Source organism: Thunnus albacares, chromosome 14, assembly GCF_914725855.1.
Source record: "Thunnus albacares chromosome 14, fThuAlb1.1, whole genome shotgun sequence".
Classification (NCBI taxonomy): Eukaryota; Metazoa; Chordata; class Actinopteri; order Scombriformes; family Scombridae; genus Thunnus; species Thunnus albacares.
Genome location: NC_058119.1, coordinates 6226379 through 6298467, shown reverse-complemented (window position 1 = coordinate 6298467; position 72089 = coordinate 6226379). Strand labels below are relative to the sequence as shown.

Sequence of the window (72089 nt, the reverse complement as noted above, 5' to 3'; positions counted from 1 at the left end):
AAAAGATAAATGCTGTGCATGTTTTTCTTGCTTATTTTTTGCAGTATTCCCAAACAGAATAATGTTTATCACAGTGAATTGCAGAAAGTGATGCTGATGCTATATTTCAGGTGTTATGAGAGCATGGTAGTTACAGTATATTCATTTATAGTAAATATCCTGTAGAATAAGATGGATGAAATTATGTATTTTCAGAACCACACCGCATGCCAAGTTAACAAGAAACTTCTCAGAAAAACTATGATTTACAAAGGAAAAATACAACTGTCCAGCAGCTGAAAAAACAACATTTTCAACACTGCAGTCAACATTTATCATAGGAGTTTGCCTTCCTGGATGTCTCTTTAATCTGTCACTGTTTCTATATTGCTGTCAAGCCTGCGTATGCTCTGACTAAAGCCTGAAAGGGAACTGCTGGATGTCCGGGTCATGACTGGACTTCTCTGGCAATATGACAGGACCGTGACAGCTTGGCCAGCATAACCCTGATGCAAGGAAACACTGACAGCATGACCTTCAGATATAAAATTGGCAAGGGTCGCGGGATGAAACAGGCAGTCAGCACTTGGCCACCAAGGTCAGTGTGTCGTCGAAGAAGGAGGAGGAGGATGGAGGGAGTAGTCTTATTATAGGGCCATGCATGCTTCAGAACACTCACAGCCTACAGGCTCCTCAAAAGAGTCAATTGAGCGACAGAGTTATGGAGAATGTGGACATGAGAGAGAGAGACAGGAAAGGACAGGGTAAGAGAGAGAGAGAGAGAGAGGGAGGGACAGTGAGATGCGATCTGGATAGTCTGCATAAGGTTGAACTTGACGTCTTGGTTCATAGGGGATAGATTTTCAGGAGCATAATAACCCATCTGTGCCCTTACATAAAGTGTTTCCCTCAAGTGGGATTGTGAATTGAAAAGGAAATGCCCTAATCTGAGCCTTTCAGTATGGTGAAAAAAAAGTCATGTGAACTGTAAGAATGCTGGGACCAACCTAAAGGGCATGTGATGACAGAGAGGTATCATTCGTATCATAAAAAAAGAGTACTATTACCTTGTTAAAATCCTTAAAACAACAGCTCCTCCTTCTCCCTAATTGAATCCAGAATCTGAGTATGTAAACATTTTAAAATTTTAACTGCTGAACACTGCCAACAATCCTGCTCTCCAATGTGCAGTATATCAAGTGTAGCAAGGTAGAGGAGCTGGAAGCGTGGGCCAAATTCAAACATGAAATGAAGGAAACCTGTCTTCTTGCCTCCACTGAAACATGGCTCAGTGAATCAGACCGGGAAGAGGACCTGACAATAAGTGGCTTAGTAGTCCACTTCAACTGGACCAGTCATTGGGGATTACCAGTAAGAGTTGAGGAGGGGGAGTGTGTTTTTACATCAACAAAAGTTACTATAACACTGTTGCGGTTCGGGAGAAGATATGTACCCCAGATATTGAACTGTTGACCATCTCACTCCGCCCTTACTACTTGCCTCGTGAATTTCAACAGCTGTTTTTCACGATTGTGTACATACATCCATGAGCCAATGCATCCACTACTGCACAGCTGATTGCTGACGTAACGCACCGGCTAGATTCAATCCTTGGAGATTTGAATCACTGTAAATTAAACAAGTCTTTGAGGACGTATGAACAGTTGGTTCAGTGAGCGGTACTTACAAATCTTTGCCCAGGGCGTCCTATCACAACAGTGTATACCTTATGCCTATACAAACCCTCCTTCAGGCACCTCATGAGTGTGGAGAGAATGGTGGAGACTTGGCCAGAGGACAGTGTCTCTTCTCTTCAGGCATGCATAGACTGTACAAACTGGCAATGATTTTATGATGCTTGTGATGACATTGATGAACTATCTAACACTGTCTCATCATACACCACATTTTGTGTCAACCAATTAAACAAAAGGAAGCAAAAGGAATTATCAGCCAATCTGACTATGTTTCATTGAACTCACTGTAATGCCCTCAAGCCAGCGTTATAATGCGCCCCTTAGGAAAACAAATCGCTACTCTAGGTCCTTGATTCCTTCTGCTATCACACTGCTTAATGCCATGAGTCATTTTAAATGAATGCCACATTCTTTTAAACTTATGTGAATTATAACAGGTGTTTTTACCCGTGTTTGCTTTTCACCAGGCTCCTTGCGTAAGCCTGCATTTACAGGGTGACCTGAGGGTGCCAGAGTGTTGCTGAATGCTTCATTCCTTAAACTTATGTGAATTATTTTTGTTTTGTCTGCTTTTCGTCTGGTTCCTCATGTAAGCCTGCGGGGTGACCCATGGGTGCTAGAGTGTTCACTGCTCGTGTTGTACCCATGTGCTGATCTGTTGTCTCTGACGTGTTGCTACTTGCCTGTGCATTTTTCTTTTGTGTGTGGACTGAGTAGGCTGTAGAACTGAATTGCCCTTCTGGGATAAATAAAGTCACCTGAATCCAAACGTATACTACCTCATTGTATATTCCATTCTCAGTGTTTGTGAACTGGAGGCTTCAGGTCTCCACATTGCACTTGTGTAGGTTGTGTACTGGAACACGATTGGCTCTAAACTAGTTGTGATATCACAAATCGTGCTTGTAGGTACCTGCCTTAAACTCAAATTTTAGGTGAGGATGGAGAAAATTTCCACTTCAGCAGATGAATGTGAAAGCAGCCTTCTAGTGTCAAACTCTGAACATACATCTTTCTGCACAGTGAAGCCCAAACATCCAACTGAAGGAACAAGAAGAACACATTTTTTGAGTGGAGGGGGACTTTAAGTTTAGTTGCTCTATTTTGAATATTCCATGTAGTGAGGGCCAGTGGGATGCCTTATTTTGGCATGTATCCTGAGGCCAGAGCCAGTCTGTTGGGCAAACAGCCAAGGAGGAAATGAGAAACGACAGAGCGTTAAGGAAGTATTAAGAAACATAATGAATGCAAAAATACTCCCTCAATACATGTGCATACAATTTATGATGGACTAAATAAGTTTTCCTTCAATTCTGTTCTTTGGCACACTTCAAATCTTATTTTCTTTCAATCATATTGTGACAAGATAACATTATGCTTTTTTCAAGCACATGTTACTTTTCTTATCATCAAAGAGAAAAGAAGAAAGAGTAATGAGTGAGAGAGGGAGGGGGGGGCTGCTCCCTTAGAAATGGCTTTCATAATGTGACCGTGATGTGAACTTTGTCTTCAATATAGCATGCCAACAGTTCTCTATCCATCTATGAGCTGTAACTTCATAAGTTGGGTACAGCTTGATTCCCCGTTGCTCGCTGTCACATGTTTATGTGTATCTAGAGTTTGTTTTTAAATGTGGGATTAGTGGAATAGAGGAAAAGGAGATAAAATGGGGAAAGTGTCAGAGGGAAGGAAGCAGGGAGGAGGGAGGTTCTGGCTGGTTACCATGGTACCTGAGCTCAGTGATGTTGCAGAAGTATTAAATATCACTGAGGGTCCTTTTGCTTTTGATCCAACTCTTGCAGACGCAGGCTGCTCCTCCTCCACATCCTGGCAGGACCAGCACCTGGCTGGAAAAACATATCAGCCACCTGAGGAGAGAGATACATTCATACACAGTACCACAAATTTAAACAGATATGTAGGTCCCCATTAGCCAGGGGACCTACATATCTGTTTATAATCCAAGAGGAATGACAGTTTATATTTCAAGAGGAATGACAGGTTCCTCTTGAAATATTCATAAAATGTATTATTTGTCCTGATTAAAAAAAAAAAAAAAGATCAAGGAATGTTTTCGACATTTCCAACTGTCAGGAATTTGCATCTGGGAGTTCTTGAAATGCACACATAAAGATGCCAAAACATATTAAAGTGACATGAAAACATTCATCTATCCAAGTAATCTAAACCATGGAACACTAAAAACATCTATTTATCCAGGAAATTTAAAGCATGGAACATTGAATCACACAAAAACAATTACTGAGAGCAGAGAACACCTAACTTCAACTGACATGCCTATGCATCACTGTCTACATCATTTATAATTTCACACATGGTAACACATATCGCATAAGCAGAAGACGGTGAAGTGAAGCAGGCTGAAATTCCATGAAAAAACATGAAATGTAATGAGACATGTCATTCAAGTAGCATTGGTGGCAATGGTCTTCTTTAAAACAGCTACAGTTCTAGCAAAAAATGTGTCTTCTAACAAGCATACCAGAGCTATCAAACCAAAAATATGATTATAGAGATCAGTCACAAATAAAAACCCATGTAAGTCCATGTATTGTAGCAGCTGCTAAGTGACAAACAAAAGCAGAACCAAGCCACCATGCCAGCATGCTAACAAGTCAGTAAACATGGTGATAAACAATCCACCTGCATGTGTCACAGTCAAATATGTAAGGTACCAGACATCATAGGTCATATTATTAATTGCTTGGTTGTCTGCCTGTGTAGCCCTGGAAGTAAATATATTTATTATGCAGCAGCTGTGGTGTTTTAAATACTAACATTAGCATGCAAGCATGTTAAAAATGACAATGGCAACATGCTGATATTTATAAGGCAATGCTTACCATGGTCACCATCTTAGTTTAGAGTGTAAGCATGCAAATATTTCCTAATTAGCACTAAATACAAAAGCTTTACAGGTATTTGGTCATATAACAAAGTATTAGATTAGACATTAAAAATTGGACCTGATGATGGACATGGGATGAAGTTACCCAATGTTATTACAATTCATCCTCAAGGGAACATGAGTGTCTGTTCCAAATGCCATCATCCATCCAAAAGGCGAAATTTCATTTTTCATGGTGGCGCCAGAGGAAAAGTCAGGGATCACAAATGTCAGTGGGTATCCTCTATGGACCATGAACATACCAGATTTCATGGTAATCAATCCAAAAGTCTTCAATCTGGACCAAAATGGTTAACTGACTGACAGACTATTATCTGTCTTGTGCTTTTGGCTTGTACCTCATTACTCTTTTCCAATTTCAACACACATGTCTTAGAAAATCACCTAAATTCAAAGATTTCAAATAGCAATCCACCACCAGACCATTGATCTCAACCTATGGGTTTTTTTTTATAAATACACTGTAGCTTGTGCATTTACTGCACATAGAAAATACCCTCTCCTCATCATGAGTTACTGTTTCTTGAGTTGTGCCTCTATAGAGTGTATTGCTTTCCTGATCGTGGGCTGATATGGGGCTTTTTCCCTATCTTTATTAAAGAGCGGCACATTCGCTTTACACCTTAGAGCATCCCATATGGGCGGTTACTCTTTAACCGGGATCATCCACTCCCGCCCTCCCTGCTTTCTTATACAACTTTTGGAATAAAAGGATAGTTAATGTAGATACCAGCATCCATTCTGGCTTACCCCCGTCAGTGTGCTAGAGGAGAAAATGACATCACCTTCATGACTCAGGAGTGGGAGTCTAGCAGATCGCCAAAGTCATCGACCTCAAGTCAATTTTTTATTTTAATGGTGCTATTACTTCCTTCAAAATGAACCGGTTAAGTCACATTTGTGACACAAGAATACATCCATGATAATATGTTTGGTTTTCAAGTTTTGAACATCATGTGAACATCGTTGCTAGGCAACTAACAACAAAATGGATGCTGCTGTATTCTTTTTTTTTTCTTAATCTGTATTTCATTGTTTAGGAATGGGAAAAGTACCAACAGTAACAGTAACTAATGCTAGCTAACACATTCAGACAGTAGAAAACTGAGAAATGAGCTGCTACATTTTTAAAACAGTGGTGAGGTTGTGTATGGTGTAGTTATATCATAGTTTGCTGTTTACCATAGCTTACTGAAAGTTACTTTTCCTAACCAATGAAATACAGATTAAAAAAAAAGAAACACAGCGTCATCCATTTTGTTGTCAGTAGCCTAGCAACAGTGTTCACGTAACATACAACACTTGAAAGCCAAGCATATTATCATAGATGTATTCTTGTGCCACAAATATGACTTAACCAATTCAATTTGAAGGAAGTAATAAATGGTAAATGAGCTGAATTTATATAGCGCTTTTCTAGCCGACCACTCAAAGCACGTGGTCAACATTCACCCATTCACACACTGATGGCACAGGCTGCCATACAAGGTGCCAACCTGCTCATCAGGAGATTTAATCTAATACTCATTCGCACACACTCATTCAGGGTTCAGTATCTTCCCCAAGGATACTTCAACATGCAGACTGGAGGAGCCGGAGATCGAACCACTGATCTTCCAATTAGTGGAAAACCCGTTCTACCTCCTGAGCCACAGCACCATTGAAATTAAAAACTTGAAGTCCTTGACTTTGGTGATCCATGTAGACTCCTGCTCCTGAGTCATGAGGGTGATGTTGTTTTCTCATCTAGCACACCAAGGACAGTGTTGTACGTCTACTATTATAAGTAACTATTATAGTAAAAGAGAAAGTACGGACACTGGTATATACATTAACTGTCCTTTAAGTCCAAAAGTCATACAAGAAAGTGAGGGAAGTACATTTAACAAAGCCCTGGAGGGCGGGAGTGGATAAACCTGGTTAAAGAGTAATCGCCTATAGGGGGCGCGTCCTCAAGGAGTCAGGGGTCATTTCATTGGTCAACAGTACACCTGGCATTCTACTGATTGGGGAAATTTGACCGAGTTGTTGATCAAACAATCTGAGAGCAGAGCAGAAATCCGAGAGCAGATGTTTCATGAGCGCACCGGAGCAGCGTGAGTGTGAGAAGAAGGGCTGAAGCTGGAGCAGGAAATCTGTGCAAGCAACAATATATCTGAGTGCAAGGATACAGTTTGAGCAGAAACAGAGCAAGTCTGTACACAAGCAGGGGCTATTTGAGTGCAAGGGCAGACTTTTGAGGGAAAGAATTACAGAATCTGAACGTGAAATTAATAAATCATGCTGTCAAATTGATAGACCACACTCTTGAATAAAGATAGGGAAAAAGCCCCATATCAGCCCACCATCAGGAAAGCAATACACTCTGGAGAGGCACAACTCGAGAAACAGTAACTCACGATGACGAGAGGCTATTTTCTATGGGCAGTAAATGCACAAGCTACAGTATATTTATGTCAGTGAGCATGAGTGATAATCCCTTGGGTGAAGTGACTCAAGGTGCACTTCTATGAATATGAGATATGGTTTATGCAGGTCAAGCTGTACTGAAGCACTGTCAGGCGACAGAAGATGAAAGGTAAAAATGCAACCAGTATGTGCCTTTAAGTGGTTTATTGATGCCTGTCAACGGGGAAGCAGAGCGTCGCTAATCATAACCGACGCCCTCACTGTATTCGGAACCGCCTACTAGGCCCACATACTACTGACAAATGCAGTATGCAGTATGTAGTACATATTGCAAGACTCAAACGCAAACAAAACTCAAAGTCTATAGGCACCCTGCAATTCTGTAAGACTGTGCTGCTCATTACACATCAGATGAGAAATGTTGCATAGATGACAAATAGAGAAACAGCTTTGCTATTCTAAGATTATTCCCATTAGTGGGACAAAAGTTTAGAGTCAAAAGGATTTATTTTGTTTCCATGGATACCACTAGCTCTAAAATGTTGACCCTATCCATCTCACTGAGTGAGACTTTTCTGAACAGTTTATAGGCTACTCTAATAAAACTGTTTGCACAGTAAAAGCTCCCATTACTTTGAAAAGCTTAGTAACACTGCTATTATTACCACGTCAAACCCTCAGCAGAGGATTGCCGCTACAGTAGGTGGTCAGATTATTTTTCTTTGTAGGATGAAAACCAACATTTGTCTAACTGACTCTGCAGATTCAGCCAGATTATCAGGTTGAATTGCTGTGTCATTTCATTTAATCATGCAGTCTGATATTGTGTTCATGCCATTCATTATCCTAATTATTTTTATTATTATTATTATTATTAGTTGTAGTAGTATTAGATCACATGTATCATTAACTTCTCATTTCCATTTAGGAAGAGATTGCCACTTGCCTCACCTGCAATGTATTGTTAAACTATTACTGTTTTATTTGTATTAGGACATCTTATATTGTTTGTTTTTAAGTCTTTTTTATTGGTTTATATTTAAATCTGGTTTAAGTTATTTTCTGAAAATTTTATGTAGAACTTTTTAAGATAATTCCTCTGGTTAGAGATTTTATTTACTGTGGATACTGGTTTTAGAGAAGGCTACAAACTTCAGTTGATATTTACAGATTGTTGAGAACTTATTGTGAATAAACCTGTATTGGCTCATGGGAAAACTGTGTAGACAAGTGCCTCCTACCTTAATTATATATAATTATATATAGTTTAATTATTAAATAATCATTGATTTAATTTATTGGTTTATGCTTGTTTTATTTATTTGCAGTATTTGTGATTTGGTGACCAAGTCACCAAAATCATTTGATGGTGATCCATCTAATACGTATCCAATATAAAGTAGATACAGTATGTCACTCTGGAGCAATGTATTGGACCAATAGGCTGAGAGACAGTCTGACCAAAATTTTAATACTGAAAGTCACACCTCCACTGAGGCAAAAAATACATCCGCTGAATGAACAGTGTCATTTATCTTCCATGCATTTGACTGCATAACTGATTGATCACTTCTCAATGGATCCTCAACCTCCATCACATACGTTTGGGCTTTTTAAGTCTTTTGAGCAACTGCAGTAAAAGTAAACACTAAAAATGTCTAGTGGGGATTTAAGGACTTTAGGAAAGATCTCAGCAAGGAAGACATTTTTTTATTTTTGCAATGGCTATGAGATAACCACATCAACAATAACACAACCAACAAGTACATTGGTTTTTGGTGCAATGTTTATGAGCACAGTGATCTTAAAGTCATCAGCAGAGCTGCCTAAAATCTGTAAAATTCATCTACCATCTTACTCTTTAGTCTTTGTAGTACTTACAGCCCACCTATATGCATTAATACATACATTAACAACTTACAGGATTTATGTAAATTATATGCAGAAATGCAGCTTGAGACTAATGCTTTGCTTCCGTTCAACTTGATATTAATGACTAATCTGTATGGAGTGCAACCAAATCAGCAAATACACGCTGTAAAGGATTGGGCATCGTGTCAGTTATTGCTAAGTATCTATCCAGGGAGCCATCAAATCCAATCCCCACACAGATGATGTTCAAATAAATCAGTGACATCCGTCATCTCCAATGAGAGCGTGAGCAGCAAGTCAATACCCTCATTAGCTGTTTGAACACATGCTTGCGTAGATAAGAAAGTGTGTGTCTGACGGTCCAGCTCTGACAGTCCAGATTATTTTCAAATGTCGAACTGTGTAAACTAGCAGATTGGGGAACCAAGTCATCCTAAAAGTGTGTATGCCTATTGTGCATAAAGTAGGACACTTGAAGAGTACAGTACACATCAACTGCTGGGTACAAATTCAGAGGAGATGCGACATTAACTCGCTCAGTGTTACAAAATCGGATTACAAAAATCTTGAGGGAATCAAATGTCCATGCAAAGAACCTGTAAATGATTTATTGCTCATAATGACTTAGCCGTACTGGGGGGAGGGGGGTATTCTGCGCCAAAAACTGCTATATGGTGTATCAAATGTGTGCAAATGCTCCACAGCATGATTCACACCACTAATTACCACTTTCTAATAGAAAACCTCATTCCTAAGGGGAACTGAACACTAACATATACTGAATGAAAAGAGACATCACAGGAACACTATAGTTTGCCAAATTTTGCTTGGACAGTCTGTTGATTTCACATTAATAACCAATTGATTTAGTGCCTGAAAGGATTTGAAATGGGCACTCAGGAAGAGCTTAGAATTTAGCCAGAGGCTCATTATCCAATCAATGACTGTTTTTGGTGTAAGTCAATTTTTTTTAATTTTTTTTTTAAAGAGGGCTTTGGTTCATGAAAAACTAATTATACTCAGCTCAATGTGGGCTTTCTCAGCAAATGCACAGTGAATTTTGGAATTGATTAATTAATCGATTAATTCAATCCCCTAACATCTACGCCTGCTTAAAATTCAATGCTGATTAATTTACATCTTAAACGTGACTGGTCCTGCTGATTAGCCGCAGACAACACAGTGGTGCACAAAACACAAGATGTTACAGCACTCTGTACACCCGCAGGTGTATGGCTGTACATTACAACTGTTACAGTGTTTTTTAACATTTCTGACTGGTTTCTATTTCCTGATGTATGGTAGAACAATCATTTACTTAAGTAAAAGTATCAATACCACAATGTAAAAACACTTAATTACAAGTAAAAGTCCTGCATTTCAAAATCCTTAACTGTACTTAAAGTACTAAAGTATTTGTTTTGCAAGAAATTGGGTTGTGACTGGTATATTAAATAAATTCAACAGTCAATGCATACTGTAAGCAGCATTTGTAGCTGGACGAGTCGGAGTTAGTTTGAACTTCTTTATAAGGGTCACAGGATAAATCTGAAGGGCTGTGAGATGTTAGATTGGGTTGGAAAGAACATACTGGTAGTTCTGCTGCATAATTTGGTTACATTTTCCTCAGTCTTTATGCTTTTGTAAAATATTGGAGAGATTTACCTCTGGGCCTCAAACAGTCAATTATTTGAAACCATGTGAGGGGAAATTTAGAGGGGAAGTAGCTCTTTGGTGGAACTGCTAGCAACTCTGACATCTCAAACATGACAAGGAGACATAACTAGACACTGATGTTGTGTAAGGGGCCACGAGCCAAAAAGTTTGGGAATTAATCTTAACAATGCAGTGTAGTTTCTAACCTCATTATTATGTTATTTTACATACAATGTTAATGTGAAAAGTAACTAGTAACTACAGCTGTAAAATAAATGTAGTGGAGTAAAAAGTACAGTGTTTCCCTCTGAAATGCTGAAAAATGTTTCGTGTACATACAGATAAACAAATCTCTCTTTTCAATCATAGATGAAGTGTTTTGGCTCTGAGTCTAAACGCATGACTTCTTTAAATAGAAATATAATGGGACTTGCATGTATGCAGAGGAGCAGCTAGTCTGTATAAATTGAGCTTATGTGATCGCTGTTTGGCTGCTGTCATTCTTGTGTATGTGGGCTTCACATGTGCAAAATGTTCAATTATTAATAACAATTTGTGAGTTGATCAATAATTTATTACATTCCGCTGGTTTAACATCTTAAGGAATGTGGGGATTTTCAGAGATGCTGAAAGTTATCCCATCAAGGGGGGGTCAGATAATGCGAAAGAGTTTACTCCACACAATGGCTTTGATTCATTATGAATGAGAGGTGAACTGTGCATGTGTGTAGCTTAATGTAGGCAACTTTTACAGAAGACATGAAATGTAAATCAAAATCCCACCAATTCTCAGTGGCTCTAGATTTTGATTAATGCAGGAAATGTCCATGAAATATATTGTAACTTTAAAACTTTCAGATTTATCAAAGGTTCAAACAAGACACTAGGCAGAATACTTTTGTCCATGGCTCTCCATTCAGCACAGTGTGATACCAACCACCTGCTGTAAACATAGATTAGCCTTACCAGCATGCTCCTTTTATTTCTTAAAATAATACATTAAAAACTTCTAATAAATCTGTTATGACTCATTTTGTTCATCTATGCATGTTGACAATGAGCCTCCTGCTGAGAATCACAGGAGTCACAGTTTGCTTCTATTCATCTCTGGAAAATGCTAGAGTGATTAATATAATTTCACCACCGGTGGTGCATTGTTCATCTTTGTTCTCCACCTTGGTGTGCATCAGTGCCACTGATGAGATTGTGTCATATGATTATATCCTCATTCAATGTGGCTAGAGTCTGTGCATTAGTCCAAAGATAAGTCATAGACGCAGCTCGTGGATCATCACTTAATGGCATTTCAATTTCCCTTCTCATTTTACAAGAGACCATGATCCAAATATATGCTGCATTTCAGCAAAATTGTATTCATGAAACTTTATAAACAGACACCGAATGGAATCAGAATGCTGCTATTGAGGTAACTGGAGCTGAACATTTATTCATTGGATTGAGTTTCAACTCACTCTTCAAAGCTTCAAATTAAATTCTAAAAAAAGAGTCCAGACTCTTGTTATTCATGTAATCCTAGACAGTTAAGTCTTTCTTTGTGAGTATGAGCCTTTCCTGGAGCAGCTCCAGTGACAGTGAATTAAAGTCAGATATTGTGGACACAGTGAAAATGCCGTTTGTTTTTTCTGGGATACTGGCGCATTTTCTGTCTTATAACTACTAGTACTTCTATTACTGTAAATAAAGCTCATTTGGCTGCATGTTTCTCCACTGTCAGTGAAGTTTTGCCTTGACATTACATGTTGAAGCCATGGTCCTGGTTTGTAGATTTTTATGAAGAGTTGCTCATGATGACAAATTTTATTTGAAATACACAGTTTTATAGCAATATAACACAAATACTGTAGAAAAGCATAAACTCTATTTAATTACATTATACAACAGTAAAGATTCTTCTAAGCTATATAGCAGGACAGGTCTATTGTTGCAACAGACTGTATGACAGCCTGGACAAACATATTTTGCATTTTCATAGCCTATTCATCATCATATAGCACCATCTGTGTTGGCCAGATTGCCTGGCTACTTGCTTTATCAAGACAGAAACATCCTCTTCTGCTTGGAAGCAATGATATTACCAAAAAAAACCCCATCAAAATGCAACTTATAACTACATATGGACTTAAATAAAGTACACAGTATATACTTTTGTACACTGTTTGGACTCATGAGCCCTTACAGTGACCTAAGAAAAAGCCAGCAAGCCTTTGTGCGGTATGATGCACTACTATGATTACATAATCTCAGTAAAATGAGGCATGTTTCAATGGCAGTATCTGAGCACATCAGACCAAATCAATCCTAAATTGTGACCGTAAATAACAACCACAAAAAAGCCCACAGCTCCTCATCCACAGAGATTTTGTTCTACCTATTACCTCATAGAGCACAAATCAACAATGGATTCAGAGTAAAACTCACATTTACCCACTTTTATAAGCAAAGCACTGTAAATGACACGGCAGTTACGCAATTTCAAACAACAAATTAAAGTATAAACTCAAAACATTAAGTAGGTCAAGTGACTGAGGAAAAATCTTTTCCAGAAAATAATTATATATATCACATTTAAAGCCATTCCAAAGGGTGAATATTCTCTTTGTGTGTATTTTTAGACATGTCCCATGATGAATTGCTTAACAAATTTGCTCGAGGGCTGCTCCGGAGCTATCTCTGCTGCTTTGAAATACTGGCAGGTAATACATGATTCTGTCAATTAAACCTCAAACTAGGAGCCCCAAGTCCACTTTAGGGAGAGCCACAGTGGATTGCCTTGCCTGATTACTTTGTCCCCTGTCACATCAGTAGCGGTATTTGGTTTGACCAAGTTAATTGTATTTCCACACTGAGTGGCCTGATTTCTAATGATGCACTTTGAAGTTACTAAGATGCGTTGGACCCACAAGCATGAAGAAGTGCTTTTTGTATGCATGTGTGTGTATGTTTGTGTGTCATGTGCACGCTGCCACACACACACATCACACACACACACACACACACACACACACACACACACACACACACACATATACACATTCACAGAAAGAATGAGATGGAGTGTGGGAGGAGGGGATAAATAGATAGATAGATAGATAGATAGATAGATAGATAGATAGATAGATAGATAGATAAGTATATGCATTGGACTAAATGAGAGTGTCAAACCCTTTTGTACCTTTTCGTTTACCGTAGTTCAAACCTTCTCTCCGGTTGCTAAGTAACGCTCCCTAACTACAAACGCGGATGGTGGGATATGCTAAACCAAACTCTTAGCATTTCTGTTGACGTATTTGGTTGTTGAAACTAACTACTGGCATATTTACCTCAACACCTGAGTTAATGACCAGACTTGTTTTTCTAACGGTTTAACAATTTCGTATTTTGTTGTTTGGCTAGTTACACATACCTGTACAGTTTTAATGGGATAACGTTAACTTTCAACCGACATGGACCTGGATATACGTCAGTATCTCACCAAGGCCAATGAGCAACAAGGTTTGTCATGTTTTAGGGGCAGTTACAGCTATAAAGAGTGGTAAACGTATTCCTTCACTGTTTTTATGTATTTTTTGCAGACTCTGGAGCTCTGCAGTCAGCGTACAGTTTGATCACGGAGATGAGAGCAGCTGGAAGCAGCGGACGAATTCCACGTAATGCCCCAGAGTTGTACGTCCTGTGCGCGGAAGCAGCACTACAGGTAACGTAGGCCTACAGGTGTGTAGACCTGGTCAACATGTCAGCACGATCGTAGGCAGGATTTTAGACAGTTTTTATTGAGGTCATAAGTGGCAGCTCCTGGATAGCAGGCTCTGAGTCAGTTGAGTCAAGTGTATGGTTAAGGACAGGGCATACTTACTGTGTTTTCTAAGACAGTGGTTTCTTAGAAATAATGTCAGTCTAAAATTATCCCTGAAGTAGAATAATAAAAGTCACAATACTGTATGGAGGTAATATGGTCCCTCTTCTGGGTACCTGTCAGGAGCCTGGCTGCAGGTGGGACAGGGACGACTGACTAATCCCAGTATACAGGGAGTTGCAGTAGTCCAGGCTGGAGGTTATAAAGGTGTGGATGACTTTCTTGAGATCTCTCAAGAAATGGCTTGATTTTGGCAATAGTAAGAAGCTGGAAAAAACTGTCTGTCACTACTGCATTAACTTGCTTGTCAAACTTAAAGACGGAATCAAATATCACACCAAGGTTTTTGACATGAGGTCTGACAAAGGTGGACAGGTTGCCATTACTGTTGGTAATTACTTTGATGGAGTCAAGGGGGCCAAATAGGACAACTTCAGACTTGCCTTCATTCAGCTTAAGGTAGTTTTGCGCCATCCAACACTTTATGTCCTCAAGGCAGTTCAAGCATCAAAGTTCAAGCATTACAGCATTAAAAACATACAACATAAAGAAAATAATAAGAGTTAAGATGAAAAAGCCTCCCCGAATAGAAAGGTTTTCAGGCCTTTTTAGGCTTTGATTAGTACAAATCACAATGTTAAGGGAATGACAGCTGTAGTCATAATGAATATAACGTATGTACATTCAGAATTCCAGTGTCTATACCATTCCAGATATGTTTGCCAAGCTCTTCTGTATACTAGTCAATGGAAAGGAATTCAGTTACTATATATGCTCCAGTATAAATGATAGTCTGCTGTAAATTCTGTCACAAGGTTCATACTGAAGCATCTGTGGACGTACATTAAGGGCAGCCAATGTAAGCCTACACATTGGCCCAGAGTCAGTATCAGACTCAGATGAGGAGTCAGCATTAGACTCTGATGCTGCAATCCTTGAATGAATGACTGATATGAGAAGGAATATGCCTGCAGCCATGCCCTCCAAGTACTATGAGGAGTGTTTTCATGTTGTGAGGATTTCGTGACTGCTGAGATGTCGCATAAGACATGATGCTATAAGCAGCCCCCAAGAATAAAAGATATGCATCTGACTGGGAAGAATAGAATTCACTCCTATTAGCACAGTGAATATCTGCTGCTGTGAAGACATGCGAGCGTCATGTTCTGCGGAGATTGCTGAATAATTCCTGACATTATTGGCATGTAGAGGGGATTTATTGGGTTTTACTGAATAAAGCAGGACTTTTGTGGTTGTTAGTTGACGTGAGACCAAATCAGTAAAGCGTGGAAATAAAACCTCTACAGAGCAAAGTCTGATCATAGATTTAATTTTTCATTGTTTTAGTACAGTAACTTTTGTTAGCTAAATCTAACTATTCTCCCAGAGGGGAATAGTAATGAATATTCACTAATATAGACCGAACTGTCCTAGGGCAAGGGAAACATATTTGAATAATGAAACACAGTGCTATTCCGTAATGTGATTTGTTCTTTCGTCTATATCATACAGCGAGTTTTCAGTGAAAATGCAGCTTGCCTTGAAGTCTGAGGCTTAAGTGAATGCTGAATTAGTCTGCATCCTCAGTAGGACTACATCACAGTGTGCTTCTGTTTTCTAGAGAAACATGAATATTCCAGTCACATAAAAAATCACAGTGATGCCGAGTTCATTACTGTAAAACTAAGTTTTACTAGTTTAACTGAATTATAACATGATTAAAAGCATACAGTATACAGGTAAACTTTCTGTTACAGGATCATCTTCCCTGACTGTTCTGCAATTCCTTGAATAAAAAGTAACAATGAGATTAGACTTTTTTTTGTCATTTGTATAAATGTGCATCACACATACATTTAGTCACATCTGACTAGTTTTAATAATGCATCAAACTAAGGAAAGTGCTGATGAAATAAGGTTGAAATATTTATTTTGGTTGGCCTCTGTATGTCTCTTTTTCTGTGTTTCAGCTGGGTTGTTTGGAGATAAGCGCAGCGTGTCTAAAGATGTACTTTGAAGGGAATCCGCCAGCCAATCAATTTATGTGTCGAGCCTACCTCTGCCAGGGTCAGCAGAAGACTCCGCCGGCCACTGGGAGTGTGGTGAGGACAGTAAATTGGACACATTTCCTCGAGGGGGTTGTGTGTGTTTGTGTTTCTGTGCCAGTGAAGCACACATACACACACACACACACACACACACACACACACATAGTTACTGTAGAGATATACTGTACTTATTTAGACTAAAAATGGAGCAGTTGCCCCAGCTTCGTAAACAAGCACTTGTGGTTTCACTATCTCTTATTCAGTATGAAAGGCACATCATTGCCCTTTTTCTTTTCATAGTTTAGAGCACTTTAAAGATTGTCTTTGCCTTTTGTCAAACTGAGGCCTTCATTGTCTAATCTTTGTATGTTTATATGATGTGACAAGTTTTCACTCACCCTTTTTGCATTATTTTCTATTTTAGGAGGACTTTGAGGAAGCTGTGTTGTATTTTCTTAAAGCAATTGAAATTTCAAAGCATGAGCCAAGGTATGTTATCTTTTAGAAGCATGTTTGGCTTTCAGTGTCAGGAAAGTTGACTTAATTTGTACTATGTTCAGTTTATCATCTCTGATATCGCTTGGCAAAACCAGTGCTCAGGTGCAACTGTAAAACATAATCAAAGTAATATGTTCACATCAGGGAATGCCTTTAAGCTGAAATAGGTTATGAGGGTTCAGCCTGCTGCTAGATTATTTTGGGATATGAATGTTTGATTTGAAATATAAAACAATTCTTCATACTTCACCCCGACCCATTATTCACAACTGGCTGATCTGCAGCATGTATTCTTCTACATTCTAACAGCTGACTGGAAGTCTCTGTGAGCAGGGTGAAAAGGGTAATAAATATAGATGTAATAAAATGAATCATATAACATACATTCCCATGTTTCTTGTTCTGAAAGATGTGTTTTGAAATATAGGCTTAGCCTTTGCAAGCAATCAGCACTGAATCTTTTCGCTAATGAACTCATAACCTGTCAATAAAGGGGCTGAATGAGCAACCCAATTAACAGCAAAGGGAATACATATCTAATCCATCCAGCCCAGACTAATGCACAACACGCTCTCTGGTGAATAAATTAGAAGCACTCTCTCTGTTCACACAGTTTTCTCTAAAACAGCGCTTTGAATTCATAAAAATCACTTATTTCACATAGAATGGCTGATACGAGGTGCTCTCCTGTGGCTCATTGGACGGTGGTAAATCCACACTCATTTACAATTCACAGGACTTTTGTGTTCAGAGATGACACTTGGTCTGAATTGAGTTGTACTGAGAGAGGAAATGGCTTGCGTGTGCATCGTATAAATAATGCAGTGTTCTCTGTTAACTTGTTCTGTATGCGGTTTGTTTCTTGCAGATACCACTTCATGGTTTTCAATGCCTCCGTGCTGTACTTCCAGACAGTGCGTCCTCTCCTGCAGCCAGGGCGGTGCCTGCACCTTGTTTCCTCCCTCAGGCAGGTGGTCCAGAGTCTGGAGGAGGTGGCAGACCAGGACCACAGCTGGAGGGCTGAACTCATGATGTAAGTGACCCCGCAGTGCCCCCCAAGTCTCATGCTGCTTTCATGGGGATGACGTACAGAGCTAATTAAAAAGCAGTTCATGTGTGACCACAGCTTTCTGGCTCCCAAGTTAATTGGCTGCCTTATTCTCCTCTATGGAGTGGAGAACGTGTTCTAATGTAAGTTATCTTCTCATGTTCTCCCATGGTACCATAGGCCTAAATGTTAGTTCGTCTTTGTTCGGAGGACATAATGGATCATGCATGTTTAGTATAAAGCCAGTGATAGTCAGGGTACTAATTGGATTAGGAATTTGTGGCATAACCAAAATCATAGCTGAATGTCATCCATTTAAGATACGATGGCCAAGATGCACGGCTTCCTTTCAAAACTCACTGTGCCACTACAATAATGAATAGCATGGTGAATGACTGACTGACTGAAATAACTGACTGACGTAATCAAAATATTTGCAGCATGGCATGCCCCAGTTACCTACTGGTTAAGACACATGCCACGTAACAGCGTGCACGGTTCGATTCCGGCAGCAGACCTTTGATGCATGTTACCCCCCCATCTTTCTCTCCTTCATTTCCTGTCCAATCTCTCCACTGTCACTGTAATGAAGGCTTGAAATATATTAAAAAATATTTGAAACATTGTTAACTATAATGCAATGCAGTTTAACAGCAGCTCAAACTGAAAAAGACCATATAGACACAGTGTAACAAAAACAAAACACAAGCTTAAAGATTCCTTCCAGACACATTTTAAGATATATAAAAATATTCTTCTTGGAACTACTTCAATAAAATCCTTAAAAATCCTTAAAATTGACTCACATCTCCATATATTATGGAAATATCCCAGTAAATGTTGGAGTTTGCTGTCTGCTTCTGTTCAGGCACCTGATTGAAAGTCTTGTGGACTCTGGGAAAATGGAGGATGCTGGAAGTTTTGCCAAAGTGACAGAAGAATTCATCAAGACACATACTCCACATCTTTATCCAAAACTCTTTACCTTGCTGGTAAACAGTGTTTTTTGCTACATACTAAAATGAAAAAATTTTAAGAATTTTGTAATAGGATTCCTTTTGGGAGTTAACATATCAAGTGAGAACTTTTTGAAGGTAAGAAAAACAGCCTTGTTTGAAGCGCTACGTTTGAGATAATTCAGTGAGTTTTGAGATGTATTTTTAGTATAAGATTGAGGAAAATGATCTGAACCCACGAATGAGAATTTTATCCTTCGGTGTATCTGAATACCTAAAACTAAAACTTGGTAAGACTTTATGAAAGTAGTCCAAACATTATACTTAACTAACAACAAGGTGTACAATGAATTCTCAGTAGATTATGTAACCAGAGTCCTGACTTTACCTATAACGCTATCCTGGACAATAAATATTTGCTAACTATTTTTAATGCAATTTCAACTTAATGTTGAAGACAGTAGGCTTTTAGTGAAACATTTTAGGAAAAAGAATAAAGTATGAGTTCTGACTTTTCCCCTTTCTCCTTAGGTACAACACAAGCTGTCTGAGAATGATATCCTCCTTGAAATGAGCAGGCAGTGTACTACCTTGGCGATCATTTACAAAATACAGCAATTTAAAAGGTAAGGAGAGTTTTTGTGTTTCATTTCATTAAATGTTTAGTTTTTTCTACACCTTTTCATTTTTACATGTTTTATTGCGCTAAAAGTGCTGCAGGGTTAATTTTGCAGAGAGCATTGCTTTTGTTTTCTGTAATGATGACAGCTCATTCCATGTATTCATAGTTAAGGCTGTGTTGCACCAACAAGGATTCATTTTTAAACCTGATTAAATCATTGTTTAACTTTATGTCACACCAAACTTTAAAACTTAAAATGAACAAAGATTCAAGTTAAACCTCTCTTCAAACCTCAGTTTAGTTTTTGCTCTTAACCTAGATTAAATTAAATTCTGTTGCACCAAAACTTTAAACACCAATTTAAAATGTGATCCAATATTAACTTTAAATCTACGCTCGAGGAGGTTGAACTTTTATGGCTGCCTTTTTGAGATGGATTGAGCAAAATAATCTAGTTCTCGAAGAAAGTTAAGGGACAGATTCAACCCAATTGCTGCTGAATTTCTCTCAAGGTACCAATTCGGCAAGGAAACTGTTATGAAGCTGAACAGGAAGATTGGATCAACTAAACATGGCAGTGACAGAAATGCAGCTGTAGCACTATTGCTCCAACTCCTGGTAGCCTTGAGATTTTATGCCATGGTTTCCCCCTTCTTTTATACTTACTATGTCCTGACAGCACACAAATTATTTTTTATTGTCTAATTTGGGTAAGCAAGCATCTCCATATTGATCAAAGTCTATTTAATATCAGTTTACATCAATAAACTTGGATTTACTTAACAGAGATTAGTTTTTAATTTGCTCTGCTTAATTTTAAATCTGGATTTACTCATTTTAAACCTAGTAGAACTGATCTTAGTTTAAATTAATCTTTGTTGGTGCAACTCAATCTAAAATAAACACATTGTAGTTCTAATTGTCCAGGGAAGGATGCCCTTGATCTGCTTTAACAATGTAACAATCTTTGAGAAAACATTTGAACAACTAGGGAGGCAAAATTATGTTTGAAAGAGTTTGCTTTATCTTTTCTTCTTTAGAATGAAGTAGAGGCAAATTGAGTCATAAACTTTAGCAATTATGACCTTGTTGATGGTCATTGCAAGGTTATTACTTGTCCAAAAATTTTCAAGTCTACCATTCTGTATTTGTTTTTATATTTGCTCTGTTTTTTAAGCTACAGGACTTAATTTAATAATTAATTAATTAATAATTAGTGATCCACTGGCTCTCAGTTCAGCCTGTGGCATCCTATAGTGGGCCGATTAATCAAGCTGCCTGCGTACTTTACTTGTATACAATAGCTTCTGGTGTGGCATTACACAAGCTCAGTCCCAGCCCCCACCCCCTTTCTGCAGGCATGTACTCAACATGTCAGAGCCCCTTATGGCTCTTAAGCTCAGCCATAAACGTCGACAGCATGACTCAGTCTGACCCAACCGTCATCAGCATCATATAGGTTATTTTGCCTAAGGTTTATGTGCTGTTTGGTGTGAGTATATTAAAGGGGGGTGGGGGGGGGGGGGTGAAAAACAGATGCATGTGTATTCTTGGACACATAAATGTATGTATATGTATGTGTATATTAATGTGCGCAAACACGTTTTCCTGTTTGTAGTGGGTTGGAAGAAATAAAAGAGGATGAGCTTGCAAAAAAGGATTCGGACAAGCTTGAGGAGATTTTCCATCTCCTGGTGGATTGCACAAAAGCATCGTCTATGCCTGTGAATTCGATTTCTCTACAGATTACACCCATCCAACCAGCCGACAGGTCTGTGACCCAGAATGTCCTGATTAAATCTCCCATCCAACACCTTTCTTGCTCCCTGTCCTCTTCATAAATCTCCCACTGCTGTAAAACCACACATGGATATCCCGGGGACAGTACATGGCTCAGATTACTGTTCTGAAGTATTGTGAATTGTATACATTAGGTTTTATCTGGGATTTGCAGAGTTTCCTTCCTCCTGGAGTTGGCTCTGCTGGCCTTGCAAGCGAAACATCAGAAAGTAGCTGCCGACTGTTTGAAAGAGCTCAAGTCGGTGGAAGAGGCTGTGAGTGTCCGCTACTCTCTTAAAACCTCAGGCAGTAGCAAAGCTCCTTTCTGTATCTTTACATATTTATGAATGGATTTTGACATCTTCTCTTAGGTAGGCCCTTGACAATACATTAGATTAATTAGCTGAGCACAAATCCAAGAGCTGAACTTTTTTTTTTTACTGGAAGGTTGTGGATTTTTTCTTAGAATTTTGCCCTTTTTATTGCTCTTATTTTCTTAATGAATCAAGTGAAATTATTACACAAGTAGCAACATCGCATGTACAAGATTTGATTGGCTGTCAAACATGGCTAACTGTTTGTATATGTGTCATCCTCTCTTCCATACACTGCTGAACACTAACTTTTGAAACTTTTGAACTGTTCACATGTGTATTTCTCTTTTTAGAGTATTGGCCAACGCATAATAATGGAGTGTATCAACTGTGAAATCAACCTCCTGAAGAAAGAGGCGAAGATGAATGACTATTCCAAAGCCAGCGTGGAGGTGCTCCATCATATGCCATCTCATTTGATGCCATATCGTACTTTGCAAGAAAGCTGTCACATTTAAGGATTGGCACAACCTATTCAGCCCAATTCAATCCAAGTGATAGAAGTGTTTTGTCTTATCAATACTACAAGAGACATTCTCAATCTGTAGTTGTTATCCCACAGGCCCGGCTGAAGGAGATAGGAAAGCTGGATCAGTGGCTGCAGACTGCAGTGAGAGAGGGAGATCCCCGGGCCGTGCAGGCAGTGTGTGCTACCCAGTGGAGTTTCTGCCTACCCCTCTTACAGCACAACCTCAGGAGACGCATTAAGACACCTTTGCTCAGAGTGGCCCAAATACTGGAAGACACACAAAGGTTTCCAGCTTCTTTAAATTCATCAATAGTCAGGGTTATGTGTGCATTTCTTAGGACTTTTCACTATTTTTGTTGTATCTGCACTTTAGTGAACATATGTTTGGTTGTTTTGGTTGTATCATAGTACACACTTATGAACCTACAGGAACATCCCTTGTGTTTGTCCTGTAGTGTGATTTTTGTACTGTCATAATGTGTTATTTTATGCTGGAAATGTTTATGTGTTATTATCAACAGCATGTTGTTGGAAACACGCTGTCAGGTCCACTCAGAGTTGGCAGTGATTGAAGAGGAGGAGGGACGCCTTGAGGCTTCGTTGACTCACCTTCAGAAAGCCATGCTGTTGGATAATGGGACACAACAGGAAAGCCTGTCGTCAGCTTTCCGCCTCCTGCAGCTCAGAGGGACCCTCTACCAAACACCCTCCCAGACCGAGGATAAAGCGGCTATGCTTATGCAGCAGGTTCTCAGCACTTCTGTGTCACAGTCTAACAATTCAAAACATAATGGTTCTTTAAAGCTGCGCAAGGCAAGTTTTTTATGTTAGAAGAAACTTGGCTTATCAGTTACAATCGCCGATAAGTACAGTGAAGGAAAAAAGCCTCCTATTCCTCAAAACTGAGTTGTTGTATGATTTCAGGGTATTGAAGTTAATTAAAACAATTGTGTGCAGCTTTAATGAGACAAGAATTCAGTAAGTGTAATTGTTGTGCGATGAGATTAAAATCATTTAACTTTAGAATATTGTTACCAGTCTTTTTGAATGTATGGTGCTTCACCTGGAATCTTAGTGTGCCTGAGAGTGTAGCCTACAGCTACAAGTTAACGCTGAAATCCAAACCTTCTCTCTCTTTCTGTCAGGCTAGGGACCTCAAGCCTGAAGATAATACAGACAGTCGTCCCATCCTGGTGGATGTAGGTCTACTCTTGGCCCCTGCTTATTTCCAGATGGTGCTGGATGCGGACAACACCTCCAAAGGTACAGATTTCACTTAGACACAATGGTGTGCTCTTAACACATCTCTGACTTATAAATAGATATAAAACAAATGTCCACATTTACAAAGCCTTTTGCCTCTTTGCCTTCTACATGAGGAGTGATGCATTTCATTTATCAAACAGGCGCATCAGCCTGAATGTCAGTTTCCCTCGTATCTCAGACACAATCTGATTGCAGAGAAGTGCACCTTCTCTTCTTTATTCATGGACATTTAAGGAAGGAATGTCCAAAAAGCAGGATCATATATGATATTTATGGCTGATTGTGTGTTCCCTGGATTTACTAGGGTTGATACAATTGCTGTTCTTCTGTAGAGCAGGTGGAAATTATGCTGGTATATTAAAAACGAAAGTTGTGGTGGGAAAGAGAAATCACAGGTGAGCACATCACAAACATATCTGTGGAGAAGTGTGGAATTAGTAAAGTTAGAAAAAGTAAATGTATTAATGAAAAATGAGTATAGATTGTATAAAATTTTTAAAAACTTTTTAGAGAGAAAATCTGCAGTAATAACAAATGAACACAGTGTCTGACTATTTTATAGCATCAAACGATGAGCAGTAGTTATCCCATCATGGATGACTCAGCCTGATAGAATAGTAACATCACTTTCTGCTCAATGCCATGGAGCCTCAGTCTTCGTAAAAAATACAACAAAGGCAGATTAAACGCAGATTTTGAGTTTAAATTGAATGAACTTCACAGAGCAAAATTGGTGGGCACTGTCATATCGTGGGTGCTATCATATCTAAATTTGTGTCTCATTCCAAAGGTCTTTTAATGGCAGTGTTAAACTTTGTTGCTGCTGAAGGTAGTGTGTGAGAAACAGCTTCAGGGTGTATTCCAGTGTTACTCATAGTGAAATCCTATTGACTGTATGCAGTGGATCATGAAGCGGAGCTCGGAGAGAGCCTTTGATCTCAGACTCATTCCAGACTCCTTGGTCCACAGCATCAGATGAACATTCAGCAGTCCTAATGATGCAGGGAAGATCTTGCCTCTGACAGCTGAGAGACTTCTGCAGGCATGGGTTAAAACCTTTGCTCCCTACAGGCACTTTTGTTTTTGCCTATAAACCTCATGCGACGCCCAGATCATTGTGTTCTGAGCTCCAAAGCCAGCACACCAAATAACCCTTGAGGCTGGAAGATTTCATTAATTACAGTGTGTAATGTTGCTGCAATTTTCTACTGTCCTGCAGACGTTCATCAATTAGAGGTGTGTGCATATGAGTGCGTGTGTAATTGTGTGTGTATGAGTATCTGAACTCTCAGGGTGAGTACGCACGCACTGGAGCATTTTGCTTCTTAACAACATTGCAGTCACAGACACAGACCTCTCTTCATAATCCAATCCCTAAAACAAATGCTTGAATGCCCCTGGTGCTGCTGACACAACTGCAGATCTAAATACAAATCTGCAACATGCTTTTTTGTTTTTTGTTTACTCTAATGTGTCTATTCTGATAGAACTATAGCCAGTGACATCACTGTTTGAGAGCATTGGAAATGGGCCATTTACTCCTGTAGCCCCTTTGTTATGTTTCCTGATGCTTACATGGAAATGGCATAATAGGGATAATTATGTAACTTCCTCAAAAGGATTACACTCAAGCTATACATATGAGTGCAGATTTTTTTCCATGTTCTATAAATTATAGACTATCAGTTAGGCCTTAAAGCTGTGCAACAAAATGACTAGACTTTTTGTTATGCATAATAGCCAGAATATGTTATTGATTCAGTGTTTGGAGGAAATGCAGAACAGCATTAATAAACTTATGTATATTTTACTCCAAATATTGTGTAGTTCCTGTAGGCAGTGTTGGATCTGGACCAGCGGCTCAGCTCTCTGCTGAGGCTCAGCATCACTCTGCATCTGTACAGATGGTGGATGGACACCTGGCTAGACAAGCAGAGAACACAGACAACACAGAGAGGTGTGTGCACATCTACACATGTATGTGTATGCATACACTTGGATGCCTTTTTTATGTCTATCTTCTTTCCAGGTTAAAGTTTTCTTCGTAATTATTTTTAGTTGTTAAGCTTCCCAGGAACCCAGTTGGAAAATTGCCTATATAATAAGCCTTTTATGCCTTGTTGAATTTATAACTCCAAGCTTTTATTGAGCATTACATACTAATGAATCTTTGATAATATTGGTCCTCTCTCTTCTTTCTTTGTTGGCTGTTCAAGGGTGAAGTTGTGGGCAACACTAGTAAAGACAGCCAGGAAACAGGAAGTTTGGGATGTGTGCCGAGCTGCTTGTCGATTCTGTTTGCTGTATGATGATGGGAGATGGAAGATATCAAAGGCTGACAGTGAGATGATAAATGATCCTCAGACTGACTGTAAAATAATAGAAATATTCTTAAAACTGAGAGAGGGATATTATAGTGATAAGAAGACAAAACGCAGGCATACTAGGTAGATGTGTAATCTAGTTTATAGAACTGTTCTGTTCATATTTCAGGATTATAAAATGATCTTATCTCATTGGTCATGTGTAAGTCAGATCTGCAATAATATAATATGGACGGATTTGCATGAGGTATAATTGGTTTTAGGTGTTGCAATAAAGACACAGATAGGTTGTAGTAATAGTGACAGTGTTACTTAACTAAATAACTAAATACAAGAAGGAGGAGATTGCCTGTCACTGAGAGAATTCATATCAAAGATTTTGTCTATTTTATCCAGACTGTAGATGCTCAGAGGAAGAGAGCTGCGCAGAGTGTCTTCACGGTTGCGATGGAAGCCAAAGCTCCATGAGGAGCTTGTTGCGCCTTTTGGCTGAAATTTACTTCATCAGTGCTGAGGTATTTGCCCCAATTCATACTTCCAACTCAACACACACATACACACTTAAGTTCTTGAAGTGGGAATCCACTAAAACTGCTTTTACATCACTTCTATAAACTTGGTTAGTTTACTCGCTATTTGCAGACAAAACAACAAAACTATCAATATAGAGTGCAGAGACTTTGTTCTGTAATGTCTTTTTTTTGTTATCCCAATCCATTATTGATGAAAAGAGGGCAGAAGTTCAGTGCAATGATTTTTTCTGAGGATTGTCAAGGTACAACACATTTGTCCATAAGAGGATCATACTCTGGCAAATAATCAGTTATAATCTAGTCAGACACAAAAACCTCAGTCTGCCTGGCCTTTTTTATGACCCTTTTCCATTATTGATGCTTATGTATAAGACAAACAAACACATTAGGAAGACAAAACTCACATTTTATCAAATGTTATTTGGATGCAGATGTTGTTGTAGTGAGGTGCTATCTCTTTATTTTAATATGAGATTAGAGACCAAGACTGCTTGCAGTAGCAGACATGCATTATGGGAGTTTTTTAACAAGCCCGTGAGGTAGATGTTGATTGGTCAGAGTCAGAGATTATTGTGCTTGTCATATGAGCTTGTCGTATTGTGTAATCCCACTTCCCATCAAGCCTCCAGCTCCAAGTCTTTATTAAGTCCATAGAGATGTTAACTTGACAGCACTTTGAAGAAAATGGAGATAACTCTCCACAGTGACTAGATGACCTTGCCAAAACACACTCACACTATAGCTTCTCTGTGTGCTCCTCTCATGTAACTCTCCCTTTGTTCTATGACACATGGGTATTTTTTTTTAAGAATTCAGTATAGTTAATTAATTAAAACATATCTACCTCTCAGTCTGATGATGAAGACAGGTTCCTGATGTCTTACCTGAGATGTCTGCCGCTGGAGTAAAATGCTCCCAAGTCATTTCTTTTTTCTTTGATCTGCTCCAGCTCCAGCTTTAGAAAACTGCCATTCCCATAGTGGGAGGTCTTCTTTTCTCCTTTTATTATAGAGTTGTCAATATAGAAAGTCACCTTTAATATTATCTTTTGAGGTTGAGAAATAAATGGTCTCTCTCTTATTCAGGCTACCATCCAAAAGCTGCAGACCAAGGGGGTGCAGCTCAACAGCCCTGCTGTCCCCCAACAGGAGAGAGGGGTTTGTGTGTCTGAGGAGGATCCAGACTGGATTATTTACAGGTGAAAACGCATAAGCACACACACACATGCAGCGTCACAAAACTAGAATAAAGATCTTGTGTCTGTTTTCTATATATTTTGTCTATTTGCAGTATCTATATCTGCTCTTATTCTATTTTATCACTGATTTAATACATTTTTCTCATTGTAAGTAAAAGTGTTTAGTATGAGATACTTTTTTAAAAATTTTACCTGACCATATTTAACAATTGAATATTTGTTCTATTGTAACATTTATTATAATAAATATTATACTATTTATATGCAATAGCATCAATAGGAGACAGCAAGAAAACAAAAGGCAAAAGTATCTGTCAACACCCATGTTTCCTCCAATGTTTTATCATTTTTATTTAATTTTAATTTTCCCTTTGTTATGGCATGCTGTCATTAGATAAACAGTTTTGACAAATTCATTCAGTTTATTAAAAAAACATGTTTGTCCCAAGAATGTCTTTTATGGTTTGAAATCTTCCTGAAGTTGATATAATATTTATAATTTATAATGTGTAAATTAGGCTGCGATATAGCATTATACAAAGTCTACAAAGCCTTTACTTGCCCAACTGTGGCTTTTTATAGATTCTGTTAGAGTGGAGGGACGACATATGTGTGCTTCAGTGTCTGTGGCGCTCTAAACCAGGCAGTGAATATGCTTTTAAATTGAATATATTTGCATAACTGGTCAGAAAATCTGATGGGAAAGACAGGTTTTGTTTCCTCATCTCCTCTACCAAAACCATACATCGTATCTGAAATCATCCCCACACCACTCATGTGGTACGAAACAAAGTTTAAAACATCAATGATGTGATTATCTTTAAAAGATAAAGACCACGATGTTGTAAATGTAGTGTATGCCATAAAGCTCCAGGACCAGACACATTTCATCACCTGTTTCATCATTAGCTATTTCCTCACCACTACATACTTCTAGAATCAGTGTTGTGGGAGTCAGGGGGGTTATCTTGCTCATCATAAATTATGCCATTCATAAATGAACATCAAACCCAGATGGAGTCTAAACCAAAAATATAATCTAGTTTTATAAAGAGTGCTATAATAAAGCAAAGAGTAATAACTAGTCTCCCTGGATTGAAATCAGAGTTGAATAAAAAAACAGAGGAGGATTCTTAACAGGATCATTTTAAAAGGTTTATCCAGCACGTACGCAGTATAACTACTGGATTACTCTGCTTATGCCCTGCCATGATTCACAGGTGGCTGGATGAATAAAAAATAAAATGTGTGTCATGCAGTAAAACTTGGCTAATAGCATTCCACTTTTATTCAGCAAATTAAACGATGTATGTAAAAATAGTAGCATTAATCTTCAATATCTTTCTCTCTCACACACATAACTTTCTCTTTCCATTCTGTGCTCTCTACTGTACTTCTCTACCTCTTTTACCTAGAGACTGGATCCAAGCCCTGTCTGCCTACGCCACCTCCAACTTCTTGCGGGCAGCAGAGCTCGGAGCAGAGATCAGGGAGCCGTGGGTGACGGCAAATGCAGCCATTTACCTGTGGAACTACAGTAACCACTTGCTGGCAGCTGGGGAGTACCAACGCCTCCTTCCCACCTTCCAGAGCCTGGTGGAGATGCTCCGAAAGACAGAGTACACTGGGTAGACCTGGTCTCTAAATTAGTACCGCTTTTATTGCAGGGTAGAGCTGCTTTCTGTAGTTAGGTCACAGTTATTCTTATAGTTGACATGTACATATAGTACTGACACCTACCCACAACCCATAACTGTTTCACTGTTTGGGCTGAAGTATTTACAAAGTTCAATTTACAAAGTGCAAGTATTTCAGTCCAATGGTAAAAAAAAGAGCCAAGCTGCTCCACTGGGAATGAATAAAAGACTAATTTTGTGCAGGTGCTGTTGGTGTTATTATAAACAGGTCTTAAATGCACAAAATGTAATTTCTGCCGCTAGGTGTCTCTCAATCAAAACAATAACAAAAGATGGAGTTTGATGACATTGTGAAGTAGCATGGGATCATGGCAGTTGTTGTCTTCATTGTTAAACTACCAGCTTCTCCTGGTTACGATTACTACAGTTTTCATCATTCAGGATGTTTTTACTGGGAGCCAAATTATCCGCAGAGGTTTCCTCCTCTCCAAAACAATTGCACATGGGGATTAAAACCAGTAAAAACACTGAATAAAGCAGTTTGTGTTTCTCCCACACTGTTTAGTGGGCACAGGACATCCGGGAGGGGCTGCTAGCTGAGCTGCTGCTAACGTTTGCTCAGCTTGTTTCTCTGATAACTTAAGATCCAGACATCTGATGTCTAAAACTGTTCATCTGGTTAATATATATACTTAAAAACGACCAAGATCTAAAAAGTTTATTGTAAAAATGTGTCTTAAAACTGATGAAAAGTAAATTTATGACAGTTTCTGGCGGATAATCACAACCCCGACGTAATATCTTGTATGCGTTAGGGATGTGCAGTGTATCTGTATTTTTTGGGGCAGAAAAATTATTTATATTTGTATTTGTATTCGAATAAAATAGGAAATAGGTGTAAAAGTCCACTTTTTGTTTTTATTACGCTTCTAATTTTAGGATATTAAATTTTAAAATAAGTATTTATGAAAAAACTATCTTATGAAACTGGGTCTCAAACTCAAGTCTTAAGATCATAGACGACTTGTGTCAGTAGCTCAGCTTTATCTTTGGGGAACACTTCCAACTCCGGGAGTGATGTCCAAATAAGGAAATGTGCGTCATGCAACGAGGGGGTGTGACTCCTCTCGTTGAGACCTGCTGATGGACGTAACAGAGGAGCAGAGGAGAGAGACTGAGATAGCGATGTAACCGACCTGCACGCTGGTATTTGACATGTTTTTTTCCCGAAAATAAATAATTTTTAAAAAATTTATAAAAAACCCACTATTTGTGCTTTGCTGAATAACGTATTTGGATTTGGCCACACGCCTAGTACGTGTATACTCTTTTGTAGACGCCATTGTGGTGGACACCCACAACACCAACGCATGCATCTTGTGCGTGTATACTCTTTGGTAGAGGGATGTGACGCCATTGACAGGCGACCAAATGAAACAGAGCGTTACCTTGATTAAAATTATGGATTTTTCTGGGTTTGAAAATTGTTGGAAACACTTGGGATAATGTCATTACACAACTCAACAAAATATATAACATTGGTTTAGTTGTTTTTAGACATTTTAATGCAGAATAGTTACATATTGTAGCTTTAACTGGAATATCACAGGTGTTTGATGAAAACTCATTCACAAAATGTCAACATTTCAAGAAACATGAAGCATACGTCCTTTGTGAGGAGTGATGAGTGATGTCTGTACATTTTTTAAATTACTCAGTGGGTTTTGAATGACTTTCCTTAGCACTGCAGTAATTAACCCACAGTGGACTACACAGTCCTTCAACTCAGGTGAAACCTGAAAATGATTACTTTTTCATCTGATGACAGCAATATCTACATTTGTCCACCTCAGAAAATCATGTTAGACACTATCAAAGTTGACTTTTAAAAAATTGTAAATGTTCATTGTAAATTCATAAATGTTTGCAAATTCATTGTCTATGGCACTGTACCACACTCAGAGGATAAGAGACGGTTATGTGTGGCTCTTATTTTTGGCTATGGAATGAAGCTGTGAATGTTCATGAAAACAGACCAAACTGTCCTTGGGCGTAGCAATAATTATGTGAATTTTGGGAGTCAGTGACATTCACATGCAACAATGTGGCCAAGGAAACTCACATTTGCTGTCCAAATCTGTGGGAAAGTTTTATACTTTCAGAAAGAACTAAAAGATAAAAACATGTTGGGCCTTCAAGCTCAACTTTCAGTCCTTATATTTCCACAAAATGTCAGTTTGGAGCATTCTTTGTGTTGTATTTCTCAGGAATCGTGCTCTGTTTGTGCTGCTGTGTGATGCTGTGGCCCGAGGGTTGATCCAGCCTCTGTGTGGACCAGACAGCGGTGAGCCAGCCCCGACAGGAGACAAGGGCAAAAACAGAACTGAGAAAGGGATGGAAAAGGCTGCCAGTGTCCAGGGTGTTTTCTTAGACCCTGCTGCCCTGCAGGATGTCCGCAAAGCATTAGAGGTATGTCAGTGTGTGTATGTGGGAGCATGTGGCATCCTTGTGGGCGTTTGTATGACTAAATGATTTAATTAGTGTAATAGAAGTATTTGTGAAGAATTGTTACTTTCAGTTTTGTCAAAGCTTCTACTTCACTGTTGCATTAGCTTTTCATCTCTTTTCATTTTTTTTTATTTATTGATTGTTTGGTTTAGAGGTGTGAGCTTCCTCCAAATCATGTTCCTATGTCACCCAAAGTGCATAAAAACTACCTATGTCATCATATATAAAAATAAAAAATTCACACCATATATTATATAAAATCTCCACACTTCACTATACATTTGCATTAGAATGCCCTCTCTTGCCATACATGTATAATAAAACTCCCTATATCACCATTCATTTCCACAGCAACTTATGTCACCATATTTGCATTAAGATTATTAAAAAAACTATAAATAAGCTACTTATACGGAAACAATCTGAAAAGACTTGAGTGACAATTGCACATTTGCTGATTCTGTCCAAAACTTCTGTAGAATATAAAAATGAATGCTGAAGAAGGGTAGATGAGGTTGAATACAAAAAGATACTGTATAATCTTGCATTAGGGTTCAGAAGCCTCCATGTATCATGTGACATGTAAACGCCAACAACCAGGAGCTTTTATGAGAGCTGCATATAAGACAAATTGATTAGATGAAAAAAAATTAGATGCAAAATAATCAGAACAAATTTATTTGGAAATCTGTTGATTACTTGTATTATGTTGCAGCACCGGCCATCCCTCCATGAGTCAGGGTGCTCTGAGTTGCTTTTTTTCAGTTTCACACTTTCCACTGTGAAAACAATGTCTGAAATCCCAGCATTCAGAACTGAAGAACAGATTGCAATCTCTGACAGGAGTTGAACGGAGTGTGTTGAGATTCTGAAAGGAGAGTGTGCATGTATAATCTCTGAATGGAGTTGAATCTTTGCAGGATGTGTTCAGACACTCAAAATGTAAGCTTTTGCACAGATACTTCATGGCAGACATAATATTGTAATTTTTTCACTTTTCAAATCACAGTTTAAAGTTTGCTTTGTATCTTTCACACCTTTTCTTTTAGTTTTATGAATCAGGAATGTGCTTCTGCTTCTTGCAGATATTTAGTTGTTTTGTAGAACAGATGGGAAGCTTTTCTCATGTTGTTTTGGAGCTAAACAATCTTAATGTCACCCTCCATTACATGTGTAAACCTTTATTCCTCCATTCCTTCTCTTGATGAGTGAACTTGCAACTATACTTTGGTAGAGTATTATGTCAAAAAGGTTATGGGGGACACTATAATAGACAATAACTCAAAGGAACAAAACCATTTTGTGTATACGTTTGTAACTGATGTTCATGGTGCTGATTTGAAACTCTCAGCGTAGACACAGACATTTTCCAGGTTTTATATCTGCACATCAAGAGCATGATGCCTTTCAGGAAATCTTATTCCACCTTCATATGATATCATGACAGATATCACAGACAAAACTTGAAGAGCTCTCAGGATACATTTTGTTCTTTTCTTTGCCCTTTTGACACACATTACTAATCTACATGTAGCTTTCATGACATAACGCCTTTGTGCTGCTGAAGTCTTATTTCTCTGTTCTGTCTGCTGCAGTTGCCAATTAAATCCTTTTTCCTTTCTCTTTTTCTATTCAAAGGCGCTACCATGAATATCAGCTTTAAGTCCAGATGAAAGTCTCTTAATCAGTGAATTATTAACTAAATTTCATCATATCTATCTATCTTTCCTTTCTGAAGGAAAGACTTTCTTAAAAGTCGCCCTGTACAATAAATTTTTTATTAATAGTCTACAGTAAAGTAAGGCCAGATACAGTGTCTGACTTGAACAAAGCCATACTGAACTGTCTGAAAGTCTACTGTGTATGTCTGTCATGCTTGCAGCTGACAGGCTGGCAGTAGGCCTTGGGCTAAAGAAAGTTCAGGTGTGCAGAGTCTTACAGAATCTTACAGATACATAGCACGTTTTACAGTATTAAATAGACCCTTTGATCCACATAAACATATTTAATATCATTTAGGATTATCCAAAATCCTGACAGAAATATGTTGTGTGTCAAGTTCTACTCATCAAGCTTTTCAGACTGCTAATACTGCACCATACGCTTTCAGCTGAAGAAATTCATGCTCAGTTTTGTTTTCACACTTCCTCCAAGCTGTGTGATTACGCCCTTCGCATGTCCAACTGCAACATCTCAGGGGAGACTGTTCCCATCGCAGCGAGGAAACAGGTGGTGGCCACATGGGTGCAGCTTAAAAGGCTCTTGCAACAACAGATTGGATCAAAGATGGACACAGATGATGAGGTACTATTCTCTCTATCAGCCCAAAAACAATCAGTGGTTATTAATCAGTGTTTTGGGTTCTTATCAACATTTCAAAGCACTGTTCATATGAATTAACACTGTAGTCAGTATACAGGCATATTTTGCATAGGGTTACAGTTAGAATCATAACGGAAAATGATGCAAAATAAGCAAGCTATATATAGTTGTTCTCAGTGGCTTTGTACCTAGACCTGGCATAATAAGGTAGTGTTTTTTGGTAGAATTGTTTGGATGCAGTGTATTATCAGTGAATTACAGACACTGACTTGTAGTCTCTGCAGCACCTTTTACTTTGAGTTTTTCTCCATGTATCTTGATGCAATATTGGAAACAAAAGCCTGGCTTTGAGAGATAATGATACAAACACCAGAACTCTGTTTCAATTTCCAAAAGAGCAAATACATGCTCCAAAAGTTATTGTGTTGTTAAAACTCTTCACACAGTCAACAAAATCACAGACTGGTGTCTGAAAGGACAATACTGTAAGATAAATAAAAATAAAATAAAATAAAAAAAACTCCTCAGTCAAGATAGCAAAAAGAAAAACAACCGTCGTCAAAACAAAACTTTATACCTGCTGTCACTTTATGGTGAAAAACTGTAAATAAGAGTAACAAAACATTTTAGGCCATCTGTTTACTGTTCCACATCTGGCCACAATAACCCTACTGTGATATTCTCCCTGACCAGATTTCATAGGTATAATAGTTTGTGTGACAAATCCGACTATGGCATGACCTCAGTGATTGTCTCCAGGACTGGAGATTTGTGACTGGAATCTTTCCATGACCACACTGAAAAAAATTGTCACTTTCACTGAGAAATAGGAGACCTTTGATTTTGTTTCACAGGCTTACATTGTAACAAACAACTGTTGGTCCTCCACAGATATTTACCTTCTTCCAATCACATACCTCTACTCATTTGTGTCAAAAGTAAAGATAATTGTCTGAAAAGAAGCAGAGACAATCAAAACTTAGCTGATCACTGCATTTGCATTTTTAGAGCACAGCAGAAGTGCATCAAAACAATGGAGAAAACAAAATTGGCTCAAAATAACAACAAACAACAGAAACCCTCATGTATTGCAAATTATGGGATATAAAAAGGAGGATTAAGAAGTACAGTCAAATTATTTCCATATTTTTTAATGCAGTTATATTCTTTTTCACTCTATGTATACTATACCTGAGAAACCAATGGAAACTTTCATAACATCATCATGTCACATTCATAATATATCCTGTATTAAGGTCTATCCACAGCTCCTCCATAATGTGCTTATAATATTGTAGGCTTATGATGCTTGACATTTTTAATAATCTCTCTGATGTTGTAGGTGTTATTTCCGCCATATCCACATAACAGCATTGTATCCACTGGTATGTGATCAGGTCCGGATGTCACATTTCCTGATTGTACTCGTTTACAGTGGGACAAAAATGTAGGGAGAGCACTCACACAATTTGTCAGTTAAATGGACTGTTTGATTAGTCACCATAATCCCATGACCATTTGTCAGCCAAGAATTTTCCGCCCTTCATTAAGTCCCTTCAGTCTGATAGGCTTTGAGTCACAGCTAAATGATGTTTGTTTCTTGCCATGCAAATGAAGAAATGCAACGTTAATATAAATGGGGTTTATCTCTAATTGCAATCAATAAATCATTCATCAACTCATTTTCCACACAATGGCAAGTCATACATTATCAACGAGGCCATCTCCCCCAGTATTTGGGCCACATACAATATGATAATCATACTGCAGGTTCATGTTTAATTTATAAGCAAATAGTAATACGTGTATGTGTCTTTTCTATAATTAAACAAGGGGTTGCTGCATATTCAGCAGAGGACTACATTGAAATGTTCACTAAGTATTGTTCTTTTTCCCCTCTTGCAGTGTAAGAATGAGGAAGTGTTGGCGATGACACGTGTGCTGGTTGGAGTGGAGATGCTTCAGTGCAATAGGAACCCGAGGCATATGGAGTTCTCTGTTCCCAGCTTCTCCACAGTATGTACTTCTATGTTCATGTTTTCCTACTGTCGCTCTGCCCCAGATGGCAACAACAGATGCCAAGATGACCCATGTGCCCTACGCATCACATCATGTGTCAATATCTTCAAATTACTGTAGCTGCCTTGATTATCATGCTTAGGCCAATTATCAGTTGTGTTTGTCCTGTGTAGTACTTTTTTTTTTTTTTTTTTTTTTTTTTTAAAAACTGCTCTCTCTGACACACAAGACCCTTTGTCCCTTTTCTTCACCGACATCTCCTTTCATTCTGTCATTCATCCATACTTCTCACCTTGGTTCTCTTTTCTTACCCCCTTCCTTTCTCCTAATTTTCATTTACTCCTTGCTTCTCTCCTCATTCTTCTCTTCTTTTCCATCCACTCTTCCCATGCATGGCCCCATTCATTATCCTCATTCCTTCTCCATCCCTGATTCGCTCCTACTTTTCCTTTACACTCCTACTCCCTGCCTGTGGCTCTCTCTTCTCTTGCTTTCCTTCACTTTTTAAAATCTTCCTCTACTCCCTCCTCCTCTCTTTTCCCTTACCAATCCTCTCTTCTTCTTCTTCCTTCTTATCTTCTCTGCTCCATCATTTTCTTTGCCTATCCCCTTGTCACTCACTCCTCCGGGTTTTCTCACATTCCCTCCCTTCTTGCCGCACCTCCTTTCCCGCACTCCCTTTTTTTTCACGTCTTTTCCCTCACTCCCTTCTCCCCTCCTTCCTTTTCCCTCATCACCTCCATTTTCCTTCCCTTTCCTTCCCTCTCTTCTCTCCTCACCTATAGCTGGTGAGCATGGCGTCTGAATGCAGCTGGAATGATGCCGTGGTGGAGTTGCAGGTGTGGTGCCAGCTGGCTGCCTTCTGTCACTATGCCAAGGACCACAGCTTGGTGTTGCTCTGCACCAAGAACGCTCTGCAGCTGGAAGAAGCAGCAGCAAAGTGCCTTAACACCATGCCTTGTGTTTTGTGAGTGTAACTGGATGAGTACAGTGTATTTGAACACTAATGGAATTTGTGAAATGCTGGGTGGATTTGCCATATTGTAAAGTCGGTCTGTTTTAGTCTGATTCTTTAAAATACGCAAGAGCATTTGATATGAATGTGTGTGCTTTGTTATGGAAAACACTCAGGTAGGGGTGGGTGAGATATTTGCATGCAAAGCCCTCTGAGGGCCAGGTGACATCTTGTGCACATTCCAGAGTATTGCAGTTCATATCAATGAACAAGCATTGCTTTTCTTGGTTTTGCTTGAAGTTGCAAAGTTTAAATTGAGTTGTAAAGTTTCAGGTTTTCCTAGGGTATCAGTATTACATTTGGTTTGATGGACTGATTGATTGACTGATAACTAAAGCATTTCTTCGTATCCCTAGGTATGGCTTGCCTGCAGTGAATGAGATGCTGAGCAGTGCAGCCTGTATGAGCGGTTTGAGCTTAATCCATGAGTCCAGTGGAGATCTGCAAAGTTACAGAGAGGCTATGAACATGCTTCTGTTCAGTGTCAGGTGCTGTCCACAGTTTTTCAGTTTTCGAAAAACATTCTTAACCTGCTTTCTCTGACATGTAGCAATCTTATGTCTGCTTGCTATCTTCTCTTATCCATAGCTATGCAGAGAAGGCTGAGAATCCAGCATTATGTGTAGCAGCTGCCAGGCATTACTGGAACACTTGTCTACCTCTGACACACACTCCTGAGGAAAGATGCCAGCTCAAAGAGCCCCTGGAGAAGATTCTGAATGCACTGGTCCATACCAACACTAAACATAAAAATGTATGAACCATTCTTTAGCCACATTTAATTACATGTTTAATCCATATTTGACTGTATGTTCTAGCAATTTTTCATCTTGGCATCATGTGTGAGCAGGGGCCTGAGATGATTTTTTTATGATAGTTACTCAAGGCCTGGTAAGATTTCCATAACTCTTCCTCCAAACACACAGTCCCCCCCTCTGCAATGGGTAATGGTCCAGCCCCATGCAATTATACACTGTAAGGACAACATTAACTCTTATCACAGCATCAACATTAACTCTTATCACAGCATCAGACAAGTCTTGCCTGAAACGTTCGACGTTTAGTCATGCCAACTGCTGACAGGACAAAATGTCAGCCAAAAAGGGTATTAGTAACAAAATCAAAGGACAGCCAGAACCTACCTTTCCTGTCCTTTTTTATTTTCTATTTTGTCCTATATTTTATTTTATTTTATTTTATTTTATTTTTTGAGCTACATTAGTTTGGTTGCTATAAAACTGAGTAAAATAGGCAGCAGAGTTCTCAAACACTACTTTGTTGTATTTAATTAATGATGAAATTGATGGAAAAAATGTTGTGAGGGTGCTACAGGGGAGAACTTGTTGGTGTGCTCCAGAGTGAGAACACATCTCCCCAGTGCTGCCTTGTGGACAGCAATCCAGCCAGGGGGCTAAACAGTAGTTCAACTGCAAAATAACTTAAAATCCATAATTAAAGACAGCGTATGTGAGAATTCAGAATGATTTTCATCTGTGATGTTTTTTTCCAACTTGACACCGTTCTTCAGCAGTGACAGTACCTCACCTGGAAAACTAAACCCAGTAATGTTCAGCCACTGAGTGTAAAAGGGGCTTTAAAGATAAGGGGGCAAGGTCACATACAGGGCAAAGTCAGATGGTAATGTATCTTGTACATCAGTGAGCTTTCACTATGATCAACCATCCACAACGACCGCAACATTCTCCTATCACTCTCGTAGCGACTTAAATATTAATCTTTTTCCCCTTCTATTCCAGAAACATGGCAAAGTGAAAGGCTTGCTGACCTTGACAGCACTTCGTCTTGGGAGTTCAAAACCTGAAGCATCAAGTGAGTGCTAAAAGGACCCTGAAAGGGTTCAATTGTAAAGTGGTTACTTTCCATGTCTGAGGCAATTTACACACCATTTTGCATTTTCCTCTGTACCTCTATACTGTAAATAGTGCATGGCATTGAAAATTGTATTTATTCACGGATAAACAATTACACTTTGGGGCATGTCTTATTTGCATATGGATGGTCTATTTTGACAGTTTAATTTCTTAGATCTACATTTATAACTACATTATCAACATACTTGCTTACATTGAATTACAGATCAATGGTCTAATTATGTGTTTCTGTGTGTGTGCCTCTGTGAGTAGAAGAAGGCGACCTGATCCTGAAAGTAGAAATTTACAGTTTGTTGCTCCACATCCACATTGATAGAGCAGACTGGAAGGGTGCCCTGCAGCTGCTGGATAAAGCTATTGGAGACCTGCCTCACACCAGACACCGGCTGTGAGTAAAAGCAGATAACACAATGAGGACTGGGTGAAGGATATGAGAGGTATCAGACAAGGTAGATACATACAGAAGAAAAACAAAAAACATCTTATTGTTTTCTTTGTTTTATCAGACCTCTGCTGAAACATCGTATACAGGTGAAGGCGCGACTGGGGGAAAGCGTACTGATGGACATGCAGAAGTTACAACATGAGGGAGAGCAGTGCTGTTCATTTATGTGGCACCGGGCGGCACTGTGTGCCAGCAATATAACCCAACAGCTGACCTACTACCAGAAATCTATCACCTCTCTCTTGGTAATACCTCTGTTCTTGCACCATTTTCACATTATTACCAAAAGCAGATGCTTCTACAAAATTAAAACAGCCAAATCACGTTATAATTTGTCATTTGGGGAATTCTAATCCTTAAACATATAATTTTTTTCCTGTGTTGTATTATGGCTGTATCCAAAAGCAGGAATGAGGCTCTAGCACCATCTTGTGGAGTAGTAATATCATTACAGCTACTTTCCAACAACCTCTGTTGCTGCAGCCTTGAAAAGGATAGAATGCCTGTATTAACCCGTATCACCCCTCCTTAAAATTGTAAACTGCTGTATAAAGCAAAAGAAAAATGTAATAAAAAGGCAACTAATTTTTTTTTCTTTACTTTTTTGTTTTGATGACATCTGTGAACAGAGTGCAGAGACTCAGTGTCAGAAGGTCAGCCTCCTGCTGGAGTTCGGAGAGTGGCTGTACTGTCACAACTTCCCCAAAGCAAATGCTCAACACCAGGTTCAGTGGGCCATAGACATCCTTCTGCACATGGAAACAAAACAGGCAGAAGGTCCAGGTAGAACTTATTGGCTCATCTTGTTCATTGTATCATGGCACAACTGTGTGAATGACCAGATAGTTCTGTTAATTATGCCTCTGTGCACCCTAAACTCTGAAACTGAGAGAATGAACAGATTGTTAGAATTCCCCGTGAGGTGACTAAGCGTGGAATGCAGATTTCTCAGGGGCCCTCTGCCATATGGGTTCGGTTTGTGTGTGTGGTTGCACGGGTGTGAATGTGCCTTTATACTTTTATTTTAGATAATGCCTGATGTTTCACAGCAAAGCACTGTGTTTTCATTGTGTTAGTCAAAGGGAAATAACATCTGATTAGGAAAAAGAGTTGTGCCACAGCTTTTTGATAGCAGCAATGAGATTTAGTGTATCTACGTTTGCTTCAATTATTACTACGTGTAAACATTAAACCAAGCACATATTGTTCAGAGGACAAAGATCTGACCAGACAAAGAGACAGACTCCTCAAGGTCCCATGTTGATACCCACTAAGAATAGCATAACACTTTCTAAAAGATTACTGTGAGCGGTCTCTTTAATTTCCTGCTATGAGCCCATTAGATATTCCCTGAGAGACAAACTGAACATCCAAATAAAAGAAGTGGAAGCTTATTACAGAGATCAGTCAAAAAGAGAAAGAAGTGCAATTTTGTTTTAGTGGAGGGTCTAAATTATCTCACCGAGATAATGTAGGAAAGGTGTTCTCTCTACAAAGGCTGAAAGCTTGATGTGTACAGATTAAAATATCAATTCTGCTAGCAAATATGTGATATAAACAGGTCAATATAGTATAAATATTTTTTTCTCTATGTTTTTCTACAGTATATGGCCAATTATACTTTCAGGTTATTATTTATATCTGTCCTCTTTCCTTTTTGTCACAGTAAATTACATAATGTATATTTTCCCTCTAGAGGACAAGTCAGAAAACAGGAATACAAGCTCAGTGAAATGCGAGTCCCTGGTAGGAGTCCAGGGATTGTCATTCACACAAAGCTTGTCTAATCTGAGGGAGGTGCAGCGCCTTGACAGCTTGGTACGAGCACACACTCTGCTGGCTGTCATGGCAGACAGAACTTCACCTGAGCACCAGCTTAACCTACTCAGAGCATACACCTTTGTACTCCTAATATGGCAGGTATGGCATCTTTGCTTCTACATTGCCCAATTAATACAGAAGAGTCTTCTGTTCTTCAAATGCAAACCATGCTTGAGTTGAATGTGGAACATGCGTCTGTGTGCTCTGTGTGTCACTCTGCAGGTGTCCATGGCAGTGGTTTGTGAGATTTCCAGTGAGTTGGCAAAGAGTCAGCCATCCCAACCTCCTCCCTCTGCTGGATCCAAAAAAGGCAAAGACAAGGGCAAAGGCAAAAAAGTGAAAGATGTAGGTTTTACTGCAAGTGTATAACAATCAGTATAGTAGGAGTTCTATACTTTTAAAGAATCATGCAGTTACCCATGAATCATGCAGTTTCAGGGTAAGCAAGTTTCAAATTAACACATAGCACCTGATAATACATGACACAACACGGAAAATTTGCATATTATTTATATTAACTATTTGGGGCAATAAAAATATCCTTGATATACAGTATTCGTATTTACTTTAATTAATTTTTCTTCGTTTTAAGTGACTGCACATTTGTAATAACAGCACAATAGAAAATATCAATTCCCTTTCTCATCTGTTTGACTAGCCTCCACCTGCTGATGAGAAACCTAAACCTGTTGTCTTGGATCAGGCACTTCCTTCCACCCCGGGGGACTGGGCTCGCTACATCTGTCCTGATCAGGCCAGGGAGATATTCCGAACCAACAGCAACCCCCAGTGTATCAACATACACAGCATTACAAAGCAGGCAAGGCTACACGTGTCTCTTTCACATTTATATGAAGTGGTCTCTGATTTGTTTTCAACATAGGTGGGATTGTTTCTATTGGCTATATAGGATCAAAGGCTCAGCTGCTAAACGTATCAACTATTACACTGACAGTCTCTCATTTTGGACAGTGGATAGTATTAATATGTACATTTATTTGGGTATCTTATCTTTCCTGTAAATATCAGATTTTTATTTCTTTTTTTTCTCATATGCTTGGCTATAGACTCAGAGCCTGTTTTATCTGAACCTGCTGGAAAAGGAACTCCACTCGCTCTCACTCAGCCACCTGACACTGCCCATACTGCACCTAGCTGAGGCCTTTGCTCATGACCTCTTGGACAGGAGGAGCCTCTCTGACCTCTACCGACTCAGGTACTTTGTGTATTTCTTACACTGAGACTCATAGGTCTGGGAGATAGGTCTGGCTAAAGTCACATATGAAAAGGCAGATTTTTTTAACTTGTCAAAAACAAGGTTAGCACAGGCACAGGTCTCCAGACTAACTTTTTCAGCACCGTCCTGGAGCCGTCCCGAAAAACAATTTTAACCGTCCTGAAGTGAATGTAAACTGTCCCAAAATCAAACATTGTTTCTTTACTTTGTTATTATCGTCTATAGTTGTTAGTTGTTAAATTAAAAATGTTGAGGAAATAAATAATTATTTGATTGTGCTCCATTCAAAGAAATGGGTTTAAAACAAAACTGAAAAGTTATCTATAAACTATAAAAAACAGAATTAAGAAAAAGTAAATAGGAGAACACAGAATTTGGACAAATTCTGTGTCTGCCTGGGGCCCCAACTAATAGGGCCCCAAACTGCTATAGATTTGTTATGATGTTTAGATATGAAAAATATTTAATTATGTTACTATTCTAACTCATTATACACCAAAATAACTTACATAAAAATAAAAGCCCCCGAAGAACTTAAAAATATGCACCTGTATACTTCTACTTCAGAGGAAAACATTATATCACTACATTTACCTGACAAATAAATGTTACAGGTTACGTTACAGATTCAGATTTTACTCACAAAATTTAACAAATAAAATATGATGCACTATTGTTCATTAAACTATCCTATATGAAATGGTTAGAATCAAAAGCTCCACCTTGATCACTGGTTAAGTAATTTTAAGTACATTGTGCTGAAAACACCACATTTCACTCTTCACTTTTAAGTAAAATTTTGAATGCAGGCCTTTTACTTTAACAGTACTTTTTACTGTGCGATATTAATAGCTTTACTAAAGAAAACAGATTTGAAACATTCCCAGTTAGAGAAAGGGTGAAAGTAAGGCAGAGTTTGCTTGGAGCCCTCAAATCACTAGATCTGCCCCTGTTGATGTATGAGTGTTTTCTTTGACGATAAAATTATAAATATTCAAATATTAGAGATGCTGCTTTCAGTAATTGTTAACGTTTCCATGGTGAACTATGCCTTTGCAGCACAGTTTCATATTTATTCAGCCTACTATGTATACTGCCTGTTGCAGCAATCTCTCTTGTATAATCATTATCAGTGTCTGTATATTTCTTAGTATTCCCCATAGTTAGTTTAATTTGCTTAGTTGTGAGTCTGTAATTGGTGCCTGATGAAAAATGAAGCTGTCTACTGCAGAGCAGCAGCAGACCACAGCTCTGCGGCTCTGTAGCTCTGCTCTGCTCGCTGCTGTGCTCACATTTTAGAGTATGTAATTAATATTTTTCTCATTAATCATGTATTATTTCTCCACCCATGACCCATCTTCTATTAATCAGAATGTTAATTTTTATGACACCTGACCTGCCTGATCCGCAATCCATGCATCAGTAGTAACTATAGTAACAGCATGAGAAGATGTGCTCTGTTGTAGTCAATGCTCGGTTCAGTTTCTCATTTGCTAAGCAATAGTTTAAAATAAATAAATAAATATAAAATCCCTTTCGTTCCAGAGGCGTCCTGGGGAAGATCTGAGTTTGTCCCAAACACATTTTCTACGCTGTTAGTTCTGGAGCCCTACACAGGCAACTGGGAGACTGATGAGCATCATCCTGTGTGGCCATTATTTACCATTAGTTTGACAAAGAATGAGTGGAAGGATAGATGGGATCAGATTAATTAAAGCTAATTGTTTTGACCCCTGGCTAGATGTTTAAAAAATCTGTTTACTACTCAATGGTGACTCTCTTTGTCTCTGCTGCTCTTCTCTTCTCCCAATTAGAATTGTGAGGACCTGCTATCTGCTGGGCATGGAGACTCATTCACCATATCATGAGAAGCTCCTGAATCTAAGTAGAATCCAAGAACAAGAACAAATGGGGTACGTAAGCTCAGATATGAAGATTTAATGTTTGTACTTTAATGGCTTATGATATGACATATTATGACTGCAGGTCCTACAAAGCCATGGCTCTTTCACAGGAGAGGAGAAAACTTCACAATCAGGTTAGACTGCTTCTTACAAAATAAATCTACGCTTTTATTTTTTATGAAGAGAATAATTGAAGAGGAAGAAATAAAATTAAAAACTTGTTCACTCTAGTTTTATTACAGTTTAGAGAATGACAGGCGGCGTGGTTGTAGATTTGGGTATGGACGGTAGGGACATGTCCCTATAGTCCATCAGGGGAAATAGGTTCCCACGTACCTGCATGACATTTTGTTGTAACCTATTATTTTAGGACCCTAATGGTGTCTACTTAAGAATTTTTCATGTTGCCAAGGTCAACTAATGGCCCATGGGATTTGTTTGGCAGCCGTCTTGAATTGCCGTCCACGCAAATGACGAAAAACGTAGATTTTCATAACTCCTGAACCAGACAAATGAACCCGTTTTTTCACATAATTTTGACCAGGAATCAAATGGAAAGGTCACAACATGGTGACATGGTACAACCACTCTTTATATTCTCTTATATTAATTACAAGGTTATAAAATGGATGGCAATCACTCTAACTGATATAGATGGCAATCTGATAATACTAGCTAATTGAAGGCAAAAGTCATCAATGTGGACCAATTCTGCCCCCATCTCTTATTACATGTTGACTGCTCGTGTCGTCAGTGATGATGATGAGGGGGAAGAGGATGAGGTGGAGATTGATGATGAGATGGATGACGATGATGATCAGTGAAACAGGGTTTTGATGACTTTTGCTTTCAATGAGCTAGTATTATCAGATTGCCATCTATGTCAGTTAGAGTGAGTGCCATCCATTTAATAACCTTGCAATTGATATAAGAGAATAAACTACTTTCATTTGGCTAAACAAAATAGCAAAAGTTATATTGTTATAAGCCTAAAATTTGTTATTTGCCTGTTTTTCTCCAAAAAGAGTTGTTGTACCATTCCACCACTCCACCCGGCTAAGTCCTTGTAAGGTGCTGGAAAAATCAATGAACCCAAACTTGATGAGATAGATTTCTGCACACTTAGATCTATGCAGTATTCACTTTATATTACTGGCAGCAGCAGTAGCAGTAGTGGATTCAGTGAGGTGGAGAATCTGAAGCGATTAGTATTTATAGTTTAAATGTTCTTAACGTCACAGAATTGAAAACAACTTCACAGGACAAAACTTACATCATTTGCTATTATATTTAATTTCAGGCGTTAGGTGTTGTTAGCTAATTTGTGATCGCTGCTCAGAGATGCTGTTAAATTAAATAACTTTATTACTGTTGGTGAAAATTCCTCCAAAAAGCAAACTAAGACATCTGATCCTTTTTAAAGAAAAACCAAAGTTTCAGTAACAGCTGAGCTTAGTAAATAAGAGTGTTCTGTGATCAGTCCAAACATTCATCTTTGACATCAGTGGGAGAAATACTACTATTATTACTATTTAATGCCATCTCTCCCCTTTTCCATGAGTGGATCAGGAGCAGAGTTATTACTGCATATGTGTCATTAAGACATGAACATTATTTATAAGCTGAATCTGATCGGTTTGTGACTGTCAGCTACCATTTTATCATGAAAAGAGACACACAGCAGCACAGAGACACAGACAGGTGATCTGCAGCCTCTCAGGTGAGCTCTGATGTCATGTTAAAGATCTGGCCATAAGTTCAGGAGTTGAATGAAAAATAAGAAAAATAGAAGTTTTTGAGATGATGTCATGAAACTCTTGAGCTGTGTCACCCAAATCCACAAACTGAAACACAGACAGAATCTCAGGTGAGGTTTGCACATTACCTACAAGCTTCTAAACATTTATTTTATTGTAATGTTTATTGTGACAGTCTATGATATGTTATTTTTAAATATTAATTTTGGTCTCAGATTTATAGTTAAGTTGTTTATCAATAAAATAAAATGTAATGATATAAGTCCAGTTTGAGGCAAGTCAGCAAATGCATTTTCAGTAAAGTAAACATTTTGCAGAGTCAGGCTCTTTATGTGTGTGTGTGTGTGTGTGTGTGTGTGTGTGTTCATGTGCCTATTAAAGAGAAGAGTGTTAGAGAGTAAGTACACATACATAATTATTTTGGCTGTTGAGGCTTTTCTTCCCGTTAAAGGGGAGTTTTTCTTTGTTGCTGTGGCCAAGTGCTTGCTCATGGAGGAATGTCGGCTCTCTGTAAATTAAATAAAGAGTACAGTCTAGACCTGCTCTATGTGAAAAGTGAGATAACTGAGATAACTTCTGTTGTGATTTGGTGCTGTGTAAATAAAGTTGACTTGACTTGATGATCATGTTTTTAATGGTAATTATAGTTGTACATTTTCTTGTCCTTCAGCATATAAATTATCCTATAAACGTGTGTAAATTTGTGAATTCTATATTAAAATCTACAAGACTCATCTCGCATCATACAGACCGACAATTGGTCTACGTGAACACAGTTTAGATCCTAACAGGGAACATACAGTACAGGATGCCTTGGCTGCACAGATTTGGACTCTGTTTCTTGGTAGTTGATTATAAATAGTAAAAGGCTGTTAACAATTGAAAGGATTCAAAAATAATTTTCTGTTTGTATTTTGAATAATCTCAGAAAACAATGAGTTGTTCATAACGTTGGTGATTTTCCAGAAAGCTGAGATGGATGAAAAGGCTGGGTCTTGGAGACAGAGTATGGATGTGTGTGCTCAGGACATTTGGCTAGACAAAGCTGAGGTTTGCCTCAGCATGGGGCTCTATCAACCAGCCAGAAAGCTCCTGGCAGAGTCCCACTTGGTGGCTGTGGTGAGTTGAAGGAGAACAAGACTATAATGTCAGAATCTGATAGTAAAGTAGAATTTGAGTGATCAATCTTGCTAACATTGTATTTAAACAACATATATTGTTTTACTAACTTGGCATACCAGACTGAACAATTTTATGCATCTGCTGACAAATGTTTTTTCTAGTTGTATGAAAGAAAATGTCAACTTAAAATTTACTGTTGATACTTACTGTGCTGGTCAATAATATATGGCCATTAAAAGATTAGAACTATTTAAACATTGGTTCTGCTAATATTACTCAATTATGACTCTCTATTTCAAATTCCCTCTGTTCAGGAGCTTGGAGACCAGATTGCCATGGCAAGAAGTTTGCTCAGTCTGGCCACTTTGGCTTGTGAAGAGCAGAACTATGCCCAAGCTCTGATCTTGCTGGATAAGGCCCAAGCCCTGGGAGGGGATGAAGAGTTCTGGTACCAGCTCACCCTCACTAAGGTCAGAGCTGTAGTAGGCCAGAGAGACCAGGATGCACAAACCAAGGTATAGAATAACTACCAACCTTCTTCATTGAACTGTCCCTGATGTTGTTTTAAAAACACAATTTCTATCATCATTATTTTCTTTTACAGACTGATCAGATTATAAAACAAGGCTGTGGGGCTTTAAAATTGGTTCTGGAGCAGCGTGTAAACAGACTCCCAGAACTCACATTCTTGATCACATCATTAGAAATGAGGTAATGTCACCCTTCTGTGTTTAAACCTGCTAAATCTTGTGTCACATTTTAAAGGTGTAGCTGACCTTAAGTGCTGAACTGTGTCGTGTTAAAAATGTCTTTTACTTTGCTAAAGGAACCTAGACATTAATCATTGGCAATACAGTATTTGACACTTATTTGAGATCTCATCACATAACAACTATTTGAAAAGTGAGCCCTAGGAGATGATTCTTTTAATGAAATTTGTGCTTTGTTCCAGGGGTGCCATTGAATGTATATGTGCCACTGGTGATACTGAACCTGGAGAGACGCACTGCACAGAGGCTGTCCAGAGGCTAATAGCTGCCTGTGATAAACTCAAACAGTGTGCCAGTGGTTTCACTAAACTCAACTACAGAGAACAGGCTGCAAAGAGTAATGCAGAGTGTGCACGTGGTCTGAGGTTAGTCAGTCTGGAGTGACTCCAAACCTGGATTTAATTGTTATTGCGGCAACACTTCACTTAAATCCCTCTAGTTGACATTTATAAACAGCATACAAGCATTTAATGCATTTGTTATAACACACTATAATGTATTATCAGCAGATATAAATGTTTATTAATGTATTTGCCAGCAACTATAACCTCTCCTGTGGGCACCCATAAGTGGAGGATGTTAATATGATAATGAATGACACTTTCACAATCTGTTATAAAATAAAATATGCTTCCCCTATATGTTCCATCATAGGAGAAGTAATTAATTTCTGACAAATACTGTACATTAATTAACATTTAAAATGTGCAATAAAAATCTATCTGATTATAAGTACATTATAGTGTGTTATAAACCATTTATTGAATATTTGTCAAGTGTTACTGTAATTGCAAATTGAATATTCTGTAAACCATACCGTCTGACATTTATATGTTTTACTCTACCTGAGTTCATGTTAATGGTTTTTTGCAGGTAAATCTTGAAAGTCATAAGCACATGAAAGCCAGACTAAAATGTGATTTCGCTCTACTTTTTCACCTACAACTGTCTCACTCACAATATAGGCTCATATACTATACTGTTTTACTCTGTTGCTGTCTCACTGACAAAACCATTCTTTGTGTCCTCTGCCTTGGTCAATCTTTATCCTACACTACTCCTCTGAAGAGTCCTAGCCAACTGTACTACTGATACACAGGAGAAATGGCGCTTCCTGCTCAATGGCCTCTCCCACATTCAGTTTGCGATCACGGAGCAGGAACACGTAGTGCTGAATGCTCAGAGCCTGCTCCCCGCTCAGGAGGAGGTAAATGAAACACACACATAAATCCATCTTTCTTTGTGAGGATGCCTTCTTGAAAACCTTGGGAGGCATTTTATCTTTTTTGTGTTTTCTGTTATATACACTTTTAACTAATCACAGCCAGTCTACATAACTTTCTTTTAAGCATACTGATCAGCAGAAACAGCTGGTTAAAATAAAATAAAAACAAAAAAAAAACTGTTCACAACTGTGGAAATTACATTTGCTTGACTAAAGCTGTCTGAAATCGTTGGCACATTAAGATCATGGCCAGATGGCAAAATTTGTGATCCTATTTAGAGAAGTATCTGAGCATGTCTTCCAGTGTTTAGAGAAGAAAGGATTTTCTTGTGAAAAGCCCTGTTTATGGCTAAATGACAGAGACAGATTTTGGTTGTGCTATCCACACATTTATTTCCTAAAGAATGTAATTTATGAAATTTAGTGGCTGCGTGAAGTTATTAGGTCCCTGTTGTGCCACTATCATAATCTGGGGTTCCTGGCTGTGTGATATCTCAGCTGATTATTTGTGTGTTATTTGTGTGTTGCTGTTTATATCAGACCACAGGCAAACAATGTTCTGACAAAAACAGATAAAGCCTTGATTACTTTAACTTGTCAACCACAGATGGGTGTTAGAATCATATTTGATCCAAACACTACAAGCTCTTATACAAATGAGGTTATCTGAGGGCGTCAGTGCCAGAGATAGACTGGCTGCAACCTTGATTTGCATGATGATGGAATTATGAAAGAATCATGACTTTCACACCTGTTGCAAATCCATGTAGAATTGAGTTTTCGATGGAATATTGTGTGAATGTTTTTACTCGATTGTAGCAGTGTGCTTTCAGCAGATGGTGCTGCTGCCCTAGTAAGTTTAAACATCTATCCCTCATTGGAAACAGGAGACAACGTCTGTAATGAAGCCAAATGTTGAATTGCCCATTTTTCTTTTAGTTGGACTTTTCAGTCTCATTTAGACCATTGTTCAAGTTGGTTTGTCTAAGTCGCTCTTGATCTGTGAACTCATCATCTCAGCCCACTCTTGTGGACTTTTCTTTATCATTTAAAACTGAGTTCCTTTAGTTTTTCCCATGTGACATATGTCCTGATGTGTCTATTTTAGGTGTGTGTTACAGTTACCTTTATAATCTGCTGCATGTGTGCTTATTATTTTGTGTGTATTCTCCTATTTATATTTTTCTGCTTTTGATTTCTCCCACTTGCCAGAGTCATGGACTCTCACTGTTGGCCATGCGGAGGCGGCTACGCCTACGACTGGCCCTGGCAGATTTTTGCCTGGCGATGCTGGAGGAGCACTGTGAAGAGGAGAAACGCCAAGCTCTGGCCCGTGAGAGGAAGACCTCTGCTCAGATAGCACTAGAGGAGTTTACGCACTGCACACCTGAGCCTAACTCTGTAGAACAGGTTAGAAAGTGCACAAGAACTTAAAACCTGGGCCGTATGTGAAATCCTGCATTTATTGATATATTTATTAAACATAAACAGCCATATCAGTCTGACTGACAGGGCAGGGCTGCAGCAGTTTCCCTTCTGTCTAACTCCCTGTTTGCCAAAATTAATTTCTGGTTGGAGTGAGAGTCACCTTGAAAAAAACCTCCTTAGGACACAGGAAGTGACAAAATAACAAAATTCAAAATATGCTTTTAAACATCAACAAGTGTCATGTTGATAAATTTTGTTTTACTATAAATTTAGAGTGTACAGATTATTTAGTTGTGTATTGCTGCCACCAGAGGATGCTATTGTGCAAAGTAACATAAGGAGCTCCACACTTCATAGCCCTGTGACCAATGTTGGGGGTAATCTCTTACCAAAAACACAGTTATAGTACACTGTTTAAAAATCTCCTCCACTCTGAATGGGCATATTGACAGTCAACACATGTTTGGAAAACCAAATAGGATGTTAGTGATTGCATCACTGAGCACTCTGAATAGGAAACCACTCATTTAATATTAATAGTTCAAATTAGGCTGCTGAGAAGGGCTTGTAAGGCCGTAAGCACACAAAGTGTAGTCCTCCTTCTATTAGTCTTTATAAATGGTATAGTGTGGTATGGTAGAGTACTTGCTTCAAGTTTTTCCGCCTTACCCTCCTATAGTACCACTGCTTCTGATCCGTTATAGCAGTTTTACCATCCAAAATGAGTTACTGTTAAGTCAAGTCCTAAACATCAATTAATGCTTCCAGTCGAATTTTTTGTGTGTCCAAATCTCTGTTTGCTAGATGATGGTTCAAGTAAATACACTGCTTGAGATCCATGTCCTCATTTGACCTTCCTTTCTTGTGTGTGTCCTTTGCAGGATTGGTTGAGCGTGGGTAGTACTTTGGGGCAGTTGACTCTGGGCCAGCTGGCTGCAGTCAGCGCTCACTCCCTGGACAACATGGAGACCAGAGCTCGCTGCCTGGGTTTGATAGGGAAGAACCTGAGACTGCTGGCTGCGCAGGAAGACCCCATTTATCTGGCTGCTCTCTGGGACACAGACAAACAGGTAGCCAACACAAATGTTCATATATAAGTTTATGGTACATAAACATATATATATATATATTTATCATGTGTACATGATGAGTTCTCACTGGCTATGAAATATGAATGCAGGAATCTTTAGAGGTGTATTCCAGATAGGAAACCATTGAATTTGATACATTATCTAGAGAATGAAAGGGGGAATATTAGGGCACTTAATCAATTAATCAGCTAGAAATCACCCCGTTTAAAAGAAAGAGATCACGTAAGTTGTGGAAGTACTTCCACTTAATCCTGACAGAGACACACACATGAACACACAAAAAGTTGGTCCACGTGGTGAGAAGCTTATAGTGATCAGAGAGATAGATGTCTGCTTACATAATTTAAGACAGAAAAGCTTTGGTCTTCATAGTTTGTGATCATAAGAGGATTTTATACTAATCATGATCATTGTTCTGTGATCTTCAAATAACTTTGTTCAGAAAGAAGCCTGGTCTGACCCCAAAGTCGCCTCCGGTGTGGAGGAGGATTCAAAGAAAGAGAAAGAATCAAGCAGAAAAGAACCAAAGATGACCTCTGCCAAAAGTGCTGAGCTGCAGGTACCGACCTCCTGACAAGTGACCCCATCACTCCTGACTCATCTCTAATCTAAGATCTTTATACTGAGGTTCACCTCTCATCTCAAATCCCCTGAAGGTGAATCTTGGGATGTTCAAAATGAGAGAAATGCCTTCACAGACAGCTTTAATCAGTTCATTTATTTTGCTTTTGTCATTGGCAGACTGATAAACATTGTTGCCAGGCAAAATGCAGAGAACCTCCTAGCCTTATGTAGCAACATGAACTGTAAAATGTAAACTATGCTTTGCCTTTGATACTATTGTGAAATGTTTTACTGTGGCTAGTGAGCCCCTGTGCAAATGTAAAAACAAATCCTATGATATGACATGGTTGGAATGAACACCTGCTGAGCTGCACACTGATGCAAGAGAGGTCTTTATGCCTCGGGCAGAGGCTCCAAAAATTACACATGGGCCCATGTTTGGGGTTAAAAACATGCCAATAATAGAATTAAATGTTCTTTTAGTTTCATTAAAATAAATATAGAACTTATAACTATGACTAATAGTAACACCTAATTTTTAAAAGTGTTTTAAGCTATGGTAGAAACATGACTGTGACTTTGACATTCAGTATATGCGTAGAACAAAGTTGAGTCTTGATGTAAAGTGATGTGTAGTGAGGTCTGATGAAATGTCTGAAGGTATAACAGAGCTATAAATGTTGTGTATAAGCCCAATATGGTGCTGACTTTGACATGTAAAGATTATAGAAAATTTTGGTGTAAGAGGCCTTAAAAACTTATTTTCTCAATCAGCTTCTTAGTGTGAGTGATGTGGTTCTACTTGAACGTGCAATTTTCTGACAAAGTTGGAACAGTTTTGCATATTTCACATGCTAGATGTCTGTTTTTCTTTTTTTTTCCTGCGCTCTTCTCATTGGTTTAAAGTGGGCAGGGCTCAGGTAGAAAAAGGTGATGTCTCGTTCTTCCAAATCAGGAATTCACAACATTTGAATCAGAATTTGATGACAGTTGATGGGCTATTTGGCCGCTGTCAGTCAAATCAGATCAAACTATACCTACAAAGTCCTGATGAATTAGATTAACTGAGTGTTTGAGTGTTATACTCTTAATAGATAATACCTAAAGACCTTGTTTTTGTACTTCGATTGTTCTGTTAGATTCGATACTCCTGAGATTTGAAGCCGTTTTTTCAGCAGTTACACAAGTAGCAAGGAGTAAGGTCAGATAAATTTGCGACCATTTTACAGGTGACTCATGATGATAACTTAGAAAGATATAAAGTACATTGATAGTTTTGTAACTGACATCACATGTACACTTGTATATAAATGTAACGTGCCCTATTGATGTTAAGGTCTAACCGTATTCCCCTTCCTACACACTATACCTGTGGCAACTCTGCCTTAAGAGACTCCATATTTTATGAATGGTGAATGTTTTAATTCTCATGTTGTATGTGCATGTATGTTTGTGATTGATTGACTGATTATGTGGACTTACCTGCATTCACTTTTATAGTGTTATAGTAATGTTTATGTGCCTGCATGTTTGAGAGCTGTGATGTCTCTCTGCTGTGCAGAGAAGGAGGTGTAAAGCTCAGCAGTTGTTGGCCCAGGCCAGGAAGGCACTGGCTGAAGCTGTCAGCCTGTGTCTCCAACACAAGCTTCCTGCCCCCATCCTGGCTGATGCCTCTCTCAACATGTTGGAGTGTCATGGCCAGTCGGATCCTGGAGTGGCAGGTCAATATCTCGCCCTGTTTCAGGTACAGTGCTATGCATCGGATCATATGAGCGTTTTTTTAACACAGTGCCTGCCAGCAGCACCTGTATTGAGAGTGCAGTGTATGTATAATCTACAAAAGATACATACTAATCATAGGTTTCACTTTCACTCTGTCTCATCATTATTATCTGGCTATGTATACAGTAGAAAGTTTCACATTTAAATACTAAATCACTAATACAGTATGTTTCTATTACAACACAGTCTCTTGCATCTGGATCCATACATCATCCTCTCTTTCTTAACGGTGTCCTTCAGGATATCATAACCTACTATAATTCCTACTATTACCAAAAGCCCCTTCATCCATCTTCTGTTTTATCCCTAGAGCTGCTGCACTGTTGCTGTAATGGCTGAGGTCCTAAGTTCCGCCTGTGCTGACACCAGTGCGTCCCAGCTCTCGGCTCTTTTCAGCCTCCACAGGAAACTGCTCCTCTCTGAGGAGGAGAGGCCCAGCAGCATGCTGAAGGGAGTAGAGGACTCCCTCAACAGCTTCTCCAAGGTACTGGGTCACCAAACACCCACCCACCCCCCCACTGATGATTTATGAAAGCTGTCATAGCCAGCTCGGTAAATTCCCTTGACAGGGGACACAGCATTGGTGTTGTTATAGCCTTTGCTCTGAATGTACTGTAGAATTCCAAAATCACACAGAGTGGTGGAGCAGCAAACACACTTCTGCTTAGATGTTTCAATGTCACACAACAATGTACGGTAGCTGGTATGTGGGTCATTGCGCTTTCCTGTGAAAATAATACAAGTCAGTAAGAACTTGTGCAAGTTAATGTGTTGATTCTGCTGATGTCAATATGAAGACTTGCATAATATTATATAGTGGAGATTATAGTCTTCAACTTACCTCAAGTGTCTTGTTTAAATGTGTTATTACATAGACACAGTAGGTCGTGTGACTTTGATCAATACTTTTTTATTATAAATATACCATATATATATTATATACATAGTATACATGATAAACATTTTATGTAATAACATTAACATGACTAACATGTCATAACTATATCAATGAGATTGTCTGAAAAATTATTAAATGTAGATTTGAAAATGTGAAATGAAGCCTTCTAATAGTTTTTAAATAAAGTAATGAATAGTAAATGATTGTCATGCATCACAGTTGTTGGTCTGTGCTACAGGATTTTTCATGTTCTGAAATCAAATCTTTAAGATTTCCTTATTTGCTTTCTAAAATTCTTTTATTCAGTTTTTTAAAAGAAATATTTTAAAGACACTTTGAGATTGTATATCATACTGTCAAATTTCTGCAGGCCTTCAGCCAACTGACCATCAATCCCAACCACCTAAACATCCTTCCAGAGCTTCCACCCAACCTGAAAATCCTGTTGCTTCAGCACTCTGAAGATGGGTAAATTCTATCTTTGTCTCTGTTTTCTCTAACTGTGTTCCTTTCTTTGCCTTATGTAAATTTTGGCCCTGTCTGCCTCTGACAGAATCATGATAAATGAGTAAATGACTGCAGATCACACAAGTCACATTAAGTTTAGGCTACAGTCATGTCTGGTGCACAAGGACTTGCTATGTTGTAGATCTGCCACTAGAGGGCTGATGGTTTGAAACTGCTATATCTGTACTTAAGAGAAGGAGTGCATCTGTGTTAGTTCAAATGTATTTTAACTTGTGCATCAGTGCATACTGTTTACAGGTCAAGTAAAAAGTATCTGTCTGTTTGTTTGTGTGTTTTGTTTTTTAGGTCAGAACTTTATGGAGCTTTCTATGAGATGACCAAAGCTCTAGAAAATCAAAAAGGAAAGACTGTGCAAGTTACAGGTCAGGAACCTTTGCATTTTTTAAACCAATATTCCTAATACTTTTTTGTGAGCCATTTCAAACAGAACACTTACATTTCTGTAAATTTATACTGCTTGTAATTTGTCCAGAGAATATGGTCATCATAACACATACAATACTGTACATAGCATTGTTGTCAGCATTTACATGGAGCCAAATCAACTTAGTATTCCCATGTAGCATTTATATGCAAGACAGATGAAAAGATCAAATTTAACGAAGACAAGGAGAGAGGAAAAAGCAATGAAGTGTAGAACAAATCACCTGAATTTCCCTTTGACCTCTTTGCTACTGGCCTGGCATGGGACACCAGCTTTCATAAGTCATCACAGGGTATTAGCATACTGTATAACCCCCTCACATGACCTTTCATGGAAATAGTGTGACATAAGATGTTGTGGGAATAGTGAGGGGTGGGGGGAGCTGGTATCTAGACTCATTTCCTGAGCATGAGGGCGAATTCATGAAACAGAAAAGAGGAAAAAAACAAGATAACACAGATGAAGAGAGAGGGAGATCTTGCAAACGGAGCAGCATGAGCAAGAGGAGGGGCTGGGGGTGCTCACGGGGACCAATTACAAGGCCTGTATGTGTCTGTGAGCATGCATGTCTGACTGTGTGTCAATTCCGTTGTTACAGGTACCCTGACATGCTCTAGGGTGGTCAAGGTTTCAGTCTGCCCGGGGGCTCTGCTGGCACTTAGGGAGCAGGTTTGGGCCTTTGGCCAGGAGACCAGACCTGCCTTCCTTAAAGAAGCCTGTTGGCACAGTACTGAGGGCAGGCAGGAGGCCCCTGACAAGCATCAGGTTTTTACTCTTGTGTGTCTTGTTGAGGCCTTTGCTGTGCTTTTACTCCATTAAAATTATCCACTGCAAGCATCATAAATAAACTCACGCCACTGCAATTATTATCCTCTCATGTCTCCTCTTGCTTACTGGGGAGACATGGGACAGCTGACATCCAAGCATTGTGTAGCTACAATAAAAGTGTGTGTGAAGGTTATCAATAGCCTGTAACAATAAATACTGCATCACAGCTCTTGAAACTCTCATTGATTTCTTTCATGATCCCCTATACAGAAAACTGCTGCAGAGAACAAGTTAGCACCTCGCTTCAGAAAAATTGTACAAGATATGGAAGATTATTTGAATCCCCTTCTCAGGCAGTTCGACTTCTCTTGCTTAAGGTACTGTATATGTCATCAGATTCCCCTTTTTGTCCACTACAAAGGCTTGACAAATTTCATTTCATTTCCTGAGCCTGAGGAAGGGAACTTTGTGACTTTGAAGTGAAGATTTTTAATGTCTAGAGTTCCTCTGCAAGTTATCAAAGGAGTTGTTGAATGATAGTGGAGTGTATGATTTGAATTATATACATTTTATCTATGAGTGTACTATATGTGTGCATACTGTATACTGTTGATTTTGCTTAAAAGTGTGTTTACAATAGATCTTTGTCACAGTACTCATTTTGACTTATCACACACATGTGTTCCAGTGCTAGGATTAAATGAAGCAGAGCATTTATTAATGTTATCAGTTAGACTTGTGGTTTTAATGTCATGGCAGGTACAAATGTCCTCTGTGAGAAAAGTTTGTTCAAGTGTGTTTTTAAAGCAAAGTGAGACTGGTCTGTCTGATAATCTTAATTGGTCAGGTCTGTTCATTCACAAATGCATGCAGCAAGCTTACATAAAGCTTGTGCTGCATGTCTATATTTCTTGCAACTTGTCACATCTTACACTATCTGGTTCATGTCTTGGCTTGTTAGACATAAGGTTATGCAGCCCTACTGATCCTCACCTGTCCTTATCTCCTCCTGTCAGGCCCCAGGCTGCATCAGTACCAGTCCCTGAGATGGCCAAAACCAAAGATAAAGAAGAGAAAGGCAGCTCAGGTAAAGGTACTGTATGTTGGGTGTGGGCTTGTGTGTGTCTTTGACACCCCAGGGCCTTGTAATTATCTGTATGTACAATGTATCATATGAGTCATCTTTTTTCCAGCATCTGCTGCATGTCCTAGTTGTTCATTGGCAGCCCATCAGCAGGTTTCCATTCAGGCAGGCCACAGCTCATCCCCCTCAGGCCAAAGTCATTGCTGTACATGTGATTTAATGTGATACACGTTGATTTACACACACAACATGATAACTCAGTATTTTTACAAGGCACAGTCAGGATTAAAGTGACACTAAACTGTATTTAAACATATGTAAAAGAATTCAAAATTGCTGGAACAATCACCCTGTACCAGTAAGAAATTGTGGAGCAGTAGTTCCTTAGAGGTTGTTACACATCTTTATATACAACATCTGTATGAAAGTGTTTTGTGGGTTTGTGTGTGTGTGTGTGTGTACACAGTTAAAGTACCAGTGGAACCACGGGAGTTTGTGGTGTTGCTGGCAGACAGAAAGCTGATGGAGTTGCCACTGGAAGCTTTATCTTTCCTGCAGGAGGAAAGCCTGGGCTCTGTGTCCCGAGACTTCTCTCTCCAGCTTCTTCATAGTCGCCTGCACAGAGAAGAGCCAGAGAAAGGTACCAAAGCAAGCATCCCCACAAACCTGCATCTTAACGATCAACAGCCAGCTGATGTAAAAGAGCAGCTAGTGTAGTAGATTCAAAGCTTTATAATTGTATGGTTCCATTGTTTTATTTATAGATACTGAGTAACATACCTGTGCTTAGGAAAAATGAATGTCAGCTAAATATAGAAGATACATAATAACAGAGATAAGATTTTAACATTTGAGTTAAACATATTTTTACAGCTGTCCAAACAACAAGCTTGCAAATGAGGCATTTGTGAGCCCTGATTGCTTGCAGCGATACAGTACCATTAATGATGTTTGGACTGTCTGTTAAATATGGCTTTGACAATTCATATCCAAGTACTCTGTACTTCAATTAGTGTAAACAAAAGGCATGACTAATGCAGTACTTGATATAACGCATGAATTATTAGAAACCTGTGAGAATATGGAAGTGCAACTGACTTGACTGGATGGTGACCACATCATTTCAGGCAGGTTTAAAACCCATCAGGAGAATTCCTGCTCAGTGTTCATTCAACCAGTTTTTATTAGCTAATTAAACAGGCACCCTGTTGAAATTCTCGCATTACTAATAGTTTTTTAATTGCTTAAAGAGTGTTTAATCAAGACCTATCATCATTCATTTCCCCTAAATTCTTTTCACTAAGAAATCGTTTGTTTTCTGTGTTGAAGATTAAAAATGATCTGTCTGCATGATTTAGTGAGAGGAACTTATTTATCTAATGATGAGGTGCAAGTATGTCAGATGTTTTCCAACAGATCCTTTAATCATTCATTTAAGACACAGTTTAACACAGTTTTATCACAAACTTGCTCATTCTTATTTTGTTGGTATCGCTGCAATGCTGCCAAATTAAGTACAATTCTAACAAGTTTCTTCAAAAGTAGGTTTCTACTGTATGCATGGTACATACTGTAGCATAGATACACACAGTGACAGGTTAAGAACAGTAAATACACAACAAGCTATGGCTTACGACAGAAGACCAGAGGACCCGAACTGAAACTTGAATGTGGCTTACCCCAGAGTCACAGAAACTGTAAGAAGCATCAGGTTTGTGTGGTATAACTGTCTTATCTATAAAACTGTTAACAAAAACAGTGAGGTTTTGTTGTATGACTGGATGATTGCCTCAAGGATTCCTCATCATATTCTAGTAACTAATAGCTTACACTTGCGAAAGCGTTTTGACGTTTTGATTTAGGCTGCAGGCAGCCATCCATAGAAATGGAATTTGTTCAGGACAGAAAGGTCATTTCACATCCTGTTGGCATGCAGAAGTTCATGCGGACATCCGTGAACACTATGGCCTGCTTTGCTAAAGTGGATGTCCATTAACTGTGGCCATTTTGCTGTGCCTGCTAGAACAATTTAGAATCAGGACTGCAGGTCTGATTATCCAGGGGTTTTGTATGTAGGTGCTGGCAAAGACTGGTGACTGAGCAAATCATGCTTGAAGTTGAAATTACCACACCTTGTTAAAGCTGTCAGCCTAAAACATGAAGTGTGGGTACAGCTGAAAAGCAAAACAACACCCCCTTACTGAGTCCAGAACCTGGTGGGAAGGACTGATAGACTGAAAGCAAACTTTAATTGTAGTTAATGAGCAGTCCTTCTTGGACCCAATAATGACTGATGTTTTCAATCTTTTGCCTCCTTAACCCTTTAAATTGCTCTCAGTAGTTTAAAAGTAACACAGTGTAGTCTTTGTTCCCAGGTTATGATCTGGTGAAATAAGTTCTGGGCTGACATGTAGCACAAAAAAGAATCATAAAGGAATAGTAGTTATCACTTTTTTTTGCCTGACACAGACATGCAGCACACTCTCATGTGCATCCCAAATGACAGGCACACAGAGAGTAAAAACGGATAACGAAAAAATTTAATTTAATTGATAATATCCATCACATTGTGTCATTCTCCAGTCTCTCAGGGTTTTATTTTGGAGGTCTGTGATTGTAAGGTCCCAAGAAAAAAAATCTAGTTGTTTTTTGGCAATAATTCATCAATCCTTGGGGGAATTATGCACATTCATATTTTGGAAAGGAAGGAGAAAGAGCACTGAATTTGATGCTGGAGACATCTCTGCCTTTTTAAAGGTTGAATCATTTGCATAACTTGAATGAATGTACAAAGGTTACTGTTAAACTAGTGTGTATGTGTGTGAGACTTGACACTTGCATATGCAGTGTACAGGAAACTACAACAACATGCATGATACATCTCTCCATGCCTGGATCAAATTCATGGGTTATGAAACTGAAAAAAAAGTGGAATCATGCTGGACCATGATTACCATATTTTTGACATCTGCAGTTTACTATTATGTCAAGAAGATATAGTGCCTGAAACCTCTTTTGAAAGGGCTATTTGTTATTCCGTGCAGTGCTTTGGATGAAGTATGCACAGGACAAATTAGCACTAACTATAAAAAGACTGCCTTCAGGTGGGAAATGTTTGTCTTGTATGAATGTCTGTTCTTACTCACGCAAATTTTTACTGTGTCTTAGAATTTTTGAGTGAATCCAACTACACTCAAACAGTATTGACCACGCTAATGCCATGTTAATTATTTAAATGCATGCAAATCACAATAGATGTAAGTGTAGGGGTAGTGGAGTTGCACCAAGATGTAGTGTCAAACTAAGTGCACTTTTATTATATTATTTTATTAATAATATCAAGAGAATTATGAAAAATTGAGCAATTCTTCTTGAAAAACACTTTAAAGACACATTAATTGAATCTCCTACAAGTAGATTTTGGCCATTTCTCAATTTGGCGACCACTTGACACTGACGACACTTAGAAGTACATGACTGAGGCTGTGAGATTTTTTTCAAGATGATTCTAAGCACACTGCAGTACAGTGGCTCAATGTGGCAGACTCAACAACTCAGCATGCACTGTCCCTAAAACAGCTATAAACTGGCTGAACATCTGCAGTGGCATTTTTAAGTGGAAAAAAACAACAACTACTACTACTACTTTGGACAGAGGCATGACCAGAAAATTGCATGATTTTACAATTTGACATAATGCTTCATATCCCTCCTGGAATGATATTTTGACTCTTCAACAGGATAATACGGAGCCCCCTTTGGGTCACATGATAGAAACAAAAACTTGATGTATAAATCCGTGTGCATAGATTTCTAAACCGTGCCCTCAGATTCACAATCTGTGTGCATGGATTACATGCCCTCTTCTGTTCTTCATTGAATGGACCTGACTTACATCGACTGCGGTGACCACACCCACCCAGTAAATTCAATTTTATCTAGATTTAACGGCAGATTTAACGATGGTAAAATCAGTTAAATTGATTTCACAGCTTTTATGTGTCAAAACATACAAACACGAAGCTAAATCAATTTAACCCATTTTACCATCGTTAAATCTGCCGTTAAATCTAGATAAAATTGAATTTACTGGGTGGATGTGGTCACTGTAGTCCATGCAAGTCAGGTCCATTCAATGAAGAACAGAAGAGGCCATGTAATCCATGCGCACAGATTGAGAATCTAAGGGCACAGTTTAGAAATCTATTTGAGCAGATTTACACATCAAGTTTCAAGGTTTTTTTTCGACCATATGACCCCAGGGGGGCTCCGTACGATAACTACAGTACACTACAGGACTAGATAAAATATGACAATGTGACAAAGCAAAGCTGTTTGTGGGCTGTAGAATAGCAATAGGAAGAGGAGGGGGGTGGCATTTGCCAGGAACGCCTGTTTTAAGTAAATGCAGGAAGAAGAGCAGAAGGTGACTGGAGTAAGAGGGGGAACAGGGGTAGACACCGGCATAAGTAAAGGCAAATAAGTATCTCACTAGTCACAGGATTAAACAGTTCAGCGGCAGTGAGTTTTGCACCAAGCCTTTAAAAATCCAGTCAAGCCATAAAATCCAACCACAACCATTAGAAAAATTACCTGATGGAATTACATTAAAAATGCATACCACGCTTTAACAGCAAGATAGACTTTCATTCACCAATTCAAAACTCACTTGAAGAGAAAGGAGTTACAGCGGTTCCTCCTCTGGGCAAACTTTTGAGTGACTCAACTTGAGTTAAAATCCTGTAGCTGCTGTTTGCATGCACTGGCAATTTGGTTAGCGTTAGCTACATTTGACACTTGACCAGATGCCATCCCCTCCAAATAACACACACAGACAGCAATAAAAGCACCATCTTGGACAAGCTAGCAGTTAGCCAGTTCTTCCTGGAGAACCACCCCACATTAAATCTGTGATTATTTTTGCCTGCAGTTTGGTTTATCACAATGTCCCGCGACTGGTGAGCGCTGAGGCGTTTAATCTCATGCTTTTCATCAAAAGGCAGAGTTTCACATTTGTGTTCTAGAAGATAATCCACTTTGTTCACAATGGCAGTTGCATTCCAGGAGAAATACAACTTATGCTAACTGCTCACTACAAGCGAATAAGACAATTTACTAAGCAAAAATAGCCAAATAGCAGCGAGGCAATAAGCAATCAGCCCACTTGGCATCAAGTTTATGCCACCTGCTTATTGCCAAAGGCTTTGGGCATGCATATTGTTGTTTTCTGACACTGAAAGCATTTGATGTTGCCAGAGTGGGCTAACCCTTTTAAAACTATTGTATCAAGCCACTGACCTCAAATTTTATAATAATAATAAATCAAAGCAGCAACTGAGTATTTTATGCCATTCATTAATATGAAGTAATAAATAATTCATTTCTTAATTAGTCAGTGCCACTGAAACCACTTTTTTCTGCCCCAAATGACCCATCGCCACTGAACATCTGGGATGACAGACAGCAAATTAGTAATTCTTTTACTCCTTTAGATGAAGTCAAATGCGTTTATCTTTTAGTGACAAAAATAAGGTTGACAGTTTGGCTTGAGCTCTGCGTTAGAGGTTGGTACTAGTGGCAGCATTACTGCATTTTCCAATAGATGCATTCTTTGAGGAGACTGGATAGGTTCATCAAACATGATGGTATTTTTGCCTTCATGATTTTGAGGTATGTTATTGTACAATACAGTTAGCTTAAAGGACCAGTGTGTAGGATTTAGTGGCATCTAGCGGTGAGATTGCAGATTGCAACCAACTGAATACCCTTCCCCTCACCCTCCACTTCCAAACATGTAGGAGAACCTGTGAAAGGCCCTCGCTGGAGCCAGTGTTTGGTTTTTGTCCATTCTGGGCTACTGTAGAAACATGGCGGTGCAAAATGGCGGGCTCTGTGAAGAGGACCTGCTCCCTATGTAGATATAAAGGGTTCACTCTGAGGTAACAAAAACACAACAATTCTTAGTTTCAGGTGATTATACACAAATTAAAACATACTTGTGAATATTACATTCCATTTCTGCGAAGTCCGTTCTGGTAGATGCCACTAAATTCTACACAGTGCACCTTTAAGCCAAAGCATGGTTTTAGAGACAGGTATTCATCTTCTGTATACCATGAATTTCAACGTTTCAACTGTAGGAATTCAGTCAAGTATCTCTTCATGAAATAAGTGTCGAAATTTGGACCTGCTGGTGGTGCAAGATAAAAACTTAAGTGATCAGCAATGTTGTTATGATTCATCTTCTGGAAGCCTTGAATGTCAGCTTTATTTCAAACTATTTAATAGTTACATTATACTCACTTAGCAGATTCCTTTGTCCAAGGTGACTTAAATTAAGTGCATTCAAACTTGAGGATGTCAGAGTCCTACAGTACAAATTAAACGTACATGCTAAGTGTTAGCATGGGTTGTGGAAGTGTAGCTTTAACAGGTGGGTCTTAAGCCTGCAGTAGAAGATGTGCAATGAGTGGGTATGGGAAGACTGCATTTTGGACCAAAGTGTTGCATCAACAGATGGATTGACGGACATTGCCACTCCTTCAAAAGAATCAAAACTGAAGAACTTGAGGATTACTACTCCTCTGTGACTGCAACTTGGTGTTGACTAAACCCATTATTTGTTTTGTTTATTTGAAAAGAAGGGTAGATTTGAATCAAATGAATGAGGTAATTAAATTGGTAATCAATACTTAATCAGTAGTCAGTGCTGTCATTTGCAGAGGGTAGTAGATGGTGCAGCCACAAGGAAACTTATAGAACAGTTCCTCAGTCACCAATAAATGTCATTGACTTTGCAGATACTGAGAAAGTTGTTTTTTTTTTCCTGGTCCTAATGCTGTGTAATCTACCCAACAGACAAGTGTATATATTAATTCTGCTTCCTGTTTGTGACAGTTGAAAGTGACAACAAAAAGGAGACCAAAGGTGGCAAAGGAACCAAGGGGAAGGGAGATCAAAGCCAAGCCATCAAAGTGGTGAGTTCAGTAAATTAATCTGGACCCACCAGATACAGACAGCAATATTACTTTTACCTGCTGTCAGCACTGGCAATTATTTAAGTCCCTCCTGCCTCTCTTTCAAGTATGGTTTTTCAATCAATTACATAATGTGTTTTCATAAAGATCCTATTTCTAGCATCTGTAGCATTTATCCTCTGTCATGCACCACTTCTGCTTTTTCCACCAACCCCCTTCTTTTTGCTCCCATTTCCTGTTTCACTCTGTCTTCTCTGTCTTAAGATCCACTCTTGTATCCTGTGTTGCAAATGGTATTTGCAGATGTGCATGTGCCAAATACATGTGTGTGACTATACTGTGAATATACTGTATACGCAACATGTTTGTAACTGCGCTTGGTTTGATTGAAATACAGATACCTGCCAATCGTGTCTTGCCTCCTAACACCTTTCCAGTGGACACACGTAACTTCAAATGTATCTTTTTTTAAGAATGTCCTTTTAAAATTAAATTTTGTTAAATATTATTCTAAATATCATTTTAATGTGTAGGCTAATGCTGTATCTTAATCCGGCTTTGGTATCTTAAACCAAATTTCATTTGTGCTCTGGGAATGTCGTTGCACTCTTCGATGATGATTCTTAACATGCCTCCAAAAGATATTGTTGACCCTTACAATGAAGGCAACTTTGGTAAGTAAATGTAATAGATCCACTGAAGTTGATTCAGAGAATTTACATCACATACTTACACAGTTAATAAAAAGTTTATTGGTGTTATCGCCTCTTAAATAAGTGTGGAAATGCACTTCATTGTGGCAGATAAAAATGCTTGGTGCTTATAAATAATTACAATGTAGCTCTGGCTGCTTTTATTTTAGTGATTGTATGAGTGGTGTGTACTGGAATTAAGCGTACAGATCACTCTACAGTATAGGTCCTTTTCTGTGGCCTTATATGAATCCAAATGCAACTGCCATTTAGTGTCACACCTTATGCAAGTAGAAGGTCTGATAATATTTGCATGTTGATGTCTGTATGTGGCACAGAAGGGACCAGTCTGTGCAAGAGGATGAAGGAGATTTTGGAAACCCACAGCCAGCATTGTACCCATCTGTGGGAGGGCATCATGGGCAGCAAACAAACACCCAGGTTAGAAGCTTTAAGTAGAGCAAATCAATGCAGCATCTTCTTTTGACTTTTGCACTGAGCATACTGAGCACCTACTGTATTTGTTATATTGCAATGCACCTAATCACTTCTACTCCACTCCATATATGTCAAGTCTGTCTGAGATAGAGCAGCTTCTGTACAGATGCGGTGGCTTCATTTACCTGGGGACAGAGCGCTTCATGGCAAACATTCCACCTGCCAAACTAGCAGCCCTCAATCTGTCTGGTACAGCAAACACACACGCACACACACACACATTACATTTTCCCTGTGACATATTTATGTAATGGGACCTGAGAGCATCTTATATGAATTAATGTATGTTGTTTTGTTAAAGTGGGAGAGAGGATTAAAACATTGCATGTCACCTTAGCTGTCTGTTTTTGGATGATTGCAAATAACGTGTCAATTCAATTTTAAAAAAGTGATTTTTGAATTTACCGTACCATTACCAAATTATCATATACTGAGAAAATTGAGACTTCGCCTCTAACTCTCATGCCTGTAGGTTAGTATTTGTCTTATTTCCACTATTGCTACATGGAGACCTTTTCTAACAAGAAGAAAATCAGCATTAATGTTACTACAGCACTTAATAAAAAACAGAAAATATGAAAATGACTGAGAAGCAGTCTCCGTCATCAAATGTCTTGTGCTTCTGATGTCCACAGAAATACACATTTTATAAAATCATGCAGCATCTTGAGTTCTCTAAAGCATTTTAAATGGTAAATTAAGAAGAAAAATGATGCAAAATAATGAATGAATGACTGAATTTTAGAGCAGAGCTGTTTGCGTAATACGTAAGCAGTAAATGGAGCAGTAGGCTTAATCTCTTCAATGAGGTTTTACCATCGGATCCACAACTTCACTGAGTGTAAAAAACAATTAAACTGCAAAAGTCTAATGAAGATTAATGATTCGGAATTATATTGGTGGATCATGCTCAGGAAAAGCAGTTGCAAATTGATTGATAGTGCAATAATGTTTGGCTCCTTGTAAAAATGACTTTAACAATCTGGACTCTGTGGACTGCTTGTTGTACAATTCATTCAATTTGTTTAAATGGCTCTAACACAATTTATTCCATCAAAACCAAGTGTTTCTATTTCTCTTTCATAAAGTCATAAAGTCATACAAGATAACACATCTGGTGACATCAGTTAAATAATGGCAGTTGAACTGAACTATTTTAAGACCTGGTGTCAGTGTCTTCTACATTGATTAATGACTTAAGAACTGTGAGTCTGTATTTTCAGATAAGAAGCCTCTCTGATAAAACTCACACCAATCCCTTGACTTTTTTTTCTTGGGCTAGTCTTTAAAGAACTCCTTAACTGCAATCAGGAGACAAGAGGACTCCAAACTCCATACAAAAATTAGAGATGCCTTTTCCCCTCCTCAGTGTCCTCATCGCCTTTCAGCTCTTGACACCTTCAAAGACATTTCACAAAACAACTATGGTCCTACCCTACATGGCTCCTTTACTCTCCTTCACTAGCAAACAAAGGTATTCTGAGGATGGGTGGACTCTTTCTAGCGTGATTGACAGAGTGTCAGGTTGGCCTTACACATCGCCCCAGGCTAGACATATGTGCCTCCTGCTAGCCTAGCGTTAGTGCTGCTAACTATAGTGTGACTGACACCATGGTCTGAATTCCAGCTGTTACTTCACAACACACGGGACCATTCCTACTTAATTGGGCATCAGGATATGATTAGGCGATGGCAGAAAAAAAAGGTGTCATACAGAACATGCCGCACCATCTGCACTCATATCTTATCTGGGAATTGTGTTAGTTCATCACTGCATCTTTATCTTGTTTAAGTAACAACATTTCTTCCTAACAGGGCTCTTGTATGGACAAAACTCAATGACTTTAAAGCTGCTGTGACCACAACTGCATGTCTGAGACTCAGATCAGAGTGAACTGCCACTCTGGCCCCGAGCAGTTGCTTAGCAAAGGGGAGGGGGGGCAGCAGTGTCTCGCTTCAGACGCAGACATGACTGTATAGGTAGTCAGCCAGAATAGCTGCAAGACACTGGCCATCCTTGCTGCCATAGAGAAAATGGTGGACGACCTCGCTGACACACACCTGGTGTCAGACACAGTTTTTCACACCCACAGGTCTAAATTATACAGAAAATTATACACTTTATATACTAAAACCCTTCTATGCTTGTACCCTGCATGTTTGCTTAATTTTCCATGTCAGTTTTCTTCTGTTCACTTAGTTGTCAAATTTGATTTCCACATATGAAGGCCATTTTTAACTGCATAGTAAAATCAGCTAATAATTTCTCCCAGTCAGACATTAACTATATAGAAAACTCGAACATTTGTGTCATTTTACCACTTTTATAGTAGGCCTGTTTCATCAAAAACCTCACCCTTGCCTCTGTTCGATAGTGTACTTTTGCAAAGAGAGAGAGCTCGATAGTGGGGTTTTCTGTTCCTACTCTTAGTTAAATACTCAAGTCAACTTTCAGGTCAAGTTTATTTATAGAGCACATTTAAAAACAATCAGAGTTGACTACAGTGCTGTACAAATTATAGTGCAAGGCACAACAGTAGAGAATGAAATGCCATCAGTAATTAACGGCATGAATAGAAGACAATGAAAGGCAAAGATAAAATACAAGGCAATATCAAAATATATGCACAAATGTAAAACAGAAAACATAATACAAAGTGTAAGATACATTTATAAATAAATAAAAATATAAAAATACTAAAATCATCAAGAGCAGCCAAAGGCCATTGAAAACATGTAAGTCTTGACTTTTGTCTGATCGAAAGTGAAAGAAGATTCCAAAGCTACCGCATGAGCTCCCTCACCCACTAGCCTCGATCGTGGAACAGTCAAGAGTAATTGATGTGAGGATATAAGAGGCTTAGATTTAGAGTAGGGGCAGAGAAGCTCTGAAATTTACTGAGGTGTCAACCCATGTATGGCTTTAAAAACTAATAAAAGAACCTTGAATTCAGTCCTGTATTTGACACGCAGCCAGTGTAAATAGGTATCTATTGTCATTCTAACAAACATTTAAAAATGGCAATTCTGCATTCATACACCAGCTGAGCTTCCATAGTTCTTAGACATAGACTCATGGGAAATGATCTTGAAACAGGCCTTTGGCTTTATACTGTTACAAGAGCAAAAATAGAATCATTCAAGGATTCAAGGAAGTTTATTGTCATTCCAGAACATGTTGGTACATGAAAGGAAACGAAATTAGATACTCATCAAGTTCTCTATTCTGTATAAACGTCAAGATTTTTGCACAAATGCTTCCAATAAAAATATTTGAAACAAAAATAGAATCATCATCTTAATAATTAAAGCATCTTTGATATTCTTTTCAATAACATGCTGCACGTCTTTCTTTTACATCCTGGTTCTCTTGCCTTGCCTTCTGTCACTTAACTTAGATTGTGTTTGGTTGGACACATGAGGACAGCTGAAAACAGCTCTTCTTATTTGGGGCAGAACATGATTGACTGCCTCAAGGCTGCGGTTTATGCTCAATATAGAAGAGTTAGGAAGGATTCATAACTGCAAGCAGAGTGCATTTCTGCATTGTAAGAAACAGCCAAACATGTGGCAACTGAGGCGCCTAGTATACAAAATGTGTTGTGTATTGTGTTTATGAGGAGTTTTACATGTACAATATACTTTTAATGCAGCTGTTAGTGAATAGTCGTCATTTCTTGATAATGATAATGATGTTTGCTCTCTTCAGAGTGTCACATGGCTCTGCTCTTTGACCTGGTCCAGAACAATGCAAGTGTTCTCCGCCAATCAGACCTTAACATGCACAAGAGGTAACAAAATTGCTTTATTGATTTAAGTAAATTAGTTTTTCAAATAAATTTCCCACCTTTTTCTTACCACAGACACATTCCTTCATCCCCGTCCTCTAATGTGTTTACTGGATTCACTCAGTGACAACTGATGTATTTGTCTTTGGTAGTATTTTGGCTCTATGGTTGGAAGTAGTTCATAGAAACAGGGCTTCCCTTCTGTTTGTCACACAAAATCTTGCTATTTTCTTCCTGCAGTGCTGGACAGTTTGCCTTGGAGAAACCCCTGGAGACTGCTCTGCTGTTGAGTTTGAATGGCGTGAGCTGTATTGTCCTCAACCAGTGGCACAGCAGCCTTCAACAGAACACACGCAATATGGCTACTGTTCTTGACAGTAGGTTTTACACACACAAATAAACAGCAGATGTTTGACAGTACAATTTATCTCTATTACTGTCAAACATTTAAACATTACATTGTATTTTAGTTGCTTGTAAGGTTGAATGATAATGGCTCTGGGCATTATTAGCAGCTACAGTAATACTGTCTGCATGTGTCACCATGTGTTGCAGATCTCTTGAGGGTCAGACAGACCTCTGGCCAGACTGTTCATACCTTGAGGAAAGGGGACTTTCACAGTTCAGAGATACCACATCACAATGGTACAGGATCATACGGTACAGTACTGTATATCCTGCTCTCTACCTTATTTAGCCTCACATTTGCATTTCCATTTACTGTAAATATATTCATGTCCATGTATTTACGTGTGAGCACCTCACCCCATCCCTCACACCCACACATCTCTTTCTGTCTTGTGTATGAGGCTTGGGCTTCTCCGCAAAGAGAAAAAAATGAATGTCGAGCAGAATAATTCACATTCTGAATCCCACTAAGCTGGTTATAGAATCAGCTGTATATACACTAGAGAGTATGATTTAATATAATACTCAAACATAATTACTACTTTCTCTGGTTCTCTGCAGATCAAATGCTCCTCACTGAAGATGATGTTCAACACAAAACAACTCTCACACCATCAGCCTTCAACTGTATACTTTATGGACTCCCTAACTTAATTGTCACATAATATGCTGGATACCCTCAATTAATTTCTCACTTATATTGCACAGTTCAAAACAATTACTGGCATAAATGTCAGCTGGATTTGAAAAAATTGCTGTATGCGAAAAACTATGAAGACGAAAACATTTCATAAAAGATTCTTTACTTACATTCTCCACTGAGTAATTTTACAAGTCATTTTTGCACTTGATGTTTTTAATATTGTTTCACCGTACACAGCCGAAGTGAGATACAAATATCAACATGTCTGGCTCCATAAACTGAGACTATAGCTCTCAATGATCTAGGAGAGTGTAGCTTTCTGAGACTCCCCCTATTATTAATGTATTATTAAAATAGCAACGTTACAGCTGAGGATTGTGCTGACATGTTGTACCTTCAGGATCTCTGCCTTGCAGATAACACTGAATATATTGAGTGTGTAGAGTAGAGTGTCTGTCCACATCAGTCACTATGATTTTCATTGCGTCATTAATGTGTGCCAGCATCAGACTTTATCAAACTGAATGTGAGAAATGATTTTGGAAATAAACAGTTTGAGAGGGCTGACAGCCCTGCTGTAACAGGACAAGAATGGATGAAATCCTACAATAAAAGGTCTCAGCTAGAGTGAAGTGTAACTGAACTGTTATTGCTTATATAATTATGGTCACTAATTTTAATTTAGAGAATGCCTTTATCATGTATTGCAGCTAAAGCTTAATCCTGTTGTATTGCACTAACTTAATTAATTAGTAATTAATTTAAAAATTCCACAACATATAATAATTTTCTCACTGTTGGAATTATGTGACTTGAAGTTTAAATGCTTCTCTGTTTATTTTAACGTTTAAAGCAGGATCACTTTAAGTTTGACATCCCTTTAAATCTAATTCACTAGACTGAGCCCCAATGAACTAAAACCTAAATTTACAACAGTGGCGAGTATAATACTTTATAGTTCAGTAGATTCAGGGGCGTAAGTTGACTATGACACAGATCAGTTTTTATCCCAGTGTATGTAAAAATTGAGAGATTTTGTTCTTCTTGAATTGGTGCATTTATTACATTAAAACACGTCACACAGCTCTTCTCCAGTGCTTATGATGTCTTGTCTGAGCTTCGTTCTGGTTTCCGTATATACAGTCCATTGATCAGCCGTGACTAACATAGATACAAAACAATAGATAGATAGATAGATAGATAACAATAGATACAAAATATAGAAAAAAAAACTTTTAAAACAGTTATTCAATACAGAAATGTACGAGAGATATGTAAATGATCATAAATAAAATACATACATACATGTTC

The 72089-nt window shown here is 38.6% G+C and overlaps 1 protein-coding gene across 4 annotated transcripts; it reads left to right on the top strand.

Moving 5' to 3' along the window:
- Positions 1–13764: 13764 nt before the first annotated feature.
- LOC122996977 (cilia- and flagella-associated protein 46) lies at positions 13765–71405 on the top strand. 4 transcript variants are annotated; one of them, XM_044372830.1, is made up of 59 exons: positions 13765–14055; positions 14136–14257; positions 16387–16518; positions 16889–16953; positions 17831–17995; positions 18879–19002; positions 19498–19592; positions 21207–21359; positions 21543–21642; positions 22035–22133; positions 22304–22494; positions 22732–22957; positions 23356–23473; positions 25304–25433; positions 25693–25817; positions 26197–26315; positions 27419–27531; positions 28947–29159; positions 31436–31637; positions 33831–33980; positions 35904–36014; positions 36803–36984; positions 37389–37520; positions 37621–37786; positions 38790–38862; positions 39177–39312; positions 39431–39614; positions 39999–40152; positions 41066–41289; positions 41413–41535; positions 41894–42010; positions 42258–42406; positions 44242–44340; positions 44414–44465; positions 47055–47207; positions 47525–47725; positions 47815–47921; positions 48163–48345; positions 49049–49187; positions 50418–50615; positions 51515–51703; positions 52167–52283; positions 53850–54032; positions 54381–54554; positions 55339–55436; positions 55782–55858; positions 56519–56685; positions 56959–57065; positions 57705–57781; positions 58239–58412; positions 64670–64749; positions 65147–65207; positions 65391–65423; positions 65780–65882; positions 66016–66128; positions 69649–69730; positions 69968–70104; positions 70283–70387; positions 70697–71405. In XM_044372830.1, the coding sequence occupies exons 1-59, from the start codon at positions 14007–14009 to the stop codon at positions 70798–70800; spliced, it is 7755 nt and encodes a 2584-aa protein (XP_044228765.1). In that variant the 5' UTR covers positions 13765–14006; the 3' UTR covers positions 70801–71405. The 4 variants fall into 4 exon arrangements, with proteins under 4 accessions (XP_044228765.1, XP_044228762.1, XP_044228764.1 ...); XM_044372827.1 differs by having other exon boundaries at positions 41849–42010; positions 57705–57775; XM_044372829.1 differs by having other exon boundaries at positions 41849–42010; positions 70283–70372.
- Positions 71406–72089: the final 684 nt, after the last annotated feature.

What these genes read in the sequence shown, in the direction of transcription:
- LOC122996977 (XM_044372826.1), top strand. Translation starts at nt 14,007, where the DNA reads ATGGACCTGGATATACGTCAGTATCTCACCAAGGCCAATGAGCAACAA. An exon ending in GCGCGGAAGCAGCACTACAG is followed by an intron (nt 14,258 to 16,386) that starts GTAACGTAGGCC and finishes TCTGTGTTTCAG; the next exon opens with CTGGGTTGTTTGGAGATAAG. An exon ending in CGCCGGCCACTGGGAGTGTG is followed by an intron (nt 16,519 to 16,888) that starts GTGAGGACAGTA and finishes TTTCTATTTTAG; the next exon opens with GAGGACTTTGAGGAAGCTGT.